The sequence below is a fragment of the Xyrauchen texanus genome, chromosome 22 (genome assembly GCF_025860055.1).
Source record: "Xyrauchen texanus isolate HMW12.3.18 chromosome 22, RBS_HiC_50CHRs, whole genome shotgun sequence".
NCBI classification, from domain to species: Eukaryota; Metazoa; Chordata; class Actinopteri; order Cypriniformes; family Catostomidae; genus Xyrauchen; species Xyrauchen texanus.
In genome coordinates, this window is record NC_068297.1 from 15652747 (window position 1) to 15705401 (window position 52655).

The 52655-nt window shown below is 37.0% G+C and overlaps 2 protein-coding genes across 3 annotated transcripts; one reads left to right on the top strand and one right to left on the bottom strand.

The window, feature by feature from the left end:
- The first annotated feature begins 1079 nt into the window (after positions 1-1079).
- LOC127662415 (mitogen-activated protein kinase kinase kinase kinase 3-like) lies at positions 1080-33231 on the top strand. The gene is made up of 33 exons (XM_052153570.1): positions 1080-1278; positions 4379-4436; positions 5393-5483; positions 5820-5884; positions 5998-6053; positions 6143-6190; positions 6901-6943; positions 7038-7110; positions 7200-7331; positions 8946-9008; positions 9136-9217; positions 9323-9439; positions 9826-9904; positions 9994-10052; positions 10144-10184; positions 11080-11118; positions 11321-11377; positions 12316-12370; positions 13310-13583; positions 19978-20051; positions 20509-20550; positions 21443-21527; positions 21632-21711; positions 21910-21970; positions 22083-22200; positions 23218-23276; positions 23533-23636; positions 23720-23891; positions 24018-24086; positions 25166-25258; positions 27871-27941; positions 28043-28098; positions 28178-33231. Exons 1-33 carry the CDS (start codon positions 1183-1185, stop codon positions 28263-28265), a joined length of 2700 nt encoding a protein of 899 aa, XP_052009530.1. The 5' UTR covers positions 1080-1182; the 3' UTR covers positions 28266-33231.
- Positions 33232-33375: 144 nt separating this feature from the next.
- LOC127662416 (rho guanine nucleotide exchange factor 33-like) lies at positions 33376-50503 on the bottom strand. Of its 2 annotated transcripts, none has more exons than XM_052153572.1 (15): positions 50306-50503; positions 50020-50057; positions 49467-49631; positions 47761-47858; positions 47464-47570; positions 47191-47286; positions 45954-46080; positions 45100-45232; positions 44279-44380; positions 43764-43856; positions 43379-43590; positions 43222-43287; positions 39799-40411; positions 39448-39584; positions 33376-33795 (listed from the first exon to the last, which is right to left on the bottom strand). In XM_052153572.1, exons 1-15 carry the CDS (start codon positions 50325-50327, stop codon positions 33678-33680), a joined length of 2127 nt encoding a protein of 708 aa, XP_052009532.1. In that variant the 5' UTR covers positions 50328-50503; the 3' UTR covers positions 33376-33677. The 2 variants fall into 2 exon arrangements, with proteins under 2 accessions (XP_052009532.1, XP_052009531.1); XM_052153571.1 differs by having other exon boundaries at positions 47464-47573.
- Between the last annotated feature and the right edge of the window lie 2152 nt (positions 50504-52655).

Consider the following 52655-nt stretch of genomic DNA (forward strand, 5'->3'; position numbering starts at 1 on the left):
GCTCATTGTGGCCATAAAGTTATATTTGAACTTGATCAGGACTTGCAGGACATGTTTCTAAAATGCATCAGGCATGTTTAGATGTTCATTTGGAAACATCTGACACTGAAATTAGTGGTGAGGACGCAGGAAAGGTTTTCTTCTCATGACTCTTCCATGAAGGTCATATTTGTGCAGGTGTTGCTGCACAGTAGAGCAGTGCACCACTAATCCAGAGTCTGCTAAATCTTACTTCAGGTCTTTTGCAGTCAAACAGGGGGTTTGATTTGCCTTTCTAGCAATCCTACGAGGAGTTCTCTCTGAAAGTTTTCTTGAACTGCACCGTTCCTGTTAACTGTTAACTGTCATTTCTTAATTACATTACGAACTGAGGAATCGTCTACCTGAAACCCCTTTGCTATCTTCTTATAGCCATCTTCTGCTTTGTGGGCATCAATTATTTTAATTTTCAGAGTGCAAGGCAGCTGCTTCGAGGAGCCCATTGCTGCTGATTTTGAGACAAGATTTGAGGAGTCAAGAGTATGTATAAAGCTTTGAATTTTACATCACCTGGTCTTTTCAAATGATGATTGCGAACAAGCCATAGCCCTAACAAGCTAATTAAGGTCTGAGACCTTGGTAAAAGTTACCTGATACGTATATATATATATATATATATATATATATATATATATATATATATATATATATATATATATATATATGTATATATAGTAGTTTGTCTATGATTATTATTAATTTGTATAATTCATTTTAACTATATTTATAGTCTTATTATTATATTATATATAACTGTATTATTGATTCGTTTTCAATCACTCGCTGGGTTCTCCACAGTCAGACTGCATTTGTGCATTTTGTTATTACATTATTATATGTCAAGGGCATTTTATTGCATTTATTTTGGTTGATGTGTCGTGTCCGTAGATATAAATAATAAGCTCAATTTTATGATAGTGTTGACATCCAGGACCCATAAGTTCATCCTATGCCACCGAACAAGCGCAAGTACGTTGTTTTAATAGTCACATTGCGCATGCGTACAGGAGGACATGTTGTTGTAGTTCGGTTGGATTGGACCTTCATATCCCTGCGTTACTGAATGTCCCTGCAGTCTTCGCCGACCTCCCGTTTCTGACATCAGGACCTTATATATAAAGGCAACAAACGGTAAATCGCAGGATGAATATAAGTCTGGAGCTGTCGCGGAGAAACCCACAGGAAGACTTTGAGTTGATCCAGCGGATCGGGAGCGGAACCTATGGGGATGTGTACAAGGTAGAGGTTTACAGCAACAAGACACTGGCTGTGTATCACAACCTAGTGAGCTACGTTTCTAGACTGCATTTTTATGGGCATTATAGACTCGTGCCAAACGTTAGGAACGCACATATGATGCCCAAAAATGCTCACTAGGGCTGAGACGCAACCAGTGTATGCAGAAAAAAACAGATCTGTATGTCTGTCTCTGTGTTTCAAACAGTGTTGTGTCTATGATATGGTGTGATGTACTAAAAGCCTCTAGAGACATTTATTTCCAAAGTAAACAGGGCCTTGCAACTCTGGAAAGCCAGCGCAGGGCTGTCAAACCTCAAACCCTCCTTTTAGCTCTTGCATCTCTTTCATGCTTCTGTGAAATGTGTGTGTAATAATACATAGTGAAAGTGTGATGCTCTCAAAACTTGTCAAGAAAATATCCTGGTTCTAACAAATAAGAAATAATATTTTGCAACTAGAGAATCAAGCCTATGTTTAGAGACATTAAGATTTTTTACATAGTGACATTATTTTCATGACAGTTAAGCACATTTGACCCCCCCCCCAATTCTCATTACAGCAACACGAAAAAAGAAGGTTGTTATGATATTTTTATTACAGCAATTCTCATTACAGCAATGTGAAAAAATGTGGTCATTGATATTTTCATTACCGTAGTTCTCATTGTCGCAGCACGAAACAAGTGGTTATTAATGCAATTCTCATTACCGCAATGTGGAAAAATTTAATCATTATGATATTTACATAACCACAATTCTCATTACCGCAACCAGATTAAATGTAGTCATTATTATCATTACCGCAGTTCATATTACCAGAATGCGAAAAATGTGGTCATTATGATATTCTCATTACCACAACTTCCACAAGGGGGCAGATGTTGTCAATGTGTTAGCATGTGTAATCTTGCCCTGCGTTATTAATAAACACTATGTGTGTCCAACTTCCTCTAGTAACAGGATGTGGCTTAACTTTAAAATGTTAGTGTGTCTGTGTGTCTGTTTGCCCACAACTATGTCCATCCTGTTTGTTCATAATTGTTCCTCTTCCTGGGGTTTTATAGTGTGCGTGGGTGAGAATGTTTAAGATAGGGAGTAAGTGTTTATGTGTATGTGTGTGTGCATGCGTGCATGTATGTTGGTGCCTGCTAGGGCTGCTAGATTATTGCCCTTAATATTGTAATTGCGATTATTAATGATGATTAATAGATTACTGTGATGTCACCAAGCAAGCAACCATGCTTGCAGGTTCTTCAGAACATCAGGTGGTTATGGGCTGCAGTTTATTTTAAGCATTAAATACTGTAATAATATTTGTCAATCTTACTAAAGGTTATTATAAAGGTATATGTATGGTTTACAGCGATGACATTTATGTGGGTTCTTTCTGAACTATTGACAACCAGTTTGAACTTCAGTCAATATGCCTGTGCATCATATAACAGGTTGATGTATACACATCCTCACACATTTAACACACTTCCAAAGCCTGAAAAATGTGTCATAAAAATAAAAAACTACCATCAGACATGCAATATGTGCCTTTACTGCTTAAATTATTGGTCCACATACAGTAAATTATAATATATGACACATTCAATAGACAAACAGAACAGCTGATTTAGATTGAACTTCCTTACTGCATTTAAAATCACATATTGTGATCTTGCTTGCATAAACTCATCGTTAAATCATATTTGGCCTCAAATCTGTCACAGTTGTTGCACTTTGGGAAGTTTGTGCTATTCGTTAAAATTTAAATCTACCAACAGCATTTGGTGGTCAAATAGGAATTTATTTGAGCAGATGCGATAACAATGACGATGGTCTGTGAAATCGAAATCGTGATTCGTTTTTCGATTATGTGTGCAGTCCTACTGCCATCAAACAGAGCCTTTCCTGAGATTTCATGACAAGATCGGTGTGTTGGTGCTGGAGAATGTGGGGCGTTTGTTTTCCATGTTTAAGATCGAGCACGAGACTAACTAAACCAGCAAATACACATTGAAAATGTTTTTCCATTAGCTGCACAGAGACTGGCAGTATTCTTGCTGACCTGAAAGCTTTAGGCCTTAAACACATCTCTAACCAGACATGTGAAAATATGAGGCGTTTACAAAGTGGTGTCAGCATTTGCCATCTTTTACCCCTAGTGTCAGTAAGAATTCACATATTTGGGATACTAATACTGTAAATGGTTGAGTATTACAATATCATTTAATTTGATAGAAATGCCTTACTGCTATTGGAAAGGCCCTGTGTGAGTGTGTTAGTGGTGCATGTTGAAAGCACAGGGAGCATCAATACAAATATTTCCTAGCTGCCTCTGTTCAGTATCACTTTGCATGCTGAATGGTATCCTTAAAAACTAAGATAAAGTGGTGGAATCTCTCTCTCTCTCTCTCTCTCTCTCTCTCTCTCTCTCTCTCTTTCATTGTCCCCATTTATATCTCTCTTTGTCTCTCTCTGATGACATCATCCTCACTTCTCTGTGGCAGACAGATGTCCCTCAGTTCAGTCTTATAGTAAAATCCTTTGTGATTCAGAGATTAGAGAGAGAGAGAGAGAGAGAGAGAGAGAGAGCATGCAAAATACTGAGTGTGTTTTCCCTAAAATCCTTTCAGATATATCATTGAATAGACATGTACAATATACTGTAGCTAATTACATATGCGTACTGTAAATACAAATATAACAATGTATAATTAAACATCAAATGCATCATATCAAAACTGTGAACATGTGTTAATCCATTAGATCAGTCCTAAACCAGTGTGTGTGTGTGTTCACATCTGGCAGATGATTGTTTTTTACGTGGTTTGCTCATCTGCAATATGTCTATAAGACGTTTCCTCTCGGATGTCAATAAGACATTCAGAAGATGTATTTGAGACATTTATGATTTAGAATGTTTGTAAATCTGATCTTTTTAAGATGTCATTAGATTGTGATGCTTTTCAGATGAAAAGATCTAAAACAGACATCTTGGAGATGTATTTGTGCTATCTGGGGGGTGAGCATTCAGTTATAGGGTTTGAATGTGTGGCTTGAAAGGCTTAGAAACTTTCATGCTCTAATGGCTTCATGCTTTCCATTTTCAGGCTCGTAATGTCAACACTGGAGAACTGGCTGCTATCAAAGTCATCAAACTAGAACCAGGTGAGCTGCTCTTAAAGTGATGTTGCACACATAGTGCCGTTTAACCACCTGTCGATAGTGCTCTATCACTGTCTATCTATACTTCAGGTTAAATATTTCTACTTGACGTGTTCATGCATATTATAATTAGCAGTGTGATCACTCACTTTTTTGCAATTCGTTTCCATTCATGTTATTTCCAACAAGCTTTAAGCAGTTAAGTTTATAGCAGTCTGTGTGCTTGAAATAGGGTTGTGAACTGAGAAAACAGTTTTGAATGTGTTAAGAGAGAAAGTGGGTGCCACAAAATAATATAAAGTCAATATAGTCAACAATCTTTCCATTGCATCGTCCTTGCTGGTTGCACACAACAGCAAATATACAACTCATCTAGTGTAGTTCAATATGCGAACAAATGACTCTTATGAATCAGTCGATAGCTCCTAAATCAGTCTTGAACTCATGATTTTTCATTTGAATCGGTCAGAGCGGTTATTGTCTTACTGAATTTACTCATTATTTTCAGTCAATGTCTGATTCAAAATACTTTTAAATTGTGTTATGTATTGTATTGTATTGAATTGTGTTATGTATACTTATATCTTGTAATACTTAAATCAGTCTAATTAGAGACTGGTTGGTCATATGCCAACGCACACATTTATAATACAGTTATTTGTCAACTAATTTAAAAGTACAACAAAGTAGGTTTTTTTGTTTAATATGTAGGGTCAGTTATTACATATGGGACTAATAGAATTCTAATGTATTCTTGTGTAATCCCTAATGAATTGTTAAGGAGCCAAATCTCTTTCGTTACGATTCACATCCCTAGTTTGGATTGCAACGAGCCTTGATTTGTCTCTTTTTATATTTTATATACTTCTTTCTTTGTATATATATATTGTTCTGTGGATTGTTCAATAGATTGGCTGACTGGTAGTAATTGATTTCCCAATCAATTTATTGATTTGCAGGAGAAGACTTTGATGTGGTGCAGCAGGAGATTATTATGATGAAAGATTGTAAACACTCAAACATTGTTGCATACTTTGGCAGTTACCTCAGGTACGCAAGTACACTTGAACATCAAACACCAACATGTCTTTGGCATCAGTTAGTTAATAGCTCTTATGCACATCTTACCTCCCATGTATTTGGTTGTAGATAAAAGTTCTAAAATTGTCTAAATCCTTAAGTATACCTTGATTAGTTAGCATACTTGAATGGTCTTATGCAACCTTTAGAGGTATTGTCAACTCCATTAAACATGCATCATTAAAACATTATTAAATAATTGTATTAAATATTAATAAACATTATTAAATAACTAAATGTGATAAATCTTACAATAAATGTATTGAAATTTAGACAACTGTTTGGTTTTTAATCTGCCTGTTTCAGGAGAGATAAATTATGGATCAGTATGGAATATTGTGGTGGAGGCTCACTACAGGATATATATCATGGTAAACGTTGTCACTGATACCCAAACAGCAGTTTGAAATATATTTACCCTCTTGAGTTGTTTTTTTAAGCAGTATCTCTAATACAAATGTTTGTTTATATCCGCATTTAACAGTTACGGGCCCCTTGTCAGAATCCCAGATTGCATATGTGTGTCGGGAAACCCTACAGGTATATGCACACGTATTTACTGATGTGTAAAAGAGGAAGATTTTGAATGATGAAAGTGGTAATATGTTTTTTTTTTGCGACCATTACAGGGTGTTTACTACCTCCATAACAAGGGCAAGATCCACAGAGATATAAAGGTACAAACTGGATGTCCACACATAATCAAATCTCACCTTAAAAAAATCGTTAATTAAAAATCAAAAATGAATATTTTGTCATTATTTACTCACCCAAGGAACACAGAAATGTTCACATAGATCTTTTCCATACAATGAATCAAACAGTCTGTTCAACACATAGAACTGTTGTATAGCTTCAGAAGACGTGAAATATAGTGCACAAGTTGGACTACTTTTATGGTGCATGTAAAGTGCTTTTTTTTGGTCTCTGTGGACTGTATAACTGTGGTCATTTCATGGAAAAAGATGTATATTGAGATTCTTTGAAAATCTATTTATTTGTTTTCCACTGGAAAAAAAAAAAGAAGCACATTTGGGTTTGAAACGACATAAGGGTGAGTAAATAATGACACAATGTACATTTTTGGTTGAACTATTGCAGGAGGCATTTCTCACATTTCTAAGATTAATACACATGTCGCACTTGACTATTGTCATCACACAAAAATTCATGTTTCTGGAGACGGAGATAAGAAAAATAAGACTTGTAGACTCATGTTTGTTAATTTAATTGTTACTTGTTCTTCTTGACAAACAGTTCAGTGGGTCAACAGCAAGACCTGCATGAGGTGTTTTAGTCATAAGCTTCAGTCTTTGCAAAGAATGACTTGAATTCATATCATAAAGGGGTGAGATGTTCTCACAGTCACTCTGCTTTGGTTTTGTAGGGAGCAAATATTCTTCTAACGGACAATGGCTATGTTAAGCTAGGTAAGAAAACACTTCCTGTGAATAACACAAACAACTTTTCATTTACTCAGACCCAATTCATTTTCTCTCACACCTTCTGACTGTCTCTCTACAGCGGATTTTGGGGTGTCAGCTCAGATATCAGCAACTTTAGCTAAAAGGAAGTCCTTTATCGGAACTCCATATTGGTATGGCGGTCCTCTGCTGTCTGTAATGCTGCAGTATTTATTTAAGTTTTTCATTCTAGCTGAATTTCTCTTTCTGTCTCTCTCTGCAGGATGGCACCTGAGGTGGCAGCAGTAGAAAGGAAAGGGGGCTACAATCAGCTGTGTGATATTTGGGCAGTGGGCATCACAGCCATTGAGCTGGCAGAGTTGGAGCCGCCAATGTTTGACCTGCACCCAATGAGGTGTGTGTACACTTACTTGTTGGTAAGGTGTCACTGTGTTCCATTATCAGATGTTACAGTGGTGATACCATTTACTAAATGAATTAATCCCTATTTAGCAGATATCATATATTTCAGCAGATGCCAATAAGACAACTAATTTGCAAGAGAATTAGTCTTGTTTAGCCAGACCTTTGACTATAAATATAAGGTCTGGTCAACTTTGCAGCTTATTCTGGACAAGAAACGCCCACTTATACAGGAAGAAATTGTTTGACATGCAAAGCGACCAAATAATTACACAGCAGTGTCAGTCAACACTGGCCTGCAGAAAAAACAGCATAGAAATTGGTGTTAAAATGTTTAGACTTTGTAATCAGAATTTCTGTGTGTATAAAAGTCACAAGTACACAGACATAACTCTTTAGAAGTTTTTGTAGAAACATTGTAGAATAAACAGTTCCACTCGAGGATATCTAGTTTACTTGCTACGTACATTATCTAGAATTATTACACAGCTCTCTGGAATACTCAATTCTGATTGGTCATCTAGCGGTCATATATTTGTGAGTAACAATCACACATCCACATATAGCGAGCCATCTTTACTACTTCTCGGATCACTGTGAGATCTCAACAATTAAGCTAGTTAAATAATTACAATTCAAATCAATGTTTCATGTGCATTTATTTGGCAAGCAGCCTTTTAACGAGCTGGATAATGAGCAGTCATTAATTACAGAATAAACACCAACAAAAATCTGACGCAAACCGGAGATGCAATTCAGCTGTTCAGTGATTTCTTTCTTCTCACATTATTATGTAATTTTAACAGATCAATATTTTATGACCATGTATTTATTTAAACTGCTCAAGAAGGACTTTAAGACATTACAGCACTGATATATATATATATATATATATATATATATATATATATATATATATATATATATTTTACTGTGAACATCCTGGCCATTTTAGGCAAATTAAAAATCCTGGTTTGACTTTTTTAAGGACTCTCCAAGGCAAACCAAAACAAAATGTTTTACTTGCATTATAACTTGTGGACAGTTTTGCAACTTCCTTTGGTGATTGTTGTGCTTTTGGGGATATTTGATCATTGGCTATGCGAAAACAGTAATTCTTGTCAAGTAATTTGAAAAGTCACAGCAACTCGAGTCAGAACAGCCTGAAGGTCTGTGCCAAGATTGGTGGGTGTAGCTTTAAAACTCTAGGAATAGTTACATTCAGAAATGTTGGTTTTGGTTGAAGGATTTTGAAAAAACCTTAAACCATGTCTGTAGAATTACAGCATGTTGGCTTTCTCAAACCAACATAATTAACAAAAGTATCTTTCAAAGATTTGTTGCCACTAACCTGGTAAACTTTTAAACTAAAATATTTATTTTTGCAACTAGGTACCTTGTAAACACAACTCCTGAAAATTGCGAGAAGCCAGCCAATTGCATTAAAGCTTGCCAGACCGAGAACGTGCTCACAATTTTTGTGTTCAGTATGTCTTTGATGATAAGTAAATCTGAGCAGAATATTGGGTGGGGGAACCCTATATTTAGTCAGTTCCACTGTTGTCTCTCTTCTTTTTCACACTTTTATTTTCATTTCTTTTCTCAGGGCGCTCTTCCTAATGACCAAGAGCAATTTCCAACCACCCAAACTGAAAGACAAAGTCAAGTGGTAAGGCTGTATGTGTAGTATGATGTTAATAATTGTGTAAGAAGTGCAGGACAGTTTGCAATTGAATGATAAACACATTTGTTTTTAAAGTTTATCAACTCCTGTGATGTGTCTTTGTCTCTTGAAGGACAAATAATTTCCATCACTTTGTGAAAATGGCTTTGACCAAAAATCCCAAGAAGAGACCAACTGCTGATAGGTTACTGCAGGTAAGCTCCGCCCTATCTCTATAGAATGTTTTTGATTGGCTACAGTGATCATACACCACTTAAAAATGTTTTGTTTCATCACTAATCTGTTTTTATTTTTTGTAGCACCCGTTCTTTACCCAGCCACTTAGCCGGACTCTTGCCATTGAGCTGCTAGACAAAGCCAACAACCCTGACCACATCACACACAGCGATGTAGAAGAGGACGACATTGACCCAGAAGTGATGTCATACCCCTGATTCTTTTTATTATAATCAATTAACAATTGGGAATCTATGATAGTGCTAAAGCACTGATCTCTGATTGATTGTTTCTTTAGATGTATATCCTAAGTGAGGGCAAACAGTTCTGCCAACTGGCAGGTACAAGTGTGTGTGGTTACTCACACAGCAGTGTGCATATGTGACTGTATGTGTATGCATGCGAGTTATGTAATTGCAGTGCCTTGTAGTGCTTTGTTGAGGAAAGATTGGGGGGGTGGGGGGGTCTGAAGGAGGTTAGGTTGTTGTAAATAACACCAAATGGACAGATGTTCTGAAAAAGTGTGTGTATAACTTACCTCAATAACTTTACATTAAAACTTTTTATTTGGCTTGTATGTTTTTAGTCTCCTGTGTCAGTTCCACATCGAATCTGTTCAACTAGCAGGAGCTCGAGAGATGGAAAGACTCTGTCTGAGATTAACTGTAAGTCATGTGCTGGCCAGCTGCTTTACTCACTGAATGAAAATATATAGAAGAATTCTCATATGTCTGTGTGTGTACACCACTTTTAGTTGATAAGGTGAAGTTCGACCCACCTCTGAGAAAAGAGACAGAACCGCATCACGAGATGGTTGGTGACACAATGCTGATGTGTTTTTTTTATTGTAATTTGGTGTGTTTGTCTGGCTCGTCTAATCAGACTGTATTTTTGTTTTGTACAGGATCTACAGTTAGAGCCCCAAAGCATTCTTGGAAACAACAAGTGAGTTAATTTTTGTGTTTATTGCATAATAATCTGATTATTGTGCTCTTTAAAGTCCAATCACATCCAACTTAACGGGAAAGTTAACTCAGTCGACAGCATTTGTGGCATAATGTTGATTACTACAAAAATGTATTTAGACTTGTCCTTCCCTTTGTTTCTTTTCTTTTTTAAGCAGAAATCTGGGTTACAGTGAAGCACTTGCAATGGATTTAAATGGGGCCAATCCGTTACCGTTAAAATACGCACTGTTTCAAAAGTATAGCCACAAGAAGTAAACTGTATGGATGTTAACATGATTTTAGTGTGATAAAATCACTTACTGACGTTTTCTGTTATAGCCAAGTTATAGCCAACTTCATTGCCTTGGCAATGTAAACCCCAAAACCCTAAAACAACTGTAAAATGACAATTTAAACAATTTTACAGCTCAAATAGTCCTTGAGTTTTAACAGAAGAATTTATATAATGCTTTTATAAAATGATAAGCTTCACATTTCAGCCTTTTAACCCTCCAAAAATTGGCCCCATACACTTTTCAATTGGAAGTGCCTCGATGTTACCTCGAGTCAAAATAATTTTTTGTGGGAATCAACATTATGCCACAAATGCTGTTGATTGAGCTTAACTTGTGTTGAACACGGAATATTCCTTTTAGTGAATATAGAAATGCCCTAAAATCTATCTCTTTCCAGTGCAGTATGCAATTAAATTATTAATGAATTAAAACATTTGAAATGTTAATCACAATTATATGGCTCACAATGAATCACCTGCCAAAATTTCATAACCGGGATTTGTGACAGCCCTAATTTGTTGAGTTTATACTGATGTGTTTTTGTGTTTCATGCTGCACATGTGTAACAAGGTCTTTCTCTCATGAATTACTCTTTAGGAGTCTATTAAAATCTGTTGCTGAGGAACTTAATCAGAGGTACAATAAAGCCCCTCCCATCCTTTTGACTAGTCAGCCAAACTGCTTTGCAAACTAATCACCTTTGTAGGCTCAAGTCCTTTGCTTGGCACTAAGCTGGGCTTACTGCTTATCTGTACTGCGGGAGTGTTTGTGTATGTGTGCGAGTGTGTGTTCTCTGCAATCTTCTCTGGCTTAGCCTCACACTTTTCATCTCTCTCAGGGGTCATGTGACACATTTAGAGAATGAGGAGGAAGATGAAGGTGATGATGATTTGCAGTAAGTGAGAGGAAGATGTGTTGTGACATGTGCATTATTCAGAAACACCCGTGATCATCAGTGATTCCATGTGTGTTAATGTGAACCAGATGTAAGATTGTTGGATTTGTTTAGTTTGTTTTTCATTGTGGTTGGTTTTTAGTTGCTTGCTGGCTTAGAAATGCATGGTTCTTGTGAAAATGTGCATTTGCGTTCTTGAGTTGATTCATACGTTTGTTAATGGGAAACCAAAAGACTTTAGTATTTAATTGGCTATTTCACAAGTGAATAAAATGTTATGTTTTCTAAGATATTCCATGGATTATTAGAGGTGCTTGCAATGTCATACTTGGGGTTTGGAATTTGAACAAACCAATAACTCGAAGTTGTTAAATCTGGTGTGTTATTCACCCTGCACCGTTTGTGCTACAGACATGAATGATATCTGAAATTAGAGGTCAACGGATAGTGGATTTTACAGATACCAATAACTTAAAAAAAAAAAAAATACACAGAGAAATCTTATTTTGAAATAACGGAGACTTGGCTCCATTACAATTCTCTATATGCAAGTACCACCCAAGAATACCCTAACATTATGGTGTTCAGTGTTGCACTGGCATGCACCATTTACATTTTCTTCAGAAACTCCACTTTGCATTATACATAAACTTACTTATTTTCACCCAGTTTGAAAACAACCTCCAAATTGAGGACATTTCCAAAATGTGTTCTTCCTACATAGAGCTTCCTGGAAGAGGCAACTCAAAATAAAGGGTAGATTGAACTTGTGTGTTTGTCTACATGACCATTCTTCTTGACATTGCATTTTCTTTCTCTCTGATCTTATCCCTGTGTGTTTTCACTATCCGAGTAAACTCCATGCATCCCTTTTCCTTTTTTGCCACATCTTGATTGGTAATATAGATATACAATATGAAGTGTGTGTGTTCTTACAGCTGTAACTCCACTTCAACCATGAGGCCGAAAGTACCACCACCACTTCCACCCAAGGTACATTTTTTTCTCATACACAAACACACCATACACACACTTGCTTTTCCATGCAACACGTGTCACACACCTTGTCCTAATTAGGTGCGATACAAGATAATGCTGTTTTTACATTATTGTTCCAGTTTTGTTTCCAGAGAGCAATTTGTCTATCCACATCGAACATGAAACTGTTGCATGTTATGACACAATCATAGCAAATTTGAATAGTTTTGATGTTTAATGTAATTTATTACCAGTATTTTGAACCAATGAGATTTTACAGTGGGCGGAGCTAATCAATATGTCTTTGCAGAATTAGAAACCAAGCAACCTGGTGGCCTGGGTAGCTCAGCGAATATTGACGCTGACTACCACCCCTGGATTCGCGAGTTCGAATCCAGGGTGTGCTGAGTGACTCCAACAAGGTCTCCTAAGCAACCAGATTGGCCCAGTTGCTAGGGAGGGTAGAGTCACATGGGGTAACCTCCTCATGGTCACTATAATCTGTGGTTCTCGCTCTCGGTGGTGCACATGGTGAGTTGTGTGTGGATTCCATGGAGAATAGCGTGGGCCTCCACACGTGCTACGTCTGCACGGTAACGTGCTCAAAAAGCCATGTGATTAAATGTGTGGATTGACGGTCTCAGACACAGAGACAACTGAGATTCGTCCTCCACCACCCGGATTGAGCCGAGTCACTACGCCACCACAAGGACTTAAAGAGCATTGGGAATTGAGCATTCCAAATTGGGGAGAAAACGGGAGAAGAAAAAAATGAACCAAACCAACCAAATGTTCTGTCATAGTGGTCATGGCTAGTTAGGGCAAAATTTCAGATTTACATGAAAGCGGTAGCTTTTTATCAGTGATTTAACCTTGCTGACACTGTTGCATTTTAGAAACTCTATTTCATTTTTAAATTTCTCTTTCTAACGCTTAATCTCTTTCACTTTCTAGCCAAAGTGTCTGTCCCCTATTCAGAACTGTACGGTCTCAGAGGACAATACTGGAGACGGAACCATTAAACGTTGTCCAACTTCTGCAGGCTCCACTCCTCCTGCTCGCCCTGCTTCCTGTGTGCCCCCCAGACCGCCACCTCCTCGCCTGCCTCCACACAGACGGAATAGTCTAGGTAACAAACAAACTGAGCATGCTCAGACAGAGCCAGCAGGGGATGATGGGATTTATAGGTTCTGGGAATGGCTTCATGCTGAACAACAGGATGAACAGAGTAAGCTAAGCACTACTCAACTGAGAGAATCTCTCCTATGATTGGTAGACAGTGTGGCAGTCTGTTTCTAGTGCTGCTTGTGTATTGTCATTTAGGCCCTGTTTCCACCTGGTATTAAGATGTATTTTCTGTGATCCGATCACATGTGGTCAACTGAGATGCATTCCTGTTTCCACCTGGCATTACCATGCATCTCAGATGTGTCTCCTGTGACCACTTGTGTTTGGATTTCGAGGTGAGGGTCCTGGATTTCATAGCTACATATATCAGTCACTATTGTAGTGTGGTACTGCATGATAATAAACTGCAAAAAAAGACAAACAGGGCCTGAAATTCGGTACGGGATTGCGGGTATAGAGCACAATTTGAATAGAGAAGTTCCACAATCATAGCGCGGGAAATTCCCACACACTTTTATTCACTTTACATTGCAGCCTTGAATTATTAAACCAATAGATACTGATGAACAAATCAAATTAATAAACTTGTATTTGTATCAAACTGCAACTCCAGAAGATCCGCTCTAGCTCTCCCTCTCTCTCACATGCAGCAGCTGTCAGCAGTGTGTTGAGTCCTTGTTGAGTTTAGTGTGAGCACATGCAGTGAGGGAGTGCTTTGTCGGATAGTTACTGAACTTAAGATGTTACAGATATATAAACCTTTCTAAACCTGTTAATTCGACATGCAAATGGCATTATACTGCGTCTCCGTTAGTTGCAACGCGATAAAACTATCGCTCCTGTTAATAATCAACAAAGCTGTTAACATTGCAAGCCTGTGACTTAAGGAGCGATCTGAAGTTTTGATGCCTTTCATATCTTGGCGCTCATTCATTAGTCATAATGCAGCACATTTGTCAAGACTGGCAGAAATAGCAAAAATGCTTTGTGTACCAGCTGCCTGTTGAAGAGAGACACTTAAACATCTGTTACATCTCTCATCTCTATCTCTCCATCCAGGGTCATAAAACAATGGGTGGTCTGGGCAGAAATGCCTAAAAATATGGGGGGCAAAAAATGTCCCCGCAAAGAGGACATTTTGGAAATTTATCTGAACATAATTAGTTTCATGTCGTCCGTTGTGCAGAGTCAGTGGCAGATGTCCGTGCCATAAATGTGCACAAACGGGCTCTCTGCTTCTCACACTCCACAGCAGTTCGGTGTCATGCTCATGCGCTAAATTACGTGACCATTCGGTCCTTTTGTTCAAAATATATTGTCCTAGTAAGTAGCTCTGTCACTCCCTGTGCTATAGCCTACTTACCTACCCTACTTACATCGGTTCATCTCACTTATGCATCTCTCTGTTTGAAAAGCCACCTCATCTGCTAGAAGCCAAAGGTGAGGGAGGGATGGATTTTCATTTATTAAGTTATTCAGTTCTGAGAGAACCCTATCATGCCCCTATCATACAGTCGGCTTTGACAGTCTTGAGCTTGGTTGACCCAAAGTGTGGAGTTTTGCTCTAAGATCAAGAACGTATTGAATTTTACTGTTTGAAGATCTCTCCTCCCAAGCTTCCCTCATGTTGTCGAGGATGCCGCGCAGCCGACGCCCATATGGCAGCTCGAATGGGGAAACCATGTGGAGGCTTGTGAGTCCTCCCAAACTGCAAATAACAGGGGTTCGAGCCACTTGTCCCAATTCCTAGTGTCCTCATGTACAAACATACAAATCATATTTTTCAGGCTTTTATTAAATCGTTCCACCAACCCATCTGTTTGTGGGTGGTAAACACTGGTGCGATTCGATTTAATGCCTAATCATTCATACAGTTCACATAGTATACATGGCATAAATGTACAGTTGAAGTCAGAAGTTTACATACACCTTAGCCAAATACATTTAAACTCAGTTTTTCACAATTTCTGACATTTAATTGTAGAAAACATTCCCTGTCTTAAGTCAGTTAGGATCACTACTTTATTTAAAAAATGTGAAATGTCAGAATAATAGTAGAGAGAATTTATTTATTTCAGCTTTTATTTCTTTCATCACATTCCAGGTGGGTCAGAAGATTACATACACTTTGTTAGTATTTGGTGGCATTTTTCAGTAGCATTTTTTGGCAACATTTTGGGTAGTCTTCCTCAAGCTTCTCACAATAAGTTGATGGAATTTTGTTCCATTCCTCCAGACAGAACTGGTTTATCAGGTTTGTTGGCCTTTTTCAGTTCTGCCCACTAATTTGCTATCTGATTGAGGTCAGGGCTTTATGAATGCCACTCCAATACCTTGACATTGTTGTCCTTAAGCCATTTTGCCACATCTTTGGAGGTATTGGCACATGCTTGGGGTCATTTCCTGGCTTATGTCATGAGATGTTGCTTCAATACATTCACATAATTTCTCTTTCCTCATGATGCCATCTACTTTATGAAGTGCACCAGTCCCTCCTGCAGCAAAGCATCCCCACAACATGATGCTGCCATCCCATGCTTCACGGTTGGGATGGTGTTCTTCTGCTTGCAAGCCTCACCCTTTTTCCTCCAAACATAATGATGGTCATTATGGCCAAACAGTTACATTTTATTTTCATCAGACCAGAAGACATTTCTCCAAAAAGTAAGATCTTTGACACCATGTGCACCTGCAAACTGTAGTCAGGCTTTTTTATGGCAGTTTTGGAGCTGTGGCTTCTTCCTTGTTGAGCGGCCTTTCAGGTTATGTCGATATAGGACTCTACTGTGGATATATATACTTGTGTACCTGTTTCCTCCAGCATCTTCACAAGATCCTTTGCTATTGTTCTGGGATTGATTTGCATTTTTCACACTAAACTACATTCATCTCTAGGAGACAGAATGCTTCTCCTTTCTGAGCTGTATGATGGCTGCGTGGTCCCATGGTGTTTATACTTGCGTACTATTGTTTGTACAGATGAACATGGTACCTTCAGGCATTTGGAAATTGCTCCCAAGGATGAACCAGACTTGTGGAGGTCCACAATGTTTTTCTGAGGTCTTGGCTGATTTCTTTAGATTTTGCCATGATGTCAAGCAAAGAGACACTGAGTTTGAAGGTAGGCCTTAAAATACATCTATAGGTACACCTCCAGTTCAGTACCTCCTATCAGAAGCTAATTGGCTGATTGTCTGAAGGCTTGTCATCATTTTCTGGAATTTTCCATGTTGCTTAAAAGCACAGTTAACTTGGTTTGTAAACTTCTGACCCACTGGAATTGTGATATTGTCAATTAAAAGTGAAACAATCTGTCTTCCCCTGGATTAGTAAACTCCGGATCGCCTGCCGTTCCTCCGGTTGATTCTGGAGAATCTCCTAGAAGTGACGATCCTGATCATTACACAGTTCAAGCAGGGCCTGATGTTGGGTACAGTTGAAGTCAGAAGTTTACATACACTTAGGTCTTCTGCACAACATCTTAGCACACAGTGTCTTCAGAATTATCTCCCGTGTGGGGATTCCAAAGGAAATCCTCACTGATCAAGGTACTACAGTTGAAGTCAGAAGTTTAAATGCACTTTGGTGGAAGTCATTAAAACTAATTTTTTAACCACTCCACAGATTTAATATTAGCTAACATTAGTTTTGGCATGTCATTTAGGAAATCTACTTTGAGCATGGCATGATTATTTTTTCAAAAATTGTTTACAGACAGATTGTTTTATATTGAATTGACTATATCACAATTCCAGTAGGTCAGAAGTTAACTGTGACTTTGCCATATCACCCTGTAGCTCAGGACTGGTTGCCCGCTGAAGTTAAGAAGCGTTGAGCCTGATAAGTACCTGGATGGGAGACCTCCTGGGGAAAACTAAGCTTGCTGTTAGAAGAGGGATTATTAGGGAGGCCAGCAGGGGGTGGTCACCCTGTGCTCTGTGTGGGTTCTGTACTGTTACACTGTACTGTAAAAAGGCACCATCCTTCAGATGAGACATTAAACCGTGGTCATGACTTTCTGTGGTCATTAAATATCCTAGAGCATTTCTTGTAAAGAGTAGGGGTGTAACCCACTTCCCCTGGCCAAATTCCCCCCATTGGCCCTTCTCAATCATGGCTTCTTAATAATCCTTTCCACTAATTGGCTCTATAACTCTACTCTCTCCTCTCCATAAATATCTGGTGTGTAGTGAGCGTACTGCTGCACTATGGCTGCTGTCGCATCATCCAGGTGGATGCTGCACACTGGTGGTGGTTGAAGAGAGTTCACTATTTAAAGCTTTTTGAGTGTATTGTCAGAAAAGGGCTATATAAATATATTGTTCTTTCAACGTTCATTGTTTCACTTTAAGCAGCTTGGAAAATTCCAGAAAATGATGTCAAGCCTTTAGACAATTTGCCAATTAGCTTCTGATATGAGATGTACTGAACTGGAGGTGTATCTGTGGATGTATTTTAAGGCCTACCTTCAAACTCAGTGTCTCTTTGCTTGACATTATGGGAAAATCAAAAGAAATCAGCCAAGACCTCAGAAAACAATTGTGGACCTCCACAAGTCTGGTTTATCCTTAGGAGCAATTTCCAAATGCCTGAAGGTACCATGTTCATCTGTACAAAACAATAGTACGCAAGTATAAACACCATGGGACCACGCAGCCGTCATACCGCTCATGAAGAAGACGCCTGTCTGGAGGAATGGGCCAAAATTCCAGCAAATTATTGTAAGAAGCTTGTGGAAAGCTACCTAAAATGTTTGTCCCAAGTTGATAAAAATTTTAGCCAATGCTACCAAAAAATGCTTCCAAATACTAACAAAGTGTATGTAAACTTCTGACCCACTGGGAATGTGATGAAAGAAAGAAATAATTTCCCCTAATATTATTCTGACATTTCACATTCTTAAAATAAAGTAGTGATCCTAACTGACCTAAGACAGGGAATGTTTCCTACTATTAATTGTCAGAAATTGTGTAAAGGTTTATGTAAACTTCTGACTTCTACTGTATGCTACGTGTTGGCGAGGTATTGGATGACTCCGGCCAATGGCGAGGACTCCAAATCGGCATATACTTCCTCCATTCGGCACCAGTGTAACGTGTTTGAGGCGTGTTTGTAAAGAGGAAGTAGAGAACATTTAAATCCAACTCAAAAGGTGTGTTTATTTATACAACTCAAAAAACTTGCCTTTCAGCGGACTCAAGCAACGAAGTCTCTGCGGGTGTGTGTGCGGGGTTCTCTCTCCCCAATGTGATGTTCTCTTGCTCTTTATAGCTGTCCCCAGCATAATAATGTTATATTAACCACTTTTAGTGTTTGAATCAAATCTCATTTTCATTGTGAAATGTTTATTTTGTTTTATTCACTTGGCATGAAGGAGTTGCTATGTTTTTATAAGGTCCTGTAACAGTATAAGTGTGGGCAAGTAGGAGGTGGGAACCGGCTACACAGTAAACAAAGTTTTAATGTCAAACTCAATTTAATACCAACATAAACAAACATGCAGCACGGCCACGTGTGTGTGACTCTCTCTCTCTCTTTCGAACCGGCAGCTCTGGCTGCCCTTTATCTTGCTCTCACCTGATCAGCTGATTCAGCGCCGTCATGGCCCAGCCACGCCCTCCTCCTCTTCACAACTCCTCATTCCAAAATTCAGAAATGAATTTAGGCCCTGACAAAGAAAGCATGAAAAAAGGGCACACTATTTCTCCCAGATGCAGCTGAAATTTGATCTAAGCACAAACACAACAATTTTAAGCAGAATTGTCTGTTATTTCAGTATTAACCTGAGCTTCAGATGTGTGTGCTTGTCATCTGTGTCTCTGCATGTTGATATCAGACATGCTGAAGAAGAGCCGTGATGTTCTGGAGCTTGTATATGATTTAGCTTTTCAAATGTTCAGATTAAAGGCGCAAATAACCAGCCAATAATCTCTTGTTATAGCACGGGGTGAAGTGACAGGTGAGTGGTGGTGCTTCACTGCTGTCCGGGACACATTCAGGATGCAACATTTTACACCTGATGTGGTCACATGTGCTTTTGATTACCTTTGAATGTGGTTTTGATGATCAGATCATACAAAAACAACAAGTGTCCTTGTGTATTTAGCATTACCACTTGTGATCAGATCACCAAAAACGCATCTTAATACCAGTTGGAAACTGGGACTTAGAATCTCCCTACAAGATTACTGTAGCTTTTGTATAGTTTAGATCTTCTTAGATGGGTCTGTGTGGTACAAAGTTAGATTATTTTTTAATAACATGGTATCTAGATGTATGTTTTTGGAGATGAGTGTTAATATTCATACCCATGTTTGTTTGTGTATGTGTGTTTCTAATTGTAACTTGCAGTGTGTGTTCTTGTGTGTGTGTGTGTGTTCTTGTGCCTTGAGTGTAATTTAAATATTCAAATGACATAATTTTGATGAATTTAATAAAAAAACTGTTGTTTGTGTTTGTGTGTGTGTGTGTGTGTGTGTGTAATGTGTATACAGGTAATGGAGTCTGCTCTGCCCAGGAAAATGGAGAGAGAGAAAGACTGGCCTCCCTTCCCTCATCCAGTCTACAGGTATGGGTCATCTTCGTTATTTTTTGGAACTTTTGAGTAGAGTTTGATTTAGATTAGGGATGAGTTTAGACAAACTTTTTGCAGAAAGTCTCCTTTTTTTATTATATTTCTTGACATTTTTACAAAAGCATGCATAGAAACTTAAAGAAATGCCATAGATGAAAACTGGTTCAGGTACTTCCTTGTATCTTTGATTAGTAAATTGTCCCATCCACCTTTACTATTTTCTTCTGAATTTGGGCAAATAAAACTGATCAAACATGTTCCAGTTCCAGCACTTTACTGCCTTTATACTGTGATACTGATATGTTAATTCTGTCATGGTTCTTATATTCAGCACTGGCTTTATACTGTTGCATCTGTAGATGTTTAAGAACCCTACTGGCCTTATACTGTTAATTGATCTGGTAAACCATGATCCTGTCTCTTATAGTGTTTATCTGTTTTCCTTTTTTAGAAACTAATCAGCAATGGCCTGCCACCAACCCCTAAAGTACATGTGAGTCATCCAGCCCTTTTTCTTTCTCGTTGTCTCTCTCATAGACACACACACACATGAACACACAGAGGTTTGTTTCACTATATAAGTGAGGACATCTCATAGACTTCCATTGATTTCATAGCAGGCTAATGAAATGTTCTTTTCCTTAACCCTTCCCCTAATTCTAAACTTTTTTACTAGTGAGGACCACCTAAAATGTCTTCACTAGTGTGTTTTCAACAAATTTCTTTATATTAGTGAGGATATTGTCAAAAATTTGGCATTCACAAATAGTGAAACATGTACATACACACACACTTTGAAAGATAAATTAACATACATATTTTCCGGTATCACAAATATCCAGTTTTTTAAAAAACTTAATTTACAATAAATAATTTATTGCTTTTCAAAGATTCTAATGAGATAAATTGACTGGTTACTTAATAGGGAAATTAATCACATTACTAATTATTTTTAAGTTGCTTTTCACAGGAAGTTTTGTTTTTCCATTCAACAAATCCAAAATGTATATTTATTGACTGTTTAGTGGGCGCATTCCCTTTAGCTCTCACAGACATATTGCACATTGTAGGTACAAACAATAATATGTAATAAAATGTTTTTACATATTTATGTAATAAATGACATTAATGTAATTCATGTTTTAAATGTATTCTACACAAATAACATTATTTTAGAAATATGTGTTATTCAAGGAATGTATTTCAAAGTAACTGTAATGTTATTACAAGAATTACTTTTGGACTTAAAAACATTATTCAATAACAGTAAATAATTACATTAAAATCAGATTACACCCAACACTGCAAATATCACAGCAACTACAATCTGGCAGTACAGATTCAGTTCTGCTGACATGATGTTGATTGATCTTTCTGCTCTGCAGATGGGAGCTTGTTTCTCGAAAGTGTTTAATGGCTGTCCCCTAAAGATTCATTGTGCTTGTTCCTGGATAAACCCCAACACCAGAGGTGAGAAACAGCATTCTCAGTCATTTTAGCTGAATGCATCTAAATTAAGGTCACAATTATTGTTCTTTTTGGTTTAATGAGCTTCTCTTGTATCTCTGCTTCAGATCAGTATCTGATATTTGGAGGAGAGGAAGGAATTTATACCCTTAATCTGAACGAAATCCACGAGAGCAGCATGGAACAGGTCAGGGCCTACATGCAGCTCTTCATAATGAGATTCTTTTTGTATTGTGGTTCAAAAACAATTGGAAAGAGAGAAAAAATCTGCCTGGATTTTACCTCGATCTTTGGATTACTGTGAATATGCTTATGGGATTATAGGTTTATTTGATAGCAAAGGCATTTTAATTACACCTCTTTACATACTTAAATCCTCCTGCAGCTGGTTCCACGGAGGTGCACATGGGTGTATGTAATGAACAACTGGCTGTTGTCTATATCAGGTGAGAGAAATAGCCATAAGGAAAGAAGTTGGAAGATTTACTGTTACTCTGAGTTTGAGGATTTGTTGTACCATAATGTGATTGTATTTGCATGTGTGTGTGTGTTCCACAGGTAAAGCATCTCAGCTGTACTCTTATAACCTGACGGGTCTCTTTGAGCAAGCTCGACAGATGCAGAAGTTACCAGTTGCCATACCAACGCATAAACTCCCAGACAAAATCATCCCACGGTATGATTCAGGTTGATCATTTACAAAGCCATTTTTATTGTTTATTATTAGCTATTTATTCTGTTACATATAAGTGTAAATATTTTTTTTTTAATCATTTAATTTAAAGGTTAAGTTTGTAATTGTTTCAATGTTTTTGTTTTTTTCGATAAGTTTAATATGCAGAGACAACTTTAAAGGGGTCATATAATGCCATTTTTGTACAAGTTAATATGAATCTTTAGGGTCTAAATGAAAACTTTGTAATATACTTTTATTAAAAATTCTCATTAGTATTTTAAGAAAACACTAATTTTACCTGCTCAAAAACAGCTCTGTTTTCAGCACGCCGTTTCAGTGCATATGACTTTAAATGATAATGAGCTTTGGTCACCCCACCCCTTCTTAGCAAAACCAGCTTTATACTGACCCTCGTTTATAAAGCAGTCTGGTGAAAAATGATTCGCGCAAACATGAACGCATTGACGTTGCTCGTGGGGAATATTCCCATCGTAAACAAAACTCAGCCACTGCGTCTTCAGCGGTTCAGATTTAGGAACATCAAAATGACTGCTGTGTTCGTTATTACACCGAAGAACAAACACCACAATCGCTTAGGCGCAATTCTGCTCTAGTGTATCAACAATGATGACGGACTATGATTGACAGCTCGCTCACGAGCGAGGGCGGGTCTGTGTTGAAACACTGCTGTCAATCAACAATCCTGGGAGGGGCGTCCCCCTTAAAAACAAATTAAAACATTAGATTAAAACAAAAACACTGGATGGATTTTTATCATAATAGGATGGTTGTGTACAGGCACAGCCAACACACATTTCAGTACAATCAATTTGAAAAAGTGCATGTACCATTATATGACCCCTTTAAGTAAGCTATTCTTAGACTGATTTCTTGTTGCTTTCCACGAAGAGTGCAAATACAGTGATACTTTTATATACTGGATGCATCATCTGTAGCATCATCTTGAATGTTTTCATTTTGTGTTTCAGTGTATTCATTTTAATGCTTTTCTTTCAGAAAGTTTACGGTGTCCAATAAAATACCAGAAACCAGGGGTTGTCAGAAATGCTGCGTAGGTCAGTACCATTCATATGTTTGCACTCACATTTGATTTTTGCAGTGATTTGTGTTAATTTATGTGTATACCAACTTATACCAAAAAGCATGATTTAACAATATTCAAAACACTACCGGTACATATTTTTAAGGTCTGAAAAACTTTAAGCTGGATAAGTACACATTCTCTGCATTAATGCATTCAAGGACAGTGAAATAGGCTGCTCTATGTGTGTGTGTGTGTGTGTGTGTGTGTGTGTGTGTGTGTGTGTGTAGTGCGTAACCCATACACAGGTCATAAGTACTTATGTGGAGCTTTCCAGTCCAGCGTAATGCTGTTTGAATGGGTGGAAGTCATGCAACGCTTCATGTTGATAAAGGTGAGCAAGAGATAGAGAGTAAAAGAGAGACACAGAGTGCATCCATATATAAGAGTATAATCCTGTGTATGTTTTATGTTCAGAGTATAGAGCTCACCCTGCCGTGTCCATTAGAAATCTTTGAGATGTTGGTGGTCCCTGAGCAGCACTATCCACTGGTTTGTGTGGCAGTCAGTAAAGGAAGCCACCCCGATCAGGTGGTCACGTTCGGCACAGTCGATCCCAATGCCACCACCCCTGCATTCACAGAGCCTGGTCAGTATCACAGAGTCTCACTGTCTCAGTTCAAAACGCAATGACTTTACTTGGTTTGCTAAAAAGATATTTGAATTTTTTGAATGTTGCATTTGGTTCTTGAATAAATGTTTGTTGTGTTTCCAGAAACACCTCAGACGTGTGTCATTCATGTGACTCAATTGGAGAGGGACACTGTTCTAGTGTGTCTTGATCGTAAGTTAATTTTATTGCTGCAAACTTGTGATTGTCAACGAAAAAATTAGATCTGTCTAGTTTTGAAATTACATTTTGTGATGAAAGTGTTTCTTATTATAAAACAGAGAGTTCTGACTGTAAAATCTAATTGGATGAGCCATTTTTAAATTGCCAACATACACCTTTGACCACACATCAGCCTACAGTTACTATATACTGTATATAATTAAAGGTGCAATCAGTAATTTGTTCTCCATTAAAAAAGTTTTACTCCTAAAGAAATGAATTGTATAGAAATTAAATGAATTTTGAAACATGTGTATAAATTCATGCCCACTCACATGAGATAAGGACTCCAGTCATATCAGTAACCTTATAAAAGCTGTTTTAATCTACATGGGACAGGGGTGCCCTCATGGGGGCTGCCATTTTAGAATCACATGACCAGGTGAATACTACTCGCTTATTCTCAGTAACCATCTTGTTATTGGACACTTTCACTCTTGGATTAAATTAATCATGACTGATTGTGAATAGTGAGTTTCTACAATGGCATCTGTAATTAAACTGTTGAATAAAACTATTGATTTTGAGTGATGCTGCATCCACACCACTAGGTGTCACTGTAAGTCCAAGATGATACGAGCAAAAAGTTACTGTGTGCACCTTTAAAGGTCTGGAATGTGTTGAAGCCATGGCTCTTCTATCGTTTCTTGTCCTCTCTCGACAATACTACAAATACAAATTGTTAAATAATTGTTTATTCAGATTTTTACTATAAATGCTTTTTATTTATTATTTGAGTTTTGTTGTTGCCACCGTTTTATAAAAGCAAAAGCAATTAGCCACTCAAGACTTTAGTGTGTTACAGTGATTTTACTATGGTTAAGGGGTGTTTTTAGACACAACTTGGTAAAATCCTGATAAAATCATGGCTGGTATAATGGTTGATGTACTTCAGACAAGATCTTTTTCCATTTATATTTTTTCAGCTGCAACTTTAACATCGATTCATGTTCAAACATGCATTTATACGTGATTTTGGTTTGTCATTATTCAGCAGGTTCATCATGTTGATTTGTTTCTGTGTTTTGAAGGGTGTATAAAGTTGGTGAATTTACAGGGCAGGTTAAAATCCAACAGGAAGTTGTCAACTGAACTCACCTTTAACTTCCAGATTGAGGCAATAGGTAAGCATGATTTGAAATAATAATAATGAAATCTGTTAGCAGAGATTAATGGGGTTCAAATAGTCTTGGGTCTTTAAGTGCATGCGATTAAAGCTATTAATTATTTGGTCTGTAAGCACATAAAATAGAGATAAAATGTTGTCATTTTCAGTACCAACATTTTGAGGATCTTTAGAGATATGTCCTTTTTAACATTCATGACAATTATAGCACCACCTGTTGTCCAATCTCCACCAAATTTTGCACACTTATTCAGAATTACACGTCATACAGCCACAGCCATGGCCAAGTATTGGCAGTGACATAAATGTTGTGTTTCGCAAAGTTTTCTGCTTCAGATGTTGTGGTGTTGATTCACATTGTTTCTAGATTATTGTGCAGAGTGATCAGATGAATTTTAAATAATTGCAAAAAGTTTCATTGGCCAAAAAAATGAACTTTATCACAAAAAGCCAAATTTCACTGTTTTTTCATCCTGGCACAATATGACCAGCCAACAGCATTTCACTAATCATATCAGCAGCACCTGGGAAAGTGTGAACGAATACTAGTCAGGTGAAATCACTCGTATCATTCTGACTGGATTATAAGAGCAGACTGATGGCTATAAAAGGAGGGAAGAAGTGCTTCCAATCATTGTGTTCTTGTTAGCAATGGTTACCTCTAAAGAAAGATGTGCAGCCGTCATCGCTTTACATCAAATTGGCCTCACATGCAAGGAAATTGCTGCAAAGAATATTGCACCTGAAAGAACCATTTACCGGATCATCAAGAAATTCAAGGAGAGAGGTTCAACTGCAGTAAATAAGGCTTCAAGACATCCAGAGTGTCCAGCAAGTGCCAGGACCGTCTCCTCCTGAGTCCGCTACAGAATCGTGTCACCACCAGTGCAGAGCTTGCACAATATTGGCAGCAGGTTGGTGTTAGTGCATCTGCACTCACAGTGAGGTGAAGACTTTTGGACAATGGCCTGGTGGCAAGAAGAGCAGCAAAGAAGCCAAAAATAAGTCAAGAATGAATCGCCATCAGTCAGGATTTGGCCCAGAAGCTGATATCCAGCATGCCAGAGTGAATTGCAGAGGTTATGAAGAACAAGGGTCAACACTGTAAATTTTGACTCTTTGCATAAATTTAGTGTTTTTGCCAATAAAAGCCTTTAAAGCCTTTGAAATACTTATCATTGTTTTCCAGTATACCATAAAAACATGTGAAAAAATTATCTACAAATACTGAAGCAGCAAACTTTGCAAAACACAAAATGTATGTCACTGCCAATACTTTTGGCCATGGCTGCATATGTGAACTACATTGGATAAAATTTGGATTTGTTGTTTAGGAGTTATAGGCTTTTGGGTAAAGTAGGCCATGGCCATATTTTTTAATTAATCTGTTGTAGCCATGCCAAATAAAATAAAATAAAAATATATATTTTTATTATTATTATTATTGATCTAGGCAGATCACAGATTCTTTCTGGATAGATTTTTTGATGTTGAATTAAAAAGGACTAGTTCACAAAAGTATTTTTTGCCAGATACTTTACCTCAAGAAACATTGTTCTCAACCAATGCATTGATTGAGAACAATGTTTCTTGAGGCAAAGTATTTCAGAATGAGGAGATCTATCATATGACATCAATAGTTTTTGTCTGTGTGAAACACTGCAAAATATACAACAATTTTCACGTTTAAAATGTGATAGTGCTTTTACAATTTTGCACAGACCTCTTGGACTGTGAGTCCAATAGGCCCACAACGTTTCAATCGATGAGCCTTTGCTAACCTTGTCTAATTGCTGCTAAAATATGTATGGTCAATGGCAGCCATGTCTGTCCTCACAGACCTTGATGGCACATTGGACAAAGACACTGCATGCAAAATTTCAAATTAATCAGACCAACTGTTCCATAGTTAGAGCTATTTTTAGGTTTGTCATATAGGACCGCCAAGGTGTGCAATTTTATTTTATATGTCCTCAGATTGACCCCGTACATAAGTGTCCCAAGTTTTCTGATAATATATCATTCCTTTCAAGAGTTATAGCCAATTAAGTAAAAGTGGCCACGCCCACTTATGTTTTGGCCTGCCATCACAATGTTGAATCGAAAGTTCAAACTTGTTTTGATAATTATTGATATTGGGACTCCAAAGAATCTTTCTACACACTGGTCTGGTCCCAATGGAGCGAATAGCCAAGGACTAGTTCGAAAACATCCAATATGGCAGATTGTTTGTGATGGAAAATAGCCTTGAGCCAAGGATTCCAATGAAATAAGGCTCTTGAGCCTGTGACATACAGTTCAGTAGTTATGGCCCAAAACGCTTTTGCCTTTGTTTTAAGAGCCCCTAAATTGGCTGATCAGGGCGGCTCTATGCACATGTTTAGCCAGCTGGATTACTACCATTCCACAAATTATAATGCGTCTAGGCCTTATGGTTTGGTCTGAACGATCGGTTTTAGGGCAGAAAAATAATCATAATAATAGAAATCTGACAATTACAATAGTGTTTCTTTTTAGCGCTTTTTGCTTGAATCCCTGAAAAAGACTAAAGGAATGCTTAAACAGAATGTTTGTGATGGTTTAATAATCATTATCTTTTCTTTTTTGAAGTGTGTCTTCAGGACAGTGTTTTGGCATTTTGGAAACACGGAATGCAAGGGCGAAGCTTTAAAAACAGTGAGGTATGATTTACTTTTACCTTCCCATGAGGAGTCTTGTTTATATGGCAGTTACTTTTGTAGATAATATGTATGTTGTTGGTAAACCATACTTTCCACTTTAGATTACTCAGGAGATTTCTGATAACTCGCGGACATATAGGCTGCTGGGTTCAGACAGGTGAGAGCTCACCAACATCTGTACCACACCAGTGCAATGGTATGCATAGTTTTTATAATCATTTGTCTCTCTTTCTCAGAGTGGTGGTGTTGGAAAGCAAACCAGCAGAGGACCCCACGGCTCAAAGTAATCTGTACATCCTCGCAGGCCATGAGAACAGCTACTGACAACACACACTGCCTTAACACACACAAGCCACTCTACAGAAAGCATGTTACAAAGTAGACATGTACACCTCATTTTCATTTGTAAAGCTACTGAACACAATACTGCAACTTTTTGTATACATAAATGGTCCAAATACTATAGATACTTTTCACATACAATTCAAACCAAACACTACAGACACTACGGGTACTACTTTTTGTCTTTATCAATTTTGTCCCCACCACTTTTTGAAATAGCTTTCATCAGGTAAGGGTCTAATGCAGAAGAAAAATGTAAAGCTTCCAGAAGCTTCCAGCTTCTTGAGCAGGAGTTTAGTTTGTGTGTGTAATAATAAGTGCAGCAATTAAGAATAAGTCCAGCAATTAAGATTATTATTTTTAATATTATATAATGAGTGCTCATTACGGCTGTTATCAGTGGGGTTGTGTAACCGTGGCGGCTATGTTCTCTGGTGCATCCAGACATTTGCTCTACTCGCTCTGCTGTTGTGCAGCTCGTGCTCCTTTCCAGTTAAATTGCAAAGCAAACACAAACAGATTTGTCCCCAATCATGACATATGGTAACGTACGTACAGATACTGTCATTGTTTATTAAAATAATAAGTTATATTAGGGTGGATTAGAAACCAGAACTCCTTGTATTGGAGGCAAAAACATTTCCATGAGACCAAATGATCAGTCTGGGTAAAATATCACTGATCTACAAATTTATTAACTGAACAAAAAAATTCCAGTACTGGCAGTGTTAGATGTATGAATCAAGTTATCTAATTAATTATGTAAATTGTTATTGGAGTGCTTGAAGTGTTCATAAATATGACTATTTATTGAAACTTTTTGATAAATTCTATATTATCTACACATAACCTAATTAATACCCATGAGTTCTGCCACACACCACAAACTGTCCCCACCACTTTTTTTAAAAAAATGATCATCATGACTACGGATATATTTCAATACACAAACACAGTCCAAAGCAAACACTATATTTCAATACACAAACACAGTCCAAAGCAAACACTATATTTCAATACACAAACACAGTCCAAAGCAAACACTTCAGATACTTTTTGAAACATAAACAGTGTCAGAAATTAACTTTTCCATAAAGGGGCAATAATTCCCCCTGGATTTGTTTTTTAGGAGCATTTTTACATTTTATAAGGGTTTTTTTAAAAAAACAATTCTAAACATGAAAAATATACTATGTCATCCTTGTATTAAAATTTAATAAATTAATTAATATAAGTTATCAATCTGAATAATTAGATTGATACATTTAGATTTATAAATATAATTACCTTTTGTCCATAAAATTAAATCCACATGAAATCATATTTTATGTGATAAAGTGTTTAACTAGGCTTATAATAGAATATTAAGAACTATATTCTGTTACAATAAAAAAAAAAAAACAGAATAAATTCATTATGTTGCCTCCAAATTTTGCATTTCTGTCACCTTATGTGGCATTTTTGCTCCATGCGTCCTTAATTTCTTAAACACAGTATACATAAACACAGTTCAAGTAAACACTACAGATATTTTTAAACATAAACACAGTTCAAAGCAAACAATATAAATACTTTTCAATATATAATCACAGTTCAAAGAAAACATTACAAATAGTTATAATACATTATTACAGTTGAAACCAAACACTTCAGAGACATCTAAAAAAACACAACCACTGCACCAACAGTTCAACATAACAGAGAGACATTTTAATGTTAAATATTACACACAGTAGACACATGATTTGCAGATGTTGTTAACTTTGTAGCTCTCAGTACTGCAGTGATGCAGCCCAGCAAAGAGCTCCTCCCTGTGTCATTCTAATAACCCCAAATCTAACCGAATCAATGTCTTCTTCTGCTTCCTTCATCACTTCATTTCATCTCTCTTATTTGGCCCCAGGCAAGTCAGTGATCCAGTTTTTTATGTCCCATTAATTGCATATTTCATCATTAACAGCCCAACAAATGACTGTGGAACTTAAGGGTGTTTATATTGTTTTATCAATGACAAATGAACAATAATTAACAACAATATGAAATAATAAGTTTAACCCTTGTGCGACCTTCTGATTTTTGTCTTTTTCATTTTAGTTTTTTCGATCATTTTGGCTGTGTTAATGCCAATGGCAAAATTTTTGCCAAACGTGTGTATTTTTGGAACACAAACTAGTTACACTCAGGACCTGAAGGACAAAAATGTTCCCATTGAAACCCATTAAAACTGCATTATTTGATCCCAGTGCCATTAAAGCATAAAATCATGAATTATATGGTATTATGCTTTCATTCTGGAGTCCTGACTTCAAAATGTTAATTTTTTATATTTTCCACCAGATGGAGCCATTTTTCTCATGTTTATCCTATGGAGCAAATACATGCTTTTGTTACCCTATTTTCTGTTGGTTGTATTATAGAGTACTGCAGGCCAATTGAATAAATGATGCAGCTAAAATTGTGTGGGTGTGTTAGTATGGATGTTAGAGTGTGTTTTGTATGAGTGCATTGAGAAATGTGTGTGTGTGTGTATAAAAACAACAGTGGCATTATGTAAACAAACTGGCATTTAAAGGGTTAAAATCCTGAAAATGATTGAATATTTGGTAGTTATGATCAGGACTGATGTTGGTTAAGTCAGTGAAAGTGTATATTAATATTAATATATTATATTTTTTTTACGGCAGTTTTTTTTTTCAGACATTTTTGTCCTCTAAGGTCCTGAGTGTGTTTTCTTTAAATCTGACACTGCACATAAAACATAGACACGTGGACATTTTTGTCCTCGAAGGACCTCTGAGTAACTTTTTTTATTGACGCACAAGGGTTAAAATAGTGCTATTGCACTTGCGTTTTATGTGACTGCTTGAGTAAACCAGTCTCCCGAAACTAGGTTTTGCCATCTCATCCTGTCACAATACTGCCTCTTATGTTATTCAAACTTAGGAAAAAGTCCTAAAGGGTCATCATTTGTATGTTATTCGTAAACGGTGACTTACTGTCGTAACATGCTAGTTGACCATTATGTAGCCATGCGTAATATGGTACATGTCTGAATATCAGTATCCAAGAAATGTTGGTAATACTTTATTCCTTAGATCTTGTAAGACAGTGGTTCTCAACTGGGGGTCGGGACCCACTAGGGGGCCTCAGCACACTTCCAGGGGGGCCTCAAGATCTCTTAAAATTATTTAAAATAAGGTAGATTATTATAATTTGTATATAATTATTATAATTCAACTTACTGAAAATGCTAAAAAATTTAATAACTTCCTTCAACAGCTTGCTTTTTATGAAGAGCATACAGTTGCAAAAACAGACATTTCTGGAATCTCAAAATGTATCATGATTAATTGTTTTGATCTATTGACTCCAGTAGTTTTTTTACATTAAAAAAAACAAGCTTTGTCATCATAACAGTAGAAGTATCAGAGCAAATATCTTACAATAGATATATCTTATAATATAAATATATAATATTTATATTTGGGAGCCATGGAGTCAAAACGTTTGAGAAGTACTATTCTAAGAGACTGTTTTTTACTGTAATCAATGAAAAGCATGTTTATTAAATAGTGTCATCATGCCCTACTTTTTAATAGAAATTAAATTTTAGAGACATGGAAAATAGTTTTTTATATGTTATTATTTATACTGATATTTATATGTTTTAGTTTGTTACCAAGCACTGTTATTGATTTGCACAATAATTTTGCTCAGCTACACGTGTGCTTTTCTCAGTGTGCTGTGTGTTAATGAGTGTGTGCACACTTACAGGCTGTGATGTCAATAGACAGAGATCTGTTATGCAGATAAAAGCTATTTATCCAGCTCACTGAAAACCTAGAGATAACACAATGTCATATGAATGCAGTATATGTAAATATGAAAGAGGAAGCCTGAAAAATAACTTTTTCTAGAATGTAGTTGTCTGTGAAGAGTTCTAGCATTTCCATCTGCTTGTATGGTTTCAAATCTGAATTCTTACTGTTGCTTTTGTTTTTTTGTTTTTTTCCCCAAGTCATTGCTAAAAGGACACATTTTGCATGTCTCTACCTCTAACATGTCTTCAAAACCCTTAGTTTGGGGGCCTGGGTAGTGTAGCAAGTATTGACGCTGACTACCACCCCTGGAGTCCTGAGTTTGAATCCAGGGCATGCTGAGTGACTCCAGCCAGGTCTCCTAAGCAACCAAATTGACCCAGTTGCTAGGGAGGGTAGAGTCACACAGGGTAACCACCTCGTGGTCGGGATTAGGGGTTCTCACTCTCAATGGGGCACGTGGTAAGTTGTGTGTGGTTCGCGGAGAATAGCATGGGCCTTCACATGCTGTGAGTCTCTGCGGTGTCATGCACAACGAGCCACGCGATAAGATGCGCAAATTGACGGTCCCAGAAGCGGAGGCAACTGAGACTCGTCCTCCGCCACCCGGATTGAGGTGAGTAACCGTGCCACCACGAGGACCTACTGTACTAAGTAGTGGGAATTGGGCATTCCAAAATTGGGAGAAAAGGGGATAAAAATAAATGAATAAATAAAAATTAGTTTGACCAAAGCTCAAATCAAGCTTCATTGTATAGAAAAAAACAACTGTAACTCTCTCCCTGACAACATTTTTCTGGACACTTTAAAATCGTGTTTATGGTAATTGTCCATGTTACAGCTTTATAGTTCAGGACTTTTTTCCAGATTCCAAGAAACCATGTCCATGTCTGAGCTTAATCCACAGTAATATGCAATCAGTGTGTTTGATTAATTTATTATATGAGTGTGTAAACCAACATCAAACATCTTCATGTCCTCTACAGCAGAGTTCTCTTAATGTGACGCATGTCTTGTATATAGTGTAAAATAATTTCAGTTTTACAGACTGTATAAAGCCAATATTTTGTTTCAAATGTGAAACTCTTTTATGAGATGTAACACATTAAACCAAGGTGAAAAAAGGAAAAGTAAGTCTCTCAATGGTGTTGTGATTGTTGTCATGTAAAGTTGATTTTGGCAGCCCACACACTCACAAACTCAAATATTACGTACATAAATACATTAAAATACATTTTCACTTAAATCTAAACCATTACCATTTAATTAACATGTATTTACACACTGAAAACTCACTTTGATGATGATTTCTGTCATCATTTGTGTGTGGCCCAGCATGAATTGTACAAGTGTTCCTGTATGTTTAAGTGGGAGTGTTATGTATATTTGCATGAACGGTTATGTGTGTGCTGTAGATCCATATTAAATAGATTCTCTAAATTGTTATTTTTTTTCTATATTGCATGATACATTTTGTGTGTATTATGTTAGAAAATGATTTGCTGCAGCCACTATGAGTGCCGCTATGAAGCAATGCATGCTCATTTATTTCTCTTCTGTGTGTTTGTGCAATTGTTTAAACAGCAGTTCCTTTGTCAATGTCTCCTGTGTGAGGGGCTCTGTTTGATTCCAGGTCTCCACTGCTTTGACTCTCAGCTTTCAATGTTGCCCTCTCTTTTCCATCCCCACCAGACCTGATACACACACACACACACACACAATATATATCAAGGCTCTAAATGTGAGGGTATTTGTCTTGTAAACTGTCATTGATCATTTTTTGTTGAATAAAATGGACAACTGAGGATGGAGCAAAGAAAGGCCAGTGCAATCATTATAGATCAGTACAAGTGGGATTCTAGGGGGAACTAGAGAAAATGGAACTCAACATTTATTAATATAATGTACTGGAACTGGAATATATGTCATCATATTCTTTTCTACAACTACATTTCATAATTTCTTGCCAGATTGATAAGATGATTTCAACTAAACTAAAGTACATCCACATGTGTTTAACTTTTCTCTGGTACTCCACTGCTGCGACTGATGGGCCCGTCCTCATAATAATAAACGAGCAAAGCAGAAACTGGAGTCTGGGTGAGTTGTTATGCTGCAGCATAAGTCTTAGATATACAGTATGTATTAGAGTGAAATCGCTCGTGTGTACAATATTCTCAGTATTCTTAGCAATTGAGTGAGTATTGTCTGGGGCAGGACATTGCCAACCTCTCGGGCACAGCTGAGTGAGGATATGCTGTAGGCCAGCGGCTGGTGGGACTGTAATCCCAGCAAAAAAGCCAGGTGATTTAGGGACTAAGGTCTACTAGGGTCTGTATAAAAATAACAAAACAAAGGTTGGTGCTTTAAAAGAATATTCTGGGTTTAATACAAGTTAAGCTCAATCAACAGCATTTGTGGTATAATGTTGATTACCACAAAAATTAATTATGAATCGACCCTCCTTTTCTTTAAAAAATTAAAAAGGCATTTACATGAAGTTTAAGATCAGAAATGTGAAGCTTATCATTTTTATAAAGGCACTTACATTAATTCTTCTGTTAAAACATGTATTAATTGGGTGGAAAAGTTGTGTAAATTGTAATTTTTACAGTAATTTTAGGGTTTGACATTATATTGGCATGGAAGAGTCACGTAACGCTATGCACGTGGAAGCAGTCTTGTGGCGAGCTCCGCTACACATTGCTACAATTATCCTTTCAATCAATATTACTCGGTGATATCTGATTTAGTTTTGATTGTTAAACTGTGCTGGGAGTGTAGGACATTAAAAAGCATTTACGGTTGCACTTGCCTGACACCTCTCAAGAGCAAGATGGCCCACTGACTCTCTCTCGATCTGCTCTTCTTTTTTTCTTTTCCTTCATTGACTTATTGTTGAGTTAATTTGTTCATTTTGTCGATGTTGTTATTTACTGGGGCCTATTTCATTGAAAACTTTTATGTGCAGATCAACTGTACGGTTTATGTAAAAAACTAAAACAACAACACAGCACTGAAGTAATCTTAAAGTTGGATTTCCGGGGGATGGACACCAGTTGGGACTGTTATGTGCAAGGTTGAAGTGCATATTTTGTCTGTTCTGTGAGTTAATAAGAATTTTATGATTACGTCAATGTTGAATTGTGGTCTATATAAATTAGCCTTGGGTACACAATTTGTTTTGTATATCAATATATCACACTTTAATATAGGTAAAATGTTTCTCTCCACATGCAATGTTCATAGGCTAGGACACCCTATAAAAAGAAGGAAGGTTATATATCTTTTCTTAAGCATACATTTTTTTATATTGTGTTCTTGCAAGAAACGCACCTTTCTTCAAAGGAAGTTGAAAAAACTTGGTATAGCATGGGGTGGGCATACGTTTGCAGTGCTGGTTCGAGTAAGAGCAGGGGAGTCATCAAATTAATACCTATGCATTTCAAATTTAATAGTCTCAAACAAATTAAAGATCATTTAGGAAGAGTCATTATTGTTTTAGCTGAAATACAGGGGCAAAATCTTATTTTGGCTAATATTTATGTACCCAACAATGATGATCAGGGGCTTTTTTGTAGATATTGAGGGGACTTTACAAGCAGCTGGGTTCCTTCATGATATGGTTTTGGGTGGAAACAGCAATCTTTTAATGGATCTGGTCCTTGATCATAGTGAAAAAGTGTGTAGACCCTTTGGAGCAATATTGACACTACAGAGGTTATGTAAAAATCTTGGTCTTACAGACATTTGAAGACTTCTGAATCCATCTGGAAGGGATTACACCTTTTGTCATCAATTCATAAAATTTACTCTAGAATAGATTTTTTTTTTTTTTTACAGGACCCAGCATTTCAACAAATGATAAGACAGAAGTTAATGTTTATGTAGAAACCAATTGGTCCTATGTGTCCTCTGCTCTGTGGGCGTTGCATGGGAGACACTTAAGGTGCAGATCATACAATATGCCTCATTCATTAAAAATATCAAAGCATAGGAATTCATGGAACCGGAAAAGAGTATTAAAAGTGCTGAAACAGAGCTGAAGCGCTGAATGTCATCCAATGGTCTTAGAGAGTTGACTTATAGGTACAAAACTATTCTGTCACAGCAGGTTGAGTTTTGCTTATTCAGGGCAAGACGGTCATACATTGACAAGGCAGGGAAACTTCTCGCCAAATACGTAAAACAGAGTTTTTTTTCAACCATTCCTTCAGTGAAGTCTTCTGGAGGCAATATATTTACCTCTGCCACAGATATTAATAAGGACTTTAAAAAATTATATTTCGATCTTTATTTTTCCACGTCTTCATCTACCGATAAGGATATTAGCAAGTTCCTAGAGCCGTTAGAACTTCCCAAATTTACAAATGATCAAAGAGACTTTCTTGACTATGATATTACTTTGGAGAAGCTTGTTGAGGTACTGTAATTAAAGCCTTGCCAACAGGTAGTGATGGTTTTGCTACAGAATTTTTTAGACCTTATGTCACAGAACTGGCTCTGCATATGTTAGAAGTAATCCTGATCAGTCTCATTCTTAAAAAAAGATAAAGGACCAAATTAATTAAAAAGTTATTTTCCAATTTCCCTGGTCCAGTTACATGTAAAAATAATGTCTAAAATTCAGTTTAATCGATTAAGCAGAGTAATTGCATCTCTTATACATTATTATTATTATTATAACTTTTATTTAACCAGGATAGCCTCTCTGAGATTAAAAATCTCTTTTACAGGAGTGTCCTGGCCAATATGGGCAGCAAGTAAATCAAAAATACACAACCTATTTAAAAACAAAACTACAAACTACATATAGATCAAGTGGGGTTTATTCGTGGTCATAGTTTTTCTGATAATAGTAGAAGTTTTATAAATAATATGTGGTCTGAAGCAAATGATCAGTCCCTGATTGCTGCTATCTCGCTTGACACAGAGAAGGCATTTGATAGGGTGGAATGGGAATATCTTTTTTAAGATTTTGTAAATGTATGGGTTTGGGAACACTTTTATTGGGTGGAAGTTACTCTATAAACATCCATAAGCAGCAGTTTCCTCAGTTTTCATTATTTTTGCCTGCCATGGCTGTCCTCTCACCACTTTGCCACAATAAGAAAAGAGGATGCTTTTTCTGGTATAGTAGCAGCGTAAATTTGACTCTACGCAGATGATATATTATTGTTTGTCTCAGATCTTAGAAGATGTATTCCTAGCCTCCATAGAATTACTCATTCTTTCTCCTAATTTTCAGGATACAGGGTAAATTAGTCTAAATAGGAAGCTCTTGCCCTGACAGCATATTGCCTTACCACAGCTTTCCCACCTGGCGCCTTTCAATGGCCCAAGCAAGGCATTAGGTATTTAGGCATTTCATTTCCAGCAAATTTGAGATATTTAGTTATAGCTAAATTTGACCTATTAATGAAAAAGTTCTCATGTGTTGTTGATATGTGGACTTCACTACATTTGCCTAGGCTGGGAAGGTCAATGATATAAAAATGAACTGTATCCCCAAATTCAATTATTTACTGCAGTCTCTCCCTCTAAAAGTTCCTTTATCTTATTTTAAAGCATTTGATACAATATCTAAGTTTTTTATTTGGAATGGTTAACGACCTCGGTTACATTTCAGTAAGTTACGTAGACCAATTGACAAAGGAGGTTTAGGACTCCCCAAATTTTATTACTGTGCTTTTAGTTTTAGGCACTTGGCCCATTGGTCTCTTCCACCAGAGAGAGCCCCTCCCTGGTACAACACTGAACAAGAGGTCCTTGCCTCAAGTCTTTCTATTAAAAATGCCTAAAAAAGTAAAGAAGCATCCCATTATTTCACACTTACATTCAGTACGGACAAAGGTTTCCCGTATGTTCAGTTTGACACTTACCTAAATGTTTCCTCAAGTATATGGCTGAACTCAAATTATGTATTAACAAGTCCCCCTTTTGCTGGAAAGAGTGGATTGAGAGGGGTGTTGCTTCACTTGGTAACCTTTATGAAAACGGAGCTTTGAGATCATTTGAAAATATAATTGCGCCATTTACTTTGTAATATTTTTGGTCATAGGACACAGCCCCCTAAAGCTGCAGACACCCTCTGTATGGTGCTCATGGCCTTTGGAAAGGGGCATGAAGCGTCTGTGTATTAATCCTCATTGATACAGGATCTTATTGACAGTGCATTAACAGCTCTTAAGAGGTTATGAGAAAGAGATTTGAACTTGGAAATGGAGAATTTAAAAACATGTTAAAACTATGTCTATGGATGCAAGGGTATGCCTTATTTACTTTAAGATTTTATGTTGTTTCTACTGGACTCCCTCTAGATTGTCAGGCTTGATTTAAATGACACACCTACCTGCTGGCGATGTCTGTTGGAAAATGGAGCCATAGCCCATGCACTGTGGTTCTGCACTAAGATTCAAAAATTCTGGATAAGAGTCCAGAATATTATCAGTGAAGTTTTAGATCCTCAAATTTCATTTTGCCCCAGACTATATATATTGGGTGATGGGGCGTTTATTAAAGTATGTGACAAATATACAAAATGCTGGGTCCAAACTAGTGTAATGATTGGCAGACAAATAATTTGTAGAGGATGGAATTCAACTGACGCTCCTTCATTTCAAGAATGGTTCACCGAATTAGGCAGGGTGGTGGCATTCAAAAAGATGTCATATAAATAGCTTGGCAGATTAGATGCATATGGTAAGAAATGGGACATATACACACTATTTCTGGAAGGCTCTCGCTGAGGGCCATGTGGAGAGAAACTCTTTTTTTCTTGTTTCTCTTCGTATTTATATATGTATACTCAGGCTTGGACCACAGGAATATTTGTTTGGGGTTGGAGTGGCGTTGGGACTGGGAGGAGGATAGGGAATTAATGGGGGTTAAAGGGGGATAATGTTTGACTGTGCGTGTTTGTTTTACTTTGTTCTGTATTGTGTTTGAGAGCAAATTAATAATAATGTTAATCTGATATTACATCATCATGGCAACAAAGTTGTAAAATTAGCTATAATTTTAAACAGAAAAGGTAAATGATTTTATCACACTAAAATTACTAAAACAAATTACACACTAAAAAACAAGCATACTGTTTAAGTCATGTATATACTTTTGAAAAGTGAGTAATTTAACATGCAAAAATTGGCCCCCATTCACTTAAGTAAATGTGTCACTGTAACCCAGATTTTTGCTTTTTTTTTAAGAAAAGGAGGGGCAAGTTAAATAACTTTTTGTGGTAATCAACATAATGCCACAAATTCTGTCGATTGAGTTTAACTTGTATTGATCCCAGAATATTACTTAAAGAACCATGTAGTCTCTTTTCAGTGTGTTTAACTCACTTCTTCTTAAAAAGCTTTTTAAAGGAACTCCTAAATCCTTTTCCCTCTTTCCTACCACGTTCACTCAAGGGGATGTGGTCATAGTCATCAGACACAGCTCTGAGTTTTAACTCCTCCCACACTAGGCTTCTGGGATCCTACAGAAGAGAGTGAACACAAATAGCTCTCTCTTGTAATTATCTATTAGTTGTATGTTAATTATCACTTAATCAAGCAGCATGCATTTTAAATTATCCAGGGTATTAGTGTATAAGATACAACATGTGATGTATATGTTAGAATCTCTCCTCTGCGTTTCTATAATAATGTGTAAGATCCCTTACTTTGTGATGTATCTGATAGGAAGTCTACCTTGTGTTGGATTAGTCGTGGCTGCTCCTCTGTGTCAGTGTGTGTCTCATATCTGTGTTTTGGACTGCTGGACCTCTGTTTTGATTTTGCACTCGACTGTCGCTCCAGTCTTGGATGACCAGGAATTTTTGCCTGTTGGGTGTGGCTATCAATACTGTCCATCTGCAGGCCATTCAGGGATTTGCTCTTTCTCTGCACCGCCTGCAGAGGGCGTGGCCTCACAATGTCTGCTGGATCAGGTGACACACAACCCCGGTTGGACCTATAAACCACACCCCCACTACTCCGTCCCCTACTGTGGGATTGGTGAAGTGGACTATGGGAAGGACTACAGCGCACAAAAGCGATATCAATGCTGGAGTCAGAAGAATGGGACGGACTTGAGCAGCGTGAGTCTCCGCCTCCATATGGAAAGAGTGCTCTGAGGGCATCCGTAAAGGCCGATCCGGCTCCCTCTGTCTCTGGAATGCTGCGCAGAGGAACGGCCAGTGTTTTGTGGCGAGAATCAGAATCTGATAAAAAGGAGACAGGTGATGGGATTTCTGGATTGTAGTTATAGGGCGCCACTTCATTGTCAGGGTAGCGTTTGCTACGACGCAAACCTTGAGGAACACTTAGAGAGCAAGACAAACAGAAAAATTATACATTTACAGTATGAAGCTAATTTTGTAATATACAGTGGTCCAAAAAAATATTTAGAATGAAAATTCTGTATAATGCACCCTCATGTGGTGCCAAACCTGTAAGACTTTCGTTATACCAAGGAACAGAAAACGTGATGTTGGGAAGAATGTAAGCCTCAGTCACCATTCACTTTTTATTGCATCTTTCTTTCCATACAATTCATTTTAATGGTGTCATTCTGCCTAACTTCTTTTGTGTTCCATGGATAAAGTGAGTCATAAGGGTTTGGAACAACATGAGGTTGAGCAAATGATGAGACAATTTTCATTTTTGGGTAAATTATCCCTTTAAGCCACACTTAAATATGCACAATTTCCATTGCATTGTGAAACAAAATATCAAACCAAGTGGAATTTATTTTAAAGAATTATAGGACAAACTTTTCAAGCAAAACATTTCAGAGAGAGACGTTTGTTAAAGGTGCAATATTTAACAATTTTCATGTAATATTCGCATTACTTTTGCCAATGTGTGAACGGCTTGTGACGTAGCATATAAAATGAGCCCTTCCTGGACTTCCTAGGTTGCCTGTTAAAGCCTGTAGAGTGATTTTCATGCAAAGGGAGTGGGTCGCTTTTGCAGGGAAAATCTAAAGGATGTGAGGTTTATGTGCTCTCCCGAGAGCCTTGCCTCAGTAATAGCTTCTCTTCCACGTCAACAGACAATCTGCAACACTAGGTAACATTATCTTAGAGATGGAATCTAGCAAACGTCCGGCTCCTAGCACAACACCGACTCCTACACAAATTCAGAGTAAGCCAAAAACACACCAAAAAAATCTAATGAATCCCTTCTGGTTAAGCAGAAATGTGATCGTGGTCAACCAAAAACTAGAGTGAATATCAACAGGGCATTTGATTCCTGGAGGGCACTTCGTTCAAAACCGACCCTGAATTGGCATTCTTCCTATTGGACAGGTAAGCTTACAAAACCAGGGTTGGTGAGTAACGGAATACATGTAACGGGAATATGTATTTAAAATACAAAATATAATTAACTGTATTCCACTACAGTTACAATTTAAATAATTGGTAATTAGAATGCAGTTACATTCAAAAAGTATTTTGATTACTGAAGAGATTACTTTGCATTTATTGTCATTTGTTTCAAATAATATTTAGTCCTTTCAGATGGAAAACATTTATACATATAAATGATGTGATCCAAAGTGCATTTCAACAGCGGTGAAACACTTTCTTATGATGCGTTACATTCATACGAACATAAACGTTCTATCATAATTTCTTTTTTTCTAGTAAGACCATTGATATTAGGGAAACATTTTATTCTTGATAATAATTTTTGTATTGTTTTCCTGTAAAAATATCTAAAAATCCTTAAAATAAGACCAATTTGTTCTAGAAACAACACTGCATAAGATATTCAGGTTTTTCAGAGAATGTATTTTTAACATGTGTATTTTGTCTTACTGTACTGGCAGGTTTTTATAGTCAAAACAAGTGAAAAAAATCTCCCAGTGCTGAAGAAGTAATCCAAAGTATTTAGAACAAGTTACTGACCTTGATTAATCTAACGGAATACGTTACAAATGACATTTTACAGTATTCTGTAATCTGTAGTGGAACACATTTCAAAAGTAACCCTCCCAACCCTGTACATAACTGTAAATCATGTGAAATATAGTGCCATAAGGATTGATCTGTGTAATTTTAGCTAACTTGATCTTGCCTGCAAAGTAACTGTCATAAACAATGTTAATCTGTAATTATTCACAAAGGTAAACTACAATAACACATGAAATGAATGCTAGACAATGTTCAAGATAAGAGTGTAACGTAACTTGGTTATACATAAAATATTTACATTCTGTTATTATAAAACAACAGCGCATCGATATATCAAAATGACAGTTGTGATGGAATCACATCAATACTGAATTGTTTCAACATATATATAATGTACAGTCTGTTTTATAAACAGCTACCAAATTTAGCTAACAGCTATTGATAAAGCGTGCTAGCTAGCTAATGCCGACATAGGCTATCGTATAAATACAGTCAATGTATCTTATTAAGAAAAGAGATTACTTCAAACTACAATCTCGCATAGTCAGACCTATATCCACACTTTAGCCCTGTTCCAGCACTGGAGTCAAATATAATATACAGTCTCAACTGTATATTATATTTGTTGAGGTAGCATAATTAATATTATACAGTTGTGATTGTAGTAAAACAATCACAACTGTATCATTTTAATTATGCTACCTCCTCTGTCAGCATAATGCCGGTGAATCTCTTTGTACATTACATCATTGTTTTGGTCAATGCTCGCATCTCTATGGAGTGTGTGCACGAACAGCAGGTAGCTGGCTGCAGTTCACTTAACGGCCACAGATGTCATTAATAATAAGGGTTTATGAATCTTACATACTGCACCTTTAAATTAATAAAACAAAAGATATACATTTCAAATTGTGTTGGACATTATCTGGTTCTAAAACTTATAAATATTTCCATAGTTAATGTGATGAACTACACCTGTGTGAACTTGAGGGAAACTGACTTCATACTTCCAGTAAAAAAGGGCATCCATCTGGTTAAAAGTAAAAGGAAAAAGCCTCAATAAAGAAAATTTCTAGTATAGTTTGAAAATGCCAATTGGTTTGATATTTAGTTTTCTAATGCAATGAAACTCATACATTTTAAAATGTGATCCAAATGTCCAAATACATTTTAGAGCCACTGTCTTTGGTTAGTGCAGGCAACATCTACTCACTTTTGTGCATTGGTGTTACTGTAATTTTTCTGGTAATCTACTTTATACAACTGCCTTACTGTAGACCTGTCATGAAAAACAAACAATGGCATGTAAGTGTTTTAACACATACAAAACACTAATGTTGAGTGTTAGTCAATAACTAACATAAACTGACCTGCTGAGCTCTTTATGGGTGTGCGATGGCCGCTCCTGTTGGTGTGCGCACAGGTTATGTGTGTGTTCTCGCAGGTTATGCGTGTGTGTTAGAAGTTCCTGGTTGTGCTGAAGCAGATGGCTGTACTGGGTTGAGAAAGATCGGAGTTGTTGCGCACACACCAGTAACAGGTAATAATCGGGATGGTCTGATTCTGTCTGATGCAACAGATTCTGCAAAACATACACACATCTGCTGAAGTTGTACACTGATTGGAACGTTTTAAGGTTGCAAATACACACACATGCTATCAGATGCTCACTTCTTTAAACAACACACAAACACTAATATTTTCAAATGTGCCTAAATATGCTGTTAGTATGAGTATAAAGATAAATTTGACTACCTGCAGGAGTGTATTGTATTCTGGTATACGCTGAACAGGCTGTAGAAGCAGAGAGTGCAAAGATGGGCGTGTCTCATCTCCTGTGATGTCACTCTGGATTAAAACATACAACAAATCAGAAAGCATGTAGATGTAGAGCTGCTAGAACTGTGTGCTGTCATTGAAAATGGAATGAAGGTAAATTAAGATCATTCATGAAAACAAAGAAAAACAACATTAATTTTGTCAAATAGATATTTGCTAGGGTTGTATACATTTCTTTAAACATGCAAGTGAGGGTACAGATATATGTATGTTGAGTTTCTCTGAACCTCAGATTTCTCTCTATATACAGTATCTATATTACAAATCAGTTAAAAAATATCCAAAGAGTGAAACATTTTTAAAATGTCCATAAGTGTTTTCCAACTTTGTACTATTTACATAATTATACTGTATATTTTGTATATTATTTACCAGACTATTATATGTAACAATGTAACATGCAATGACAACAAACATTTGTGTGTGCATACCTCCAGTAAGCTGTCAGATTTTGTAGAAGAGATCTTACTGACAACAGACAAACATTCAGGCAGCTCCCTTAAATATGATACATAGTGATCCAGAAAATCACTCTGCAAACACAACAAGATAAAAACAATTCAGAAATATCTAGTGAATTTTATAGCTACAGTATAAGAGAAGTCTGATTAGAAGAGGCATTATTACATGATAATTATCAATTTATTATTCATTTGTTTTAAAAACCAATTGTATGACACAGAGGGAACCTTGTAACCTTGTAAGGGAACTGCAAATAATTTTCTGGGTTCAGTACAAGTTAATCTCAATTGATAGCATCTGTGGCATTATGTTGACTACTACAAAAAAAAAATGTCCACTCGTCCTTCATTTATTTAAAATAAGCAAATTCGCAGATACAGTAAGCCACTTAAAATGGTGAATGGGGCCAATCCATAAATGTTCAAATCATTTAGAATAGAGATATGATCGCAATTAAAACATATTCCTCAGATATAATGTTTATGTTTTGTACATTTGAAACAATGTGTATGTTAACATTTATGGACTGGCCCCATTCACTTTCATTGTGTAAGTGCCTTTCTGTAACCATTTAAAAAAAATATAAACGAGGAACGGTCAAAATTATTTTCTGTGGTAACATTAAGCCTCAAATGCTGTTAGCTGAACTTAACTTGTAATTAACCCAGATCAATCCTTAACACATTTCTCTTTGATTCCTTGGCCTTGTTTATTTGACTTAAGGTATGTTTATCAATTTGTCATGGATCATCAGTTTGAATTGCTTTCTCAGAGAAATAGTTGTTGTTACTTCTTTGCTGGTGAGCCTTAGAAATACATCTCCCATTATGCCGTGCCATTGGCTCTTCAAAACTCTCTCCTGGAGGAGGTGCAGGAGCTCCAGGTGCTGTTGAATCAAGAAACGCAGAGAAGGAGGGAAAAGCCTGAGAGAGAGAGAGAGAGAGAGAGAGAGAGAGAGAGAGAGAGAGAGAGGGCAAAAAGATAAATAAAGCAACATTATGCATTTTTAATATTATGTTCCTTTCATCAAATGTGTAAATACTCATAAAATTAACATTAGATGAGAGGTGAAAAGATCAAATCTGCATGATACTGTGTTTCCGGTCTCAAAACTAATTGAGCACTGGACTCTGTGAACTTTCAAAATAGGGAGAAGTTGCCTGTGTGATGATCTGCCCACTGTTAAGTCGGATGAAAGGTGAACTCATTAACTTTTGCTCGTGACATACAGTGACATCTAGTGGTGTGGATGCAGTATCAATTAAAATCAATAGTTTTCAGTTAAAGATGCCATTGTAGAAATTCACTATTCACAGTCAGCCGTGATTCATTTAATCCAAGAGTGAAAGTGTCCAATAACAAGATGGTTACTGAGAATAAGCGAGTAGTATTCAACTGGTCATATGATTCTAAAATGGCAGCCCCCATGGTGCCCCTGCACCATGTAGATTAAAACAGCTTTTATAATGTTACTGTTATGACTGGAGTCCTTATCTCATGTGAGTGGGCATGATTTTATACATATGTTTCAAAATTACAATTCATTTCTTTAGGAGTAAAACATTTTTAATGGGGAAAAAATCTACTGAGTGCACCTCTAACTGTATTTCACCCTATGAATGTGTGAGAGACTTCCATAGTTACCGTTTGTCGTGGAGGTTTACATTCTCTGAGCCATTAAAAGTGATGTTGGCCTTTAAAAGGAGTGAGAGATATGACACATAGACTCTCTCAGATTCCAACAGCTCCAGTGCTGCTGTCTGCCTTTGAGCTGTGAAAATACTCATTTTAAACTTTTCATTCATGCATGTTTGATTTTAAGCCTATATGCTACTGTTGTCTGAAAAGTTGCCAAAATCAAACCATTTAAAATGTACAGTCTTTCTCTTTCAGGAATATAGACCAAAAATAATGACGACTAGCTGACTAGCAAATAGCAAATCATGCGCGGTGGATTCTTGAGATATGGGACAAAACATGTTTTGAATCATAGTTTTTATTTTTAAATACTAAATAAATTTGAAATGGATTGTAGACAAAGTTTCAGATAACAAACCATGAAAGGGAACAGGTTTTTATAAAATTGCTATTTCTGAAAATGGACATTTATTCACTTAGACTTACTAATATCATACATCTTACTGTTATTTGTGTCAACTCCATCAGACACACTAAACAGCATGCTATTTTAATTTGATCCATCCAACAAGAGTGTAAAGTCTTTAATTATCTAATAATGGTGTTCAACAATGGAGTAAAGTGATGAGATACATTCTATAATTCTGTTTCCACAAAATAAAAATAAAAATCTGACGGAGTTGACACAAAATGAGGACACAACTAAGCAGTCTTGTATGGAAAAAATTGAATTTAAAGTTGACTTCATATATTGTTTGATACCTTACAGATATCTTACCTTATATATATATATTACCTTTCATTTGATATTTATAAATATGAATTTGTTGCATTGTGACATCTTGCTGAGGACAGGTTAAATTACATGTACTTCCAAGTATAGAGAATGCATATTACAAAATTCTAATGAAATTATTAAAAAATATAAGTAATAAATGCCCTGAGTAGACACATTTCCTTTACATTTAACTTTTCCAGTAATTTTATTATTATTCATTTCTTGATTTTTAGCATAAAGAGGACTTATGTATGTAGGACATGTTTTGTCCCTCAAGAATCAGTGCATGGTTAACGGCTGTGAGGTAAACTAACGGCTATTGGCTATTTAAAAAAATGTATAAAAAAAGAAGAAATTGTATATGTCTCACCCAAACTTACTGTTTCAATAGAAATAAATAATATTTTTGTAAATACTTACTGGAAAATCTTGTGTGTGTGCGTGTGTACTGTGTAAAACACTCACTTGAGTTGTTCAGCTCTTTCAGATCTTGGCTGTTTTTTCTTTCTCTCCACACCGGGGACTTTTTTTGGCCAGCACTGTCATGCTCAGGATGAGAATCTAACCATACAAACACCCTCTGTATTTATCCTATATAGTCCCATATATTAATTTCTGATTTCTGGCTATCTGTTATCTTGGACATATGTGTTTATAATACAATTTACTGTATATTATAGTTTAAGTAGTTTATAGTGTATTCATTCACATTCAAAGACTCTACTTTGTAGTACTCACTCTGATTGGCCGACAGGCTGCTGATGTAATGTTGAATGAGACTGAGTGCTGTTTGGCTGGACAGAGAAGCATGACCATCCACTGACCCCTCCCCCCTCGACTCTTTCCTGCTAATGATACAGCATCAACTTTCCATTGTTGCTAAATACTTGATTGAGAAATGGACATACCTCCTTGGGAGACTTTATATCTAATGTTTTATTTTTGCATTTGATCTTCAGATGTACAAGACCAAATAGACTATAGAAAAACATTGTAGCATAAAGTACCATTTTGACATAAGAAAGAGTGTAGCACCTGTGTTGTTTGCTCTGCATGAGGTCCAGGTCTCTTTGTAGGTCTTTTTGGTTGCTCCTGGCTTCAGATAGCTGCACTAGAGCAGTACTTATGTCTTCCTGCACCACACACACAAATATATATATATATATATATATATATATATATATATATATATATATATATATATATATATATATATACAAAAATAAACGTCCTCTCACTTTCAACTGCTTTTATTTTCAGCAAACTTAACATGTGTACATATTTGTATGAGCATAAAAAGATTAAACAATTAAGACATAAACTGAACAAGTTTCACAGACATGTGACTAACAGAAATTGAATAATTGGTCCCTGAACAAGGGGGGTCAAAATCAAAAGTAACAGTCAGTATCTGATGTGGCCACCAGCTGCGTTACGTATTGCAGTGCATCTCATCCTCATGGACTGCACCAGATTTGCCAGTCCTTGTTGTGAGATGTTACCCCACACTTCCACCAAGGCATTTGGAAATTCCCAGACATTTCTGGGGGGAATGGCCCTAGCCAATGCTCAATGGGATTGAGATCCGGGCTCTTCGCTGGCCATAGCAGAACACTAACGTTCCTGTTTTGCAGGAAATCACTCACAGAACGAGCAGTATGGCTGGTGGCATTGTCATGCTGGATGATCATGTCAGCATGAGCCTGCAGGAAGGGTACCACATGAGGGAGGAGGATGTCTTCCCTGTAAGCACAGCGTTGAGATTCCCTGCAATGACAACAAGCTCAGTCCGATGATGTTGTGACACACTGCCCCAGACCATGACGGACCCTCCACCTTCAAATCGACCCCGCTCCAGAGTACAGGCCTCGGTGTAATGCTCATTCCTTTGACAGTAAAAGTGAGTCCGACCATCACCCCTGGTGAGACAAAACCATCAGTGAAGTCCTGTCTGGTCCAGTGAAGGTGGGTTTGTGCCCATAGGCGACGTTGTTGCCAGTGATGTTTGGTAAGGACCTGCCTTACAACAGGCCTACAAGCCCTCAGTCCAGCCTCTCTCAGCCTATTGCGGACAGTCTGAGCACTGATGAAGGGATTGTGCATTCCTGGAGTAACTTGGGAAGTTGTTGTTTCCATCCTGTACCTGTCCCGCTGGTGTGATATTCGGATGTACCGATCCTGTGCAGGTGTTGTTAAATGTGGTCTGCCACTGCGAAGATGATCAGCTGTCCTTCATGTCTCCCTGTAGTGCTGTCTTAGGCGTCTCACAGTATGGACATTGCAAATTATTGCCCTGGCCACATCTGCAGTCCTCATGCCTCAAAGCAGCATGCCTAAGGCACGTTCACGTAGATGAGCAGGGACCCTGTGCTATCTTTTGATGTTTATCAGAGTCAATAGAAAGGTCTCTTTAGTATCCTAAATTTTTATAACTGTGACCTTAATTGTCTACCATCTGTAAGCTGTTAGTGTCTTAATGACTGTTCCATGTTCATTAATTAACTTAATAAATGCTTACTAAAACAATATTATACTTTTAAAGTTACATTGTTTATGTAACATTATGTCCCCAAATGTTCACACGAGGCAAGTAAAACAAGGAAAATTGCTTGAAAAACATACTAAATAATAACTTCAAAAAAATCTATAGGTGTAACAAGGTTTGGGTAAGGGTTAGATTTATTGGTAGGAGAATAGAAAATATATTTGCCCAACGTGTGTGTGCATGTGCGTGCTAGAACCTGTAAGGTGTTAAGTGTGTTTCTGAAAGACAGGATCTTGTCACTGGTTTCTTGCTGATAGGTGGAGAATTTATCCTCCAATCGGCTGTAGCATTGTCGTAGAGTGGCAACATCACCAGCCATGTGTTCAACTCCTTTATTTAACTCCAACCACATTGCCTGAAACTGAAGCAAGTGGTCAGAGGTCAATCGACGCAGAGTAGAGAGAAGGAAAAGAGAGAAAATGAGGAGGACAAAGTTAATCAAACGAGAGTAGCCTCAAAGCAATAGAATCAGGGAGGTACAAGTTAAATATAGGTCACACTCTTCCTATTAGCAGTTCATTGTCTCAATGAGTTCTACTTTCTTTACAGAAGTGATCTTTGTCTAAAAGAGTGTCAATTAAGGGATTAATAAAATGTTTTAGTTTAAACAGATAATGAATGGAAACACCCACATCAAAGTATACAGCATCATGTGAGAGAGAGAGAAAGAGAGAGAGAGAGAGAGAGATGGCAATATAGATAGTGATACAGCCCTCGTTTCATTGTCCATATTAAATGTGACATTTTACCTGAAGAAGGTCTATGGCATCAGTGTTGTCACCTGTACCTACAAGAACACACAAGCACACACTTTCTTCAAAAACACAGATGGCATGCATAGAAATTAAATAATTGAAATGCTTATGTATTACTAAGAAGAAAGAAAATGATATAAAAGGATTCATGGAACTCAAGATGAATGCACATTAAAAAGTATGATGGAAGATTTACAACAGCACAAGCATTTTATAGACTAACCCAAACCTATATGAAAAGCTGTGTTTAGACTGGTTAGTTATCTAAAATGTTATTTACCCTCTATTTTGCCATTCTCCATGATCTGATGTTCTTCCAGTTCCAAATCCAGTATTGTAGTTTCAGATCCTCTTTAGTATGGATCCTTCATAGTTGAGTTTCCTGGCTCAACTGCTGGCTGATTATCAAATGAACAGATGAAGCATCACACGTTTTAATGTTGTTCGAAATGACAGAAAGAATTTTCTGAGCTCTCTAATTCTGTGGAACTTTTTGATTCTATCACTTCTCTTTCCTTCTCTCTCTCATCTTACGCATCTATCTCTTCCCCTCCTTTTTGAAACATGTGAGACTGATTGAGTACAAAAAGGCGCCTTGTTTTACAGTAAGTGGATGGATGAAGGGGGAGAGAAAAAGACAGAGACGTCTGTTGGCATTTTTTTATAGCTCAGAATCAGACGATTAAATTTCCTCCTCAACCTTTAAGACCAATTTTCCATTTTACAATGAACTCTGGAAAGGATTTTGTAGACATATGAACAAAAACACCCTCAGAATTAGTGTCATAAACTTCAAAATTTATTGCGGTGCCAAACAATGAAACAAATAAAACACCTACAAGAAAGTTTCAGTAAAGTACTCAGCACAACAGCTTGGCTCTTGCTTTCCAGAGCACTAGTTGTCGATCCATCTCTTTGAGCTGAAGCTTCCTTTAAAATTATATTCCACATCTAATCAATTACAGACTGTGGTTGTGCTTCCAGTTGAAAAAACTGCTTAAACTAGCCTAAGATGATTTTGCTGGTCTTAAGTGGTTCTAGAGGCATTTTGGGCACATTGGGAGACCATTCATCTGACCTGCTAAACCAGCTGAGCACCATCTTAGTCAGGCTGGGAGACCAGCTAGGCCATCTTAAACCAGCTAAGACCAGCAAACAATTTTTAGCAGTGTTTAAGTGAGCAATTCTGATCCACAGAAAACATGTTCTCGCTCCGGAGGACAGGAAATTGAGCTCCACTGTCTTAAACAACTCCTGACTTTTCATCACAGTCATAAGCTCAGTTGCTTGTGCATGCTTATGCAATTTGAAGATACACTCCATAGATGCCTGGGAGATGTAAGCTTCTCAGAAGAACTCACCCCTTCCACAAAACAAAGTACTGATTCTTAAGCGTTGTATGTGCGTACATGTGTTCTTGCTGTTTAGTGCATGCTGCTGGAACTTAAGTTGTTTCAGCCCTATAATAGATCACATTGATGCCTCAGAGTTGCTTACTGTGATCTGGCAAGATATTGCACAATGATTTCATGGACAGTAATTCTTAGTGATTTGCCTCAAGTTGAATCAAGCACACGCTCAATAGATTAGGTCCTGTAAAATAAAACATTCTGATAAAATGCCTTTCTCAAATTGCTTATTAATAATGAGAAAATTAGTTCAAAAAGATCCTTGTTCAAAAAAGCTGTCACTTCTGTAATCCATTTTATGCATTCTTTAAAAATTCAGTGCTTCAGATGTCTTTTGAAGTTCAGTTTGTCCCATCAAAGTTCATAAAACCTTTAAGTGAATGATGAACATTGTCATCTAGTTAAAATATAGTTAAAAATAGAAAATGATAGAAAATTACAAAAGAGTTTTGTTGTATTACTTAAAATGTTGTGTGTTTGTGTGTGTGTGTATCAGTGCATGCTACTTGTTGGCTTTAAGCTTCAGTCCTAGTGCTGCCTACCAAATTAAAGATGACCCACTGCTGACACTTTGGACACATTTCTGTGGTTGGAAGATGGACCAGGTTTCCATAATTTAACAAATAAACTGCACTTTCAACAGGCAATCTTAGACTAGGCTAATGCCATTGTAAATCCAAAAATAAAGAGTGAGAGCATTTGTAGGTAAATCATAGATGATCTGAAAACATGTGAATTACAGCACACACATGCATGTACATATGCTAACAGTTTTCACATGGAAAGCATTTGTGAATTTTACCATAGGTTATACAATATTACATTTCAAAATTCAAAATTATATTACATAAAATGTTAAAATCTAGATTATGTTTAAATCAGTCTGAGCAACTGTCTTAAAGAGTCAAATGTGATCATTTCCTGACTCAATTTGAGTCAATAAGCAGAAAATAATCACAATAAATGCTGGTTCCTGCTCGGATGCCCAGGCTGTCACTGAGACCAATTTGAAACAGATTTTATACCTGTTGTTGCTGAAGTTTCCAGTATACTCTGTCCCATCAGGAAAACTGTAAATCCCTTAGCCATGATACATGTTGTCTCTGAACAAGCCATTGTATAGTCTATTGCCCCTGACAGGTGAGTAAGTGTTCCACTGCCATTCATCAAGTAGGTACACATAACAACAGCATTGAAAATTATATTTAATTGAGGTAGTGT

Bases quoted from the DNA above. Each gene is read 5' to 3' on its own strand.
- LOC127662416 (XM_052153571.1), bottom strand. From the start codon at position 50,327: ATGGAGAATGGCAAAATAGAGG. The intron at 47,574-47,760 runs GTGCTACACTCT...CTGTATCATTAG, and splicing joins ATGCAGAGCAAACAACACAG to CAGGAAAGAGTCGAGGGGGG. The intron at 39,585-39,798 runs GTAGACTTCCTA...TCTCTTCTGTAG, and splicing joins CACGACTAATCCAACACAAG to GATCCCAGAAGCCTAGTGTG.
- LOC127662415 (XM_052153570.1), top strand. From the start codon at position 1,183: ATGAATATAAGTCTGGAGCTGTCGCGGAGAAACCCACAGGAAGACTTT. The intron at 1,279-4,378 runs GTAGAGGTTTAC...TTCCATTTTCAG, and splicing joins CCTATGGGGATGTGTACAAG to GCTCGTAATGTCAACACTGG. The intron at 13,584-19,977 runs GTAAGCTAAGCA...ATGTGTATACAG, and splicing joins TGAACAACAGGATGAACAGA to GTAATGGAGTCTGCTCTGCC.